The 70,798-nt window shown below is 49.0% G+C and overlaps 2 protein-coding genes across 9 annotated transcripts; one reads left to right on the plus strand and one right to left on the minus strand.

Moving 5' to 3' along the window:
• Positions 1–4,318: 4,318 nt before the first annotated feature.
• Positions 4,319–30,075, plus strand: LOC136631834 (tyrosine-protein kinase STYK1-like). 7 transcript variants are annotated; one of them, XM_066606243.1, is made up of 11 exons: positions 10,444–11,192; positions 13,563–13,607; positions 18,405–18,500; positions 18,764–18,910; positions 19,720–19,938; positions 20,026–20,201; positions 23,535–23,618; positions 24,502–24,719; positions 24,794–24,834; positions 27,795–27,891; positions 29,699–30,075. In XM_066606243.1, exons 3-11 carry the CDS (start codon positions 18,449–18,451, stop codon positions 29,871–29,873), a joined length of 1,209 nt encoding a protein of 402 aa, XP_066462340.1. In that variant the 5' UTR covers positions 10,444–11,192; positions 13,563–13,607; positions 18,405–18,448; the 3' UTR covers positions 29,874–30,075. The 7 variants fall into 7 exon arrangements, with proteins under 7 accessions (XP_066462342.1, XP_066462343.1, XP_066462337.1 ...); XM_066606245.1 differs by lacking the exons at positions 10,444–11,192; positions 13,563–13,607 and adding an exon at positions 4,319–4,387; XM_066606244.1 differs by lacking the exon at positions 13,563–13,607.
• Positions 30,076–30,149: 74 nt separating this feature from the next.
• Positions 30,150–44,018, minus strand: TMEM269 (transmembrane protein 269). 2 transcript variants are annotated; one of them, XM_066606248.1, is made up of 7 exons: positions 42,954–44,018; positions 34,942–35,005; positions 33,838–33,985; positions 33,500–33,597; positions 32,673–32,816; positions 32,220–32,420; positions 30,150–30,641 (listed from the first exon to the last, which is right to left on the minus strand). In XM_066606248.1, exons 2-7 carry the CDS (start codon positions 34,964–34,966, stop codon positions 30,532–30,534), a joined length of 726 nt encoding a protein of 241 aa, XP_066462345.1. In that variant the 5' UTR covers positions 34,967–35,005; positions 42,954–44,018; the 3' UTR covers positions 30,150–30,531. The 2 variants fall into 2 exon arrangements, with proteins under 2 accessions (XP_066462345.1, XP_066462346.1); XM_066606249.1 differs by lacking the exon at positions 42,954–44,018 and having other exon boundaries at positions 34,942–38,218.
• Positions 44,019–70,798: the final 26,780 nt, after the last annotated feature.

Raw genomic sequence — 70,798 nt, forward strand, 5'->3', positions numbered from 1 at the left:
TGAGGAGGTTGAGGAGGAGGGGGAAGAGACAGCTTGGCCCACTGCTGACGGTACCCATGCTGCTTGCCTGTCATCCTTTCAGCGTGTATGGCCTGAGGAGGAGGAAGAGGAGGAGGAGGAGGATCCTGAAAGTGATCTTCCTAGTGAAGACAGCCATGTGTTGCGTACAGGTACCCTGGCACACATGGCTGACTTCATGTTAGGATGCCTTTCTCGTGACCCTCGCGTTACACGCATTCTGGCCACTACGGATTACTGGGTGTACACACTGCTCGACCCACGGTATAAGGAGAGCCTTTGCACTCTCATTCCCGAAGAGGAAAGGGGTTCGAGAATGATGCTATACCACAGGGCGCTGGTGGACAAACTGATGGTAAACTTCCCATCCGACAGCGCTAGTGGCAGAAGGCGCAGTTCCGAGGGCCAGGTAGCAGGGGAGGCGCAGAGATCATGCAGCATGTACAGCACAGGCAGGGGAACACTGTCCAAGGCCTTTGCCAGCTTTATGGCTCCCCAGCAAGACTGTGTCACTGCTCCCCAGTCAAGGCTGAGTCGGCGGGAGCACTGTAAAAGGATGGTGAGGGAGTACGTAGCCGATCGCACAACCGTCCTCCGTGACGCCTCTGCCACCTACAACTACTGGGTGTCGAAGCTGGACACGTGGCCTGAACTCGCGCTGTATGCCCTGGAGGTGCTTGCTTGTCCTGCGGCTAGCGTCTTGTCAGAGAGTGTGTTTAGTGCGGCTGGGGGAATCATCACGGATAAGCGTACCCACCTGTCAACCGACAGTGCCGACAGGCTTACACTCATCAAGATGAACAAAGCCTGGATTTCCCCAGACTTCTCTTCTCCACCAGCGGACAGCAGCGATACCTAAGCAATACGTAGGCTGCACCCGCGGATGGAAGCTACGTTCTCTCTCACCATCCAAAACGGGGACATTTCTGCTTCATCAATCTGTGTATAATATTCCTCCTCCTCCTCCTCCTCCTCCTCCTGAAACCTGACGTAATCACGCCGAACGGGCAATTTTTCTTAGGGCCACAAGGCTCACTCATATAATTTTTCTAAACAATTTTTATACGTTTCAATGCTCTTAAAAGCGTTGAAACTTTAACTTGAACCAATTTTTCGTTAAACTGGGCTGCCTCCAGGCCTAGTTACCACTTAAGCCACATTAACCAAAGCGATTAATAGGTTTCACCTGCCCTCTTGGTTGGCCATGGCCAATTTTTTGGATGTACATTAGTACTGTTGATACAGCAATTTTTGTGGCCCCTCGCCTACAGTGTAATCATAGCAATTTCTATGTTCTTCGCCTGCACTCATGGTACAGAAAGGTGTGTGGGGTTGGCCTACACTTTAGCTACATAAATGTAACTTGTGCCTTGTCTATACTGCAGCTACTGAAATGGAACGAAGACTGCGCTCCCACTATACTGCTGCTTCGGAATTGTTACTGGGGCCTGTCTTGAGTGCTACTATTACTGAAATGGAATGCATACTGTGCTCCCCCTATAATGCTGCTAGTGATATGTTAGTGGGGCCTGTCCTAATGCTACGGCTGAAATGTTACTAATTATGGGCTCTGCCTATACCGCTGCTAATGGTATGACTCTGGGGTGTGGAAACAGAGGCTTCCCAAAGACATGATGGCGGCGAGGCCATTTCCCACCAACGCTGTTACTGTTAAGGTGCATATAACCATGGACACGTGGAGAGGACACGTAGTGCCTCAAAAACATCCCCCGCCACGGCCCGCTTAATCCTGGCCACATTCCGAAAACCAACAAAATAAAACCGCGCTACTAGGTCCGCTGTCACCAACACATTACCACCAACGAGGTTACTGTTAAGGTACATATTACCAGTCTGACTGGGGCATGCAGTGTGGGCCGAAGCCCACCTGCATTAAGCACGACATTACTACCTCAGCTGTGTTGGGCAATGCAATGGGATATTTCTATGTACCGCCGGTGGCTTCCTGGCACCCACCCATGCTGTGGGTCCACAGGGAATTATAAATGCATCTGTTTCCACTTGTAAAGAACCCCAGTCTGACTGGGGCATGCAGTGTGGGCCGAAGCCCACCTGCATTAAGCACGACATTACTACCTCAGCTGTGATGGGCAATGCAATGGGATATTTTTGTGTATCGCCGGTGGGTTCCAGGGAGCCACCCATGCTGTAGGTGCACACGGAGTTTAACCTACATGTGTCCACTTGTAAAGAACCCCAGTCTGACTGGGGAATGCAGTGTTGGCCGAAGCCCACCTGCATTAAGCACGACATTACTACCTCAGCTGTGTTGGGCAATGCAATGGGATATTTCTATGTACCGCCGGTGGCTTCCTGGCACCCACCCATGCTGTGGGTCCACAGGGAATTATAAATGCATCTGTTTCCACTTGTAAAGAACCCCAGTCTGACTGGGGCATGCAGTGTGGGCCGAAACCCACCTGCATTAAGCACAACATTACTACCTCAGCTGTGTTGGGCAATGCAATGGGATATTTTTGTGTATCGCCTCTGCAGTGTGTGCCTGCGGTTCCTCCTCATGGCAGACGCACTTCTAAATAGACATGAGGGTGGTGAGGCATTAGGGCAGCTGAAGGCTGCGCAGGGACACTTTGGTGTGCGCTGTGGGGGGGAGGGGGGCGGTTGGGCAGCATGTAACCCAGGAGAAGTGGCAGTGGAGTGTCATGCAGGCAGTGATTGTGCTTTGTTGAAGGTAGTGTGGTGCTTAGCTAAGGTATGCATTGCTAATGAGGGCTTTTCAGAAGTAAAAGTTGTTGGGAGGGGGGGGGGCCCACTCTTGCCGCTATTGTGGCTTAATAGTGGGACCTGTGAACTTGAGATGCAGCCCAACATGTAGCCCCTCGCCTGCCCTATCCGTTGCTGTGTCGTTCCCATCACTTTCTTGAATTGCCCAGATTTTCACACAAGGAAACCTTAGCGAGCATCGGCGATATACAAAAATGCTCGGGTCGCCCATTGACTTCAATGGGGTTCGTTACTCGAAACGAACCCTCGAGCATCGCGAAAAGTTCGTCCCGAATAACGAGCACCCGAGCATTTTGGTGCTCGCTTATCTCTATTCACCATTCCATAAACATAACATGATAAAAGGTTTATAGAGATTTTTTTATTACCTTTGCCCAATAAAAACATGGTTTTAAAGAAAAGCGATGGACTCTGCATCGCTGCATAAGACCCAGACCATTTTATGTCTCCGGCAGCGCTGGGAGGCTTGTCTTTTGTGGGAAGAGTTGTAGTTTTTGTTAGCATTGTCTTGGATTGCTTTTTATTCTGTTTGTTTGGGAGGCGAACAAAAGAAAAATAGCAATTCTGGCGCAGTTTTTGCACTTATTTGTACGGCGTTTGCCATGCAAGATAAATAAAATATTTTCATCCGGTCGTTGCAAATAGCGGTATTAACTATTATATGTGTTTTTTGTAATTTTGTTGTTGTAATTTAACCTTTTAAACGTGTTTTTATGGGGAAAAATGCGTATATTTATTACATCAGATTTTTTTCTTTCAATTGCACTTTTCTTTACACTATTTTTAGAGGATGTGAAGATGCAATCATTCGATCGCTGGGATAGTACACTGCATTACTTATGTAGTGCATTCTACTAAACCTATAACATCAGACTATTAGACATCGCAGGAGGCGGGGCCTAATGGGTTGAGTTACATGGAGGCCTTTGTCAGGCTGACGGCCGCTATGGGAACCCATTGGTACCATGCGATCACACTGCGGGTTGCCGATGGGTGACAGAAGGAGCCCCCTGTCATCTGATTACATGCTGCAGTTGTTATTGAAGGTGGCATGTAAGGAGTTAAACTGCCAGGATCTGAGGTCATTCCGCTCCTGGCAGTTAGAGCAGGAACCTGGCGGTCAGTGGTCAGTTAAGCCACCGCCTTAAAAAGATGTATGTGCAGGTTTAAAGCCCAATAGTGAGGTCAGTAAAAAAGCGTATTGCGGTCACGAAGAGGATAAAGTGCAGCCGTTACATTATAGGGTATTACAGGTTGCTCTTATGGATGTCATATTGCCGTGTGTCGGTCGCATGTGGTCATTATAGATACGTCAAGGACTAGAGAAGAACTGGGAATGTACAAAACCTCCAACTGTCCTGCCCCGAGGAGCTTACAATCTATAGAAGTTTACTGCTCAGTGTCATAGACTCCTTAGGCACCCACAGAACGATCCAGAGTGGAATGGGTTAATTGCAGCAGCCAGAGAGCTGGCAGCGCTCCACGACACGGTGACGTGCAGCACTGTTTACAGCCGTATAACGTGGGGGCCGCAGGGTGCAGATACCCCAGGACAGGGGCAGAGCCCTCCTGGAACGGACCCCAGGACAGCGGGCCCCGCCAGGTAAGCGCACAGCTGTTAGGAGCAGCAAGCAAGAGACGCAGAGTCGCTAACAGGTGTAATAAGGGGTTCTACCTGACTCCGCCAGCTGGGGGGGAGCTAAACTGCAGAGGCTCCTCAATCTACAGCTGCGCTAACGTCTGCGGGAGAATCAGGAGACGCAGCACGGAGCACAACTCCCATCAGGCTCAGGGACTGATGACGGACGGAGGTGGTGGTCCAGGAAGGTTGGATACAGGTAGCTGTTTGATGGGGTTCTCGTCCTGCAGAGCTTCAGTCGGCAGGGATGTTCGTGAATATTCTTCTTGTGGATGATGGGTGTCGGTGCAACGATGGGGGTGATTGTTAAACTGATCCATGATTGAGGGTCTCTTCTTGCCCCCTCCTCACATTGAGCTGAGTTGGAAAGACATCGTGTTATTTCGTGGCAGTAATGCTATCATGATCGGCCCCCGGGGGCCTTGTTACTCCCTTGATACATTGTAACATATAAGTATCATCTGGAGCTGCAGCTCAGGGACTCCAGGAATCATCCGGCTCCCCCCCCCCCCATATGTCACCGCCTGGAACTGCATGTGACCATGTGGCGGGGGACAAGATACATAGGTGGAACCAGAATAGGTAGCAGTTATATAGACTATACAGTGCAGTGAGGGCCCTCTGGGGGTCCCTAACTTTAGGGGCAGGTCTCTGGTTACAGTGCGATTGGTGAATAATTAAAAAGTAAAAACTTTAGTACGGCGTCGCCAGTAGAGCAAAATGTGATTGTGCTCAGTAAGAGAAACCAAGTAATCTTGTAGATATGAGACCCTTTACTGGCTAACAGAAATACATGATGTTACAGCGAGCTTTCAGACCTACTTAGGGTTCTTCCTCAGGCTTAAATGGAATAGATGCGAACAGGTATATATATATATATATATATATGCAAAAGCACAGACATGGTGTGATTAATTTACACTTAAAACAATACCAGAACAGAATGAGCAGAGAAATAAATACTTAATTAGTCCACAGTTTTGTGGCCTCTAAATTGGTGTTAGGGGGTCACCAGGCCAGAGTGTTATCTCTGCTATAGATTTCCCATATTCTCCAGTGATGCAAGAGGCCCCCTCCAATGTTAATTCTGGTCTTGACGGTGTCAAAGATGGTTATACACTTATACTCCCAAGTGTTTCTATAACGTTGAGATTTGAAGTTACCATTTAATATAGTAATTTTCATGTGTTCTATGTTGTGTCTGCGACTAGAACAATGCTCGGCCGCAGGTAATTCTGTCTTTACCCCTCTGTGTGGCGATGAGATCTTATCCTAGCTCTCAGTTTTTGTCCTGTTTCCCCAATATAAAGCCCCCCCAACAGGACATTTACTGCACAGGATCAGGTACAACATCAGACGTGGAACATGTGAATGTCCCCGGGATCAGGGGCGTAACTATAGAGGATGCAGGGGATGCGGTTGCACCCGGGCCCAGAAGCCTTAGGGGGCCCATAAGGCCTCTCTTCTCCATATAGGGAACCCAGTACTATGAATAAAGCATTATAGTTGGGGGCCCTTTTACAAGTTTTGCATCGGGGCCCGGGAGCTTCAAATTACGCCTCTGCCCGGGATCTTATAGTCCTGCTGTGTGTTGGGGATTTGTATCCTGTCCGCGGTCCGTACATGTCAGCAGGTGTTACAGCTCCTTCCATTACAGGGATGAGTTCCTTTTTGTGATTTGTACTTGTGGCCCCCGTGGAGCCGCACTTGAATTTGGTCCCTTTGAGGCTGTATTCTCAAGTGCGAGAAACTCGGACCGATGTCGCCGTTGCAAACACTGCGATCTTTCCTTTGATTACATTGCATTTTGTAAGAAAACCGCCTCACATCTCTGCACATGGGGTCTTTACACGTGTGAAAACTGCATGTTGTTTCAGTAGGTAAAATTAAAAAAATTGCATCTTCATACGATTGTGAAAGCGCTGCGGGGTTAGTTGCCGCTATACAAATTATTATTATTATTAATGACGACCAACACTCCTTTTTACTGAACTCGCTAAGGCTTGGCTGACTGCTGACAGCTAGGCTCCTGCTCTAACCACTAGGAGAGCAGTAACCTCAGATCCTGGAAGTTTAACTCCAGCATGTAATCAGATGACGGGTAGGGGGCTCCTTCTGTCTCCCATCAGCACCCTGCAATACAATCGCAAGGTACCAATGGGTTAACATTAGAGATGAGCGAGCATACTCGTCCGAGCTTGATGCTCGTTCGAGTATTAGGGTGCTCGAGATGCTCGTTACTCGAGACGAGCACCACGCGGTACTCGTCTCGATTAAACGAGCACTGACCATTGAATTCAATGGAGCCGGCAATACAGCCGACTCCATTGAAAGCAATGGGCTGCCGGCGATCGCGGGATGAATTGTCGGGAAGGGGTTAAATATATAAGCCCTTCCCTGCAATTCATCCAGAAATGTGTAAAAATAAAAAATATATACATACTCACCTGGTCCCGGCAGACGGAGTTCAGCGCGGCCGGCGGCAGTCCTCCTGAACTGCTCTGAACAGCTGTGAGTAGTATTCAGCAGCCGGGGATTTAAAATCCCCGCCTGCTGAATGAGATGCCTCTGATTGGTCACAGCCTGACCAATCAGAGGCAGCCCTCACTCACCCATTCATGAATTCATGAATGGGTGTGAGTGAGGGATGCCTCTGATTGGTCAGGCTGTGACCAATCAGAGGCATCTCATTCAGCAGGCGGGGATTTTAAATCCCCGGCTGCTGAATACTACTCACAGCTGTTCAGAGCAGTTCAGGAGAACTGCAGCCTGCCGGGCTGAACTCCGTCTGCCGGGACCAGGTGAGTATATATATATTTTTTATTTTTACACATTTCTGGATGAATTGCAGGGAAGGGCTTATATATTTAACCCCTTCCCGACAATTCATCCCGCGATCGCTGGCAGCCCATTGCTTTCAATGGAGTCGGCTGTATTGCCGGCTCCATTGAATTCAATGGGCTAACATCGTTCTGCCGGGACCAGGTGAGTATATATATATTTTTTATTTTTACACATTTCTAGATGAATTGCAGGGAAGGGCTTATATATTTAACCCCTTCCCGACAATTCATCCTGCCATCGCCGGCAGCCCATTGCTTTCAATGGAGTCGGCTGTATTGCCGGCTCCATTGAATTCAATGGGCTAACATCGTTCTGCCGGGACCAGGTGAGTATATATATATTTTTTATTTTTACACATTTCTAGATGAATTGCAGGGAAGGGCTTATATATTTAACCCCTTCCCGACAATTCATCCCGCCATCGCCGGCAGCCCATTGCTTTCAATGGAGTCGGCTGTATTGCCGGCTCCATGGAATTCAATGGGCTAACATCGTTCTTCTCTGCCACAGCTGTTACAGCTGTGGCAGAGGAGAACAGTCTTTACGCTGACAGTGGGGGGGGGGGAGGGGGGGGTCTCACTCTTGCCGCTATTGTGGCTTAATAGTGGGACCTGGGAACTTGAGATGCAGCCCAAAATGTAGCTCCTCGCCTGCCCTATTCGTTTCTGTGTCCTTTCCATCACTTTCTTGTGTTTTGCAGATTTTCACAAATGAAAACCTTAGCGGAGCATCGGCGATATACAAAAATGCTCGAGTCACCCATTGACTTCAATGGGGTTCGTTACTCGAAACGAACTCTCGAGCATCACTGAAAGTTCGACTCGAGTAACGAGCACCCGAGCATTTTGGTGCTCGCTCATCTCTAGTTACCATGCAGCCGGAAGCCTGGGCCTCCATGAATACCATGTAACTCAGTCTATTAGATCCCGCCTCCGGCAGAGTCTAATAGGCTGATGGCATAAGCATTGTAGAATGTACTACATAGGTAATGCGGTGTACTATCCTAGTGATCGAACAACTTAGTCCTCGGCCGCCCACAGAAGATTGCGTTATAAATCCCACTCCAGGAAGCAATGGCTGTGATTTGGTTCTTGAAGACTGCTCAGCCAATCAATGCAGCACTCGGTGAACCAATCACAGCCATAGCATTGTGGAGACCTCCCCCCAATAAAAGCTCTACAACACATTATATGGACCCCGGAGTGCAGCCATTGCAATATACAACAAGCCCTCATACGGCTGTCAATGGGTTGTGGCTCTTGGAATGCGGCAATAAAAATTGCTTGGTGTTTAAGGCTCATAATAGTATTGTCACTAAGGGGTTAATAATAATCTTAATGGCATAGATTTTGACACATATTTGATGAAAAATCATTAAAAACTGCCGTGGGAACATGGCCTTATTGTTTGAAAGGCTTAGACCCCCTGTCACATGCACATAGCCTGTTTCTGTGAAAATAAACCTACCCTGAAAATAAGCCCTACTCAGGATTTTTGGGGAGGCCTGAAATAGAACCCCAACCCTGAAAATAAGCCCTGGTTGCATTACATAGAAAAAAAAGCAAAATATTACCTAACAGGCTCGGTCCAGGTCCCTTATGCTGCTTTCTGAAGCTACAGCACACTTGATGCAGTCCTTGGCTGTCCACAGAAGATTGCTTCCTGGTTACGGGATTCATAAATCCCACCTCCAGGAAGTGATGGCTGTGATTGGTTCTTGAGCGCTGCTCAGCCAATTAATTCAGCGATTGATTAACCAATGCAATGGCTGTGATTGGTTCATCGAGCACTGCATTGATTGGCTGAGCAGCATTTGAGAACCAATCACAGCCATCGCATTGTGGAGGCGGGATTTAGGAATTGGCTAATCAATGTCATGACTCAGCCAATTTATAAATCCTTTCTCCACAATTTTATGGCTGTGATTGATTCACTGAGTGCTGCATTGATTGGTTCTCGAATGCTGCTCGGCCAATCACAACCATCGCTTCCTGGAGGCGGGATTTATGAAGCAATCTTCTGTGGGCGGCTGAGGTCTGCAGCCAGCTCGCTGAAGCTCCGGAGAAGAGCAGGAGGGCCTGGACCGAGCCTGCTAGGTAAGTTTAATAAGACGTCCTCTGTAAATAAGACCTAGTACCTCTTTTGGGTAAAAAAATAATATAAGACAGGGTCTTATTTTGGGGGAAAAGTGGTAGTATTAGTTTAGGGTACGTCAGACCCAGCAGATTTTCCACAGTGGAAGATCTGCACCGCAGGTCCATTGATGCTGTAGATAGATAGCAGCAAAGCTTACTGGCGAAGATGCTGAGGACTGGAGGGGAGGGGTCAGGAAGAAAGGAAGTGACCAGGGGTTAGGGGTGGAGTTAGCAGGGTTAGAGGAAGAAGAAGGAAGAGGAAGATCATTCTGGACCGGGAGAAGAAGAGTGAAGACGGACCCAGGACAGCTGAAGAATGGAGGAGCTAATGCGGATGATCAAGGACGTGGTGGCCAGCCAGGGCACAAGCTGGCTCGTGAAGATGGCTGAAGACCTTTCGGGGACGACAGCGGTGGAAGAAGGAGCGAGCACCAGCCAGCCGGTTTTGCCCAGCAGCGAGGAGCCACGTGGAAGACCAACCCGGAGAAGAAACCCGCCAGCGCGACTAAGTCCCAGCCCGGTGGCGAAGAGAGGCGGACGGAACAGCAGCCCAAGACCGGAGCGACTCGGAGGGAACAGCGCCGTGCGGTCTCAGCGCGGTAGGGAGGAGGCGGAACCAGCGGAACGCATGGGAGTCGGTGAGCCAGAGGTAGCGGAGAGGACAACACTTACCCGTGGAGGTACGGTAGCGTCCAGGTCGGGTAAGTCCAGCACGGGAGGAGGTATCCCCGCGGCTGACGGCAGTACAAGGAGCGAGGTCCCAAGGAGCGAGGTCCCGGAGCGATCGCCACGTGCAGCAGCAGGCGCGCGTAGGGTTCCGCGCACAGGATATAGATCCGGCCGCGGAGATGCAGCGACCGTTAGGAGGGAGATGCCAGAGAGTGCATCTCCCTCATCGTGCGCCGCGAGTAGCGGGGGGGAGAGTGGGGGGGGAGGGAGGGGAACCGAAAAGGGCCAGTCAAACAGAGGGCAGAATATTCGCCACCAGCACTTAGGGGGGGACAGGGGGGGGGCAGCGACCAGAATAGGGGAGGCGGACGAATTTCGCGCTACAGCGCGGAAGGGGCGATCATTTCATCGCTCAAAAACAGCGACAGTTCGCACCACAGCGTGGTATGGGGCGGGCGCCGGGAGCGGAAAATCAGCGCATTTTCGCTCACCAGCGCGCAGCAGACCGGCAGACAGCGAAGAAGAGGCGGCGAATTTTCGCGCCATAGCGCGGGGGGGCCGGGGGCCTCCACCTGTGTTTGCAGCCAGGCGCAGGGAGTTCAGGGTTTCTACCAGCAGCAGTGTAGAGAGGGACTCCCCGGAGCATTGCGCAGAGCACAATAGCTTAAGCCGCCCCCATCATAGCAGCGGTAGAATTATAGGGCAGGATAGGTGCAGGCAGGTAGAGGGGGCAAGGAGCAGGCGTACTGCTAGGGCGCACGAGGAGCGCAGCTGCTCATCATCTTCAGCAGAACGAGAGGAGACGAGGAGGAGCAGATTCATACGGGGTGATCAGGCAGAAGCGGTGACTTGGAGGGAAGGGCAGAGCAACCGAGAGGTGGAGATGCAGGTCATGAGGAATTTGTTTTCACGGTCACCGGCTTCTTCTGCAGATATCAGACAAGGAGAGCGGAGCAGACCGGGTAACAGGATGTCAGCCTGCGGGGCTACAATGTCAAGGAGCCCAAGGAGCCGGCGTGTCCCCCAAGAAAGTGGCACGGCACGATACGCACGGGAGTACCAACAAACATCACTGCCCGCCCCTAACGTTCCCTTGGCTATGCCGGAGGTCAACGAGGCGGGTGAGTCGTTTCAGTTAAATAAAGTTTGGGACAAGGTGTCCGGCACGAGCCGGAAGGATGAATTTATGGTGGCTCTCAGAGCCTTGGTGGATAAATATGTTATGGATAAAGGGCTTCTAGTGTAATATGATAAACCGGGGAGGGCGGCCTCGCCCGAGGTTGGTGGTCCAGCACAAGGACAAAGGTGCCTGCCCTCGGTGGCAGGGGTGAGCGAGGGTCTAAAATTAGCAGACTCGCTGTTTTGTGGAGTAGCCCCGTTGGATGCGGGGCTGGAGAACGAAGTGGTATCAAAAATTATAAATGGTAACTATGTGGATATTTGGTCGCTGTTATCAGTCGAACACGTGTCAGTTGACAGGGAACGGTTCACTGAACGTGGGAGCGAGAAAAAACCCAAAGTAGCCAAAACATTTGGGAATTGGCTACAGGCCTTTTTGATTTTGGCACATGTAGTGTGCAAGCAGCAGCCGCAGAAGGGCCCGGAATTGCTCGTGTACATCAACACGATCCACAGTGCATATAAGTTGCACGGGGGATCGGCTTGGTGGCGATATGACGAAGATTTTCGTCGCAGAATTTCGGGTTCACAGCAGATCAGTTGGGCGTCAAAGGCGACAGACGTTTGGATCCAGTTGATCCTGGCGCAGAAACCCGTAAAACATAGCTTTCAAGGATCGGCCGCAGGAGCCAGCGGACAGCAGGCTGCTGCGGCCCCAAAACCGTCCGGTTCTTGCTGGGCCTTCAACGAAGGCCACTGCCGTTTTTACGCATCGTGCAAATTTCGGCACGAATGCTCGGTCTGCGGAGGTTCGCACACGGCGTTGCGTTGTTTCCGACGCCAACGAGCGACGGGAGTTCCCGGCACAGGGGCGAACGCCGGTGAGCGTCCAGTACCTGGAGCCGTGGCTCGACCGGTACCCACGGAGACTGGAAGCAAACCTGCTTAGAGCGGGGTTTGCTGAAGGTTTCTTTATCCCGCATTCCCCAGTTTCGTCGGCGTCTTTTTGCCAGAATTTAAAGTCCGCTCGCGATAATAAGCATTTGGTGATGGAGAAGTTGCTGAAGGAGGTAGAATTGGGTCGAATGGCGGGCCCGTTCCGGGAACCGCCTTTCGTGAACTTGCGGGTTTCCCCTTTGGGACTGGTTCCGAAGAAGGAAGCTGGCAAGTTCAGACTTATCCATCACCTATCCTATCCGTCGGGTGAATCAGTCAACGACGGAATATCAAAAGAGCAAGCGGCGGTGTCTTATGCGTCTTTCGACTGCGCGGTTGCATTAGTTAGACAGGCAGGTAAAGGCGCTTGGTTGGCAAAGGCCGATATTGAATCGGCTTTCCGGCTCCTGCCGGTGCATCCGCAGTGTTTTCATCTGCTGGGATGCAGCATCGAGGACCAGTTTTTTGTTGACATGTGCCTACCGATGGGTTGCTCTATCTCCTGTTATTATTTTGAGGTTTTTAGTTCATTCTTGGAATGGATGTTAAGAGTGGAGACGGGCATCTCATCGGTATCACATTATTTGGATGATTTTCTTTTTGTTGGTCAGGCAAATTCGACGGCCTGCGAGTTTTTACTTTCGTCGTTTCGTAGTTTGATGAAAAAAGCCGGGGTCCCCTTGTCGGACGAGAAGACGGTTGGCCCCGCATCGAGGCTCGGTTTTTTAGGTATAGAAATCGACACGGAGGAAATGACTTTCCACTTGCCGGATGAAAAAGTGGCGCGTTTGCGCCAAGTTGTGGATTTGGTGGGCAGTTCTCGGAAGGTAACACTGCACCAACTTCAAGTATTGTTAGGGTTGTTGAATTTCGCGTGCAAGGTCATTCCGATGGGGCGAGCTTTTTCCCGGCGGTTGTCACTAGCAACGAAAGGGGTAAAGGAACCCCATCATTTTGTCAGGGTGACAAAAGGGATGAGGTCAGACCTGCACATATGGAGAGTTTTTCTGAGTTCATTTAACGGTCAAGTAATATGTCTGGAGGAGGAGAAACAGAATGAGGAGATCGGTTTGGTATCGGATGCAGCTGGTTCATATGGATTCGGAGTAATATTGGGTGATCAATGGTGTTGTGCTGCATGGCCGAAAAAATGGATTGAAAGAAAATGGATAAAAAACACAGCGTTATTGGAGATTTTCCCTTTGGTGGTGGCAATGGAAATATGGGGCCAGAGGTTGGCCAACGGTAATATTTGTTTTTGGTCAGATAATCAATCGGTGGTGCAAATAGTCAACAAGCAATCGTCATCCTCAACGTTGGTGCTGGCAGCATTACGCCATTTGATCTTACGGTGTTTACAGCACAATGTTAAGTTTAAAGCGAGACATGTACCAGGATATTTGAATGCTACTGCTGATGCTCTTTCTCGTTTTCAGATGTCACATTTCAGGGAGCTGCACCCGACGGCGGAGGTCGAGGGGGTATGTTGCCCTGCTTTCTTGTGGGAAGTGATAGAGGAGAGCTGTTAGCTCTCGTTAAAGCGTCAGTAACAAGTACCACATGGAACCGATATAACAAAGTATGGAAAGAATGGTTAGCAGCGGCGGGTGGAATTTTTCCAACAGAAGAAAGAGCAAGGGCGGTAACATTAGATGTCCTGTCCGCGATGCGTAAATGCGGGTCATCAGCGGATGCGGCGAAAAAACGACTATCGGCTATAGCATTTTTGTTGCGCTTACACGGGTCAAGAGACGTGACGAAGGACTTCGTTTTTGGGCAAATAATAAAAGGGTGGAAGAAGGACAGGGTGACCAAGGACGGCAGGCGCCCTATCACGTTCGAGTTATTAAACGCTATACTCAACGTGGTGGAGTCGGTCTGCATGGATGCTTCCGAAGCAGAGCTTTTTCGCGCGGCTTTTTCCATCGCCTTTTTTGCCGCGTTACGCATCGGGGAGTTAGTATCGTCGTGCAAATCAAAGCCCGGGGGGCTGTTTTTCTCAGACGTGGTAATTGACGAAGACTGTATTAAGATAGGTGTCAGAAGATCGAAGACAGACATATACGGGATGGGAGAATGGATTAGAGTGGGAAAATTGGGGACAAAGTGGTGCCCGGTGTTACTGGTAAAGGAGTTCGCCAAGAGACACTGTGGGACTGGTCCGTTTTTGTGCCATGCGTCGGGTTTTCCCCTAACTAAATACCAATTCACGGCGGTCATGCGGAATAGCATTAGAAGGCTAGGCCTTAACCCCTCGGAATTCGGATCACATTCGTTTAGGATCGGAGCGGCAACGTCCGCTTTTGCGTGTGGCATGGGTATCGAGGGGGTTAAGAAGGTGGGTCGTTGGAAATCAGATGCATATCGGTCATATGTTCGGCCAAATCTGAGAGTTCTATAAATATTGTTTATGGTGTTGCGATTTCTGCTTTGGTTTTGTTCTTTTATTTTATTCACAGTGTCGGATTGGACAGTATGGGTGGTGGGCCACTCCTATGTATACTGGGCGGAAAAGAGAGCCAGAAATAGGCCCATTGGAGTGAATTTAGGCCTTAATGTGCAAGTGCGTTGGCGTGGTATTAGAGGATTACAATGGCCCAGGCTGCTCCAGGAGGTTCTAAAAATCAGCAGCTGGAAGAATGACAGAGTGATATTAGTTATTCACGCTGGAGGAAATGATCTTGGGAAGATAAAGGTTGCTGAGTTGATAGCATTGATGAAAGCGGATATTTTTCGTTTCAAGGAATTTTTTAAGAGGGTCATAATCGTTTGGTCAGACATCGTGGCCAGAAGAATTTGGAGAGAGGCAAGAGATAATGAAGCCATCGAGAGAGTGAGGAAGACTGTCAATTTCAGGATATCAAAGCATGTGCGAGCTTTAGGTGGGATAGCAATACGTCATTGGGAGCTGGAGAGAAGAGAGCGCGGGATGATGCGAGGTGACGGAGTGCACCTTAGCGACATAGGGCTAGATACCTTTTTATCTAGGTTGCAGGATGGGGTAGAGTCGGCTCTTTTGCTGGCATGTGGGGGGCGGAGTGCAGCATAGTAATATGCTGCATCCTTCGTGGCGGAATTTGAGGACTTCCATGCCAGCAAGAAATGGAAGGGCTTTTTCAGGCCGAGAGGGGCCTTCTTACGCCTCAGTTTTTTACGACGTTAGAATCGGACATTTTATTTTTGGCATGGAAGGAGAAAAATAGAGGATTCGTTTAAAAGGTTTTATACAGTTAAATAAAGGCTGTGGCCTACCCACAATATGCCAGCATATAGTCGTATGGTGTCTTTGTTTAATGGGGAACGGGGGTTAATGGGTAAGTCCCTCCAGTCTAGATAGCAGCAAAGCTTACTGGCGAAGATGCTGAGGACTGGAGGGGAGGGGTCAGGAAGAAAGGAAGTGACCAGGGGTTAGGGGTGGAGTTAGCAGGGTTAGAGGAAGAAGAAGGAAGAGGAAGATCATTCTGGACCGGGAGAAGAAGAGTGAAGACGCCCGCCCACCCGCCCTCTGAGCTGAGGGGGGGGGATGAAGAGAATTATTAGAGGGATTGGGGGGATGCATGTTACAGGAAGTTGTCACAGCCGGTAGGCGGAATTTGAGGACTTCCATGCCAGCAAGAAATGGAAGGGCTTTTTCAGGCCGAGAGGGGCCTTCTTACGCCTCAGTTTTTTACGACGTTAGAATCGGACATTTTATTTTTGGCATGGAAGGAGAAAAATAGAGGATTCGTTTAAAAGGTTTTATACAGTTAAATAAAGGCTGTGGCCTACCCACAATATGCCAGCATATAGTTGTATGGTGTCTTTGTTTAATGGGGAACGGGGGTTAATGGGTAAGTCCCTCCAGTCTATTTTTTCTGCATCATATATGACATTTCTTGAACCCGCACTCTTCTTAGCTGAAAAGGAAAGCCGCTTCTAAATCTTCAGACTCTGCTCCCGTCCATGTGTATGAATCTTGTGAATGGGCTGCAGTACCAGACACAGCCATGGACAGGAGGGGCGCTATACCTGGGAAAGCAACCCTTTAGTTCCACTGGAAGCTGTGCGGTCGGTTTAGTTCTTAATGATCCCAGTCTGCAGTCCCCAGAGCAATGCATTGTATTCAGAAATCTCCCAGCATTCAGCGGGCCTCATGATGTCACTGCCGCTCTCCCATCCGCCACGTTGCCACCTGCCAAGATTTTGCACTTTGATCTCTTCCATAATAACAGAATATCTCCTGTCGATAACTGCTTGATAAGACATTGTGCAGTCGATGAACGAGGGATACCGCTGCCCTGAAAACACGTGTGGAGGGGCTCATTCACACGGGCGTATATCCACTCCATATCATGCGTGCATTATATACGCACTTAATACGGACTGCTGAATCCCCATTATTTGCATTGATTATAAACATCACCATCAATGTCATCACAAATGTTGTCTTATATTGCATATATAGCGCCTGCAGATTTCATAGCAGGAACCATGGCTGACCTTAGCTACGAGTGACCTTTGTGGTTGTACAGGGATCTGGCCACCAGGTTGTAGGGGGAACATTAGGTGGGTACAGGCTGGGGGCAATACTCCAACTTAGGTCCTCCTAGCCAGATGATCATCCTCCTATGTGCAGCAGCATCTTGTGAAGCTACATGAATCATCCTCCTCCTGGCTCTGTGTCCTCCCCTCTGATGTTCTAAAGTGCCAGCTCATTGGCGCTCCCAGCACAATCACTTTTTCTATGGTGTATTTATGTTATGAGCTAGGTTCTGGTGCTGTATCTATGTACTGAGCTTGGTTCCGGGGCTGTATTTGTGGATTGAGTTTGATTCTGGTGTTGTATTTATGTTATGAGCTTAGTTCTATTGCTGTATTAATCTTATAAGTTTGGTTCTGGTGCTTTACTTGGGTACTGATGTTAGTTTGTGCTGTATTTATGTACTGAGCTTGGTTCTGGTACAGTATTTATTCTTCTAGCAGAATACAGGCAGACTGCCTATCAGTACAATATATATATATAGTTTTTCCTTATGCTTGGGTCGACAAAAGCGATTTTGCACAGGGCATCATCTAACCTAAAGCATTTGCAGGAACCCACAGCGCCCCCTACATGCATCCTCCTGCATCCTCATGATCAGGAAATTCTCCATATCTAATTCTTCTGCTTAGCTTCTCCTGCAGACAGAACCCACCCTGCTTTGCTTAATGTGACATTGAATCTGCTGCCCGTGAATGCAATCTATTGTCCCCTGTTATCAGTCATTCCAGGCTGGAGAAAGGCTGACTGTTGGGGAGGTAAATACAGTCTGTTGTGCCATAAAGCCCTCTGCTGTCCTCAGTGTAGACCTACATGGTCACCCAACTTTCTTAGAGTCGTGGGTAATGATACTTTACTCACTTGCTGTTCAGCAGTCTAGGAAAGCTGGGTACAATGTTTGGGGGTCATAGAACTAAGATCCAGCTGCGTAAATTACCTAAATGCTGAAGAGCAGAGTTGCACCAAGTCTTTATGTCACCTGAAGCGAAGTATGAAATGGGCCTCCTTCCTGGGGAGCCCCCCAACCCCCCCTTCAATTTTACAGGCATTGAAAGCGCCAATATACAAGATACCCAACACATATTTGAACCATTGAGACTTGTGTAAAGTGACAGAGTAATAGTGGCCCTAATAGTAAGTGTCCCCAGTAGTAATGGTGACCCCCATAGTGGCTCCAGTAGTAATGGTGACCCCCATAGTGGCCCCAGTAGTAATGGGTGTCCTCGTAGTGGACTTCCAGGCGGGCAGCAACCCAACAAGCATTTAAGTCTCACGGTCTGCAGCTCTGGTCAGGTGGCGTTGCTGTAGTCAGTCTGTGACCCCTGACCTGTCACCCTGGTGTCTCAGTTGCAGGAATGCAGATGCCAGGGGAAGAGGTCAGGGGTCAAAGACGGACTAGAGCAGTGGCGACTGCTCGACCTGAGCTACCGACCAAGTGAGTGGAATGCCTGCAGCTGACAATCATGTTTTACCGCCCATTAATATGGACGGTAAAAAATACCGTCCGTGTCGAAACCCTAGCACCGCCCCTCTGGGCTCCTGCAGAAGAGGACAGTATTTATGGTGAAAGTAGATTTGCTCCTCAGGGGCGGGTCTTTGCACAGTGATACAAGTCACATGACTACAGACAGTGCTCATGGAGGGTCATGTAACAGTGCTGGAAGGATGAGGGGGGTATTATTATGGGGTACCTACTGTTTTATGACGTTTATAAATCTACAGCATTTCCAGTATTAATCAATGTCCTCCTTTCCTGCAGTGACTGACGAGCGGCCGCGGAGCACAAAGACACAGCGCTGACACATGGCGGAGCCCCAGCAGCTGACGATGAATTCATCCGAGGACTTCCGCCGTAGTGAGTGACCATATTACATGTGTGTGTTGTTGACAGCTGGGTGACCTGCCCCATGTGAGCTGTGCAGGCTGCAACGTGCTGATAACTGCCCATTGGCATGATGCAATGTGACATGACATTTTAATTACATGTGCCGCCATCTTTAATATCACCGTAAGCGTCTCCATATGTGGGGGATCTCGGAGTCACTGTTGGTGAATGAATCCATAACCTATATCTGCTCCTGTGATATCCGGTGACGCATTGTGTGATCTGTTCCCTAGATGAGAACGGCTGGCAGAACTCGGTCATCATCATTCCGGCGCTGCTCTCAGGCTGCACCCTCATCATAGTCGCCATTATCTTATGGAAGTCAATTCGCAGGAAGAGAGACAAAAGAAAAGGATCGAAAGACAAAACAGGAAATCAGTGTAATAATAACATCATATACTCTGTCCTGTGTGCTCTAGAGGGAATATGTACTGCAGAGGGCATAGGTGCCGTCCAGCATGCTCTAGAGCGGAGAGATGCCATCCTGAAGGGAGAAGATCTCTGTCCCCCATGCTTTAGAAGGGAAAGGTACTATCCGGCACGCTCTAGAAGCGAGAGATACTGTCCAACATGCTCTAGTAGGGAGAGGTATTGTCCGTCACGCTCTAGAAGCGAGAGATACTGTCCAGCACGCTCTAGAAGCGAGAAATACTGTCCGGCACGCTCTAGAAGCGAGAAATACTGCCAGTCACGCTCTAGAAGGGAGAGGTACTGTCCGTCGCGCTCTACAAGGAAGAGGTACTGTCCGTCGTGCTCTAGAAGGGAGAGATACTGTCCGGCACGCTCTAGAAGCGAGAGATACTGTCCGGCACGCTCTAGAAGTGAGAGATACTGTCAGTCGCGCTCTAGAAGGGAGAGGTACTGTCTGGCATGCTCTAGAAGGGAGAGGTACTGTCTGGCATGCTCTAGAAGGGAGAGGTACTGTCTGGAATGCTCTAGAAGGCAGAGGTACTGTCCAGCACGCTCTAAAAGGGAGAGGTACTGTCCGGCATGTTCTAGAAAGGAGAGGTACTGTCCTGCACGCTTTAGATGGGAGAGGTACTGTCCGGCACACTCTAGTAAGCATAGGTGGTCTCCAGCATGCTCTAGAACGCAGAGATGCCATCTTTTGTGCTCTAGAGGGCATTGGTGCTGTCTGGTGCACTCTAGAGTGCTGTAAGTAATTTTTCTCTTCTTTCCTCCTTCCTAGATTTGGATGGGGAATGGGCAGTAAATGCTGCTGGGGTTTATGAGAATTCACTAGACACCCCGGATCCCATCCTGGAGAAGAGGCAGCTGCCCGGTGACTGGACGGTGGAGCAGCAGCTGTTTGTGTGTAATGGTCACTTTGGGTCCATTAGTTGGGCAGTCCTGTGCCGCTCGGGGAAGACAGAAGACAGACAACAGGTTGTACTCAAGGAGCTGTCTGGTAAGAGGAGTGCGTCTGCGGAGTGACCCACAATAATGAGGGCAGCCCAGACTGACATGTACCCTCCGCCTTGTGTGTCCTCCGCAGAGCATTGCAGCCCCGGAGAGGTGCAGGATTTCATGGACCTGATGAAGTTTTATGTGGAAGTCTGTAATCACGACAGTCTGGTAAAGATGCTATGGTGTCAGAGGAAACCGCCGAGACTCATCATGAAGGCCATGTCCTACGGAAACCTGCTCACCTTCCTCAGGAATTCGCATGAGGTATTGTAGTCTGGAGATTATATCAGTACTGGAGCGTTATAAGAAAAGCACCTGATAACAGCCACATATATGAACGCATGACAATAAGAGGACATGTCAAAAAATCACTGCCAGCAGCCATACTGATACAAAATACGAGGACGGGTGTAGAACCACAACCCTCAGCATGCAGACAACCAAGGTGCTATATGGAGGAGCGTTGTACAGGTGCAGAATACAGCTGAACAACCACGCATACCCACCAGATATTAATGGAGAGGCTGCTTGGTGTTATACATACTACTCTTATGTTACTTCCTCAAAGATGAGGCATACAAAAGGTGCCAGACCAACTGATACGTGTGGTGCACGATGCCCGCCTTACAACCTATTACTAACGCCAAGTACAATTCAGCCCGGCGGGTTGCCCTGTGCCTCAAAAATGAAGCACACTGGTACTGTTTCTGTGATTTATATATGATAGTAGTGTAGGGACCTGCAAGAGGACGAAGACCCTTGACTGAGTTTGCAGGCGTCCGTATTTTGGCCAAAATGTTGACTTATACCTCATATTTATGAGTATTTTTGCTTTAAGTAGTCTGGCTTTAAATATTGGGTCCGTCAGGGTGGCAGTGCCAGTGTGGTTCACTTTTTAAGTGCAGGGCAGCCAACCGGGCAGAATTATATATGGCGTCATTAATAGGTTGTAAACCACACATATCAGTTGTTCTGGCACCCTTTTCTATGCGCAAGTCAAAGTGCCAATGACCATTTGTCTGTCAGTGTGTGAGTGCTTCTCATGCTCCGCCCCCGATCACATGACTGTGACATCATCACAGGTCCTAAAGCATAAAACATGCAGAGCCTGACAGCAGCCGTGTGCTCACAGGTCCTGTGATGATGTCACCGACATGTGATCAGTCACTTGTGTGGAAGGAGGGCCGGGGTCACATGACAATGACATCATCACAGATCCTAAACCAGTACAGGCCAACAAAGAATGTATGTAGTACAGCTGTGTATGTAGCTGACATGTGCATCTAGCAGAGCTCTGTGTGTCTGTGACATGCACATGTAATATAGCAGAGCTGTGTGTCTGAGACATGTGTATGTAATATAGCAGAGCTGTGTGTGTGATGCACATGTAGCAGAGCTGTGTGTGTGTGAGATGCGTGCATGTAGTAGAACTGTGTGTTTTGTGTGTGACATGCGCATATAGCAGAGCTGTGTGTGTGATGCGTGCATGTAGCAGAGCTGTGTGTTTTGTGTGTGACATGTATGTAGCAAAGCTGTGTGCGTGACTCACGCATGTAGCATAGCTGTGTTTGCCTGTGATATATGCATGTAGCAGAGTTGTGTGTGATGTACATGTAGCAGAGCTGTGTGTGTTTGTGACATGCGCAAGTAGAAGACCTGTGTGTGTGATGTACATGTAGCAGAGCTGTGTGTGTCTGTGACATGTGCATGTAGCAGAGCTGTGTGTTTTGTGTGTCACATGCATATAGCACAGCTGTGTGGCGCATTCACCACCAGAAACGCTGGTGCTATAATTTCTAAATAATTACTAGTTTAATACTAAGCAGCCATTCCCCTAACTATGTGGTGGGTATGGATGGTTGTTCATCAGTATTTTGCACCTGTATAATGCTCCTCCATATTGGAGTTTGGCTGTCTGCTTGCTGAGGGTTGTGGTTCTACACCTGCCCTCGTGTTTTCTATCAGTAAGTATGACTGCTGACAGTCACATATATGATACTCAGGCGATTATATCAGTACTGGAGCGTTATAAGAGGGGCAGCTGATATCAGTCACATATTGTATATGAGGTCGGTGATGATGATAATCCTTTTATAGCATTTTAAGATATTCCGCAGCACGTTGTAAATCAGAGGGAATGAGAGCAGACAGAATAGAGGCATTGGTGCAGCACTGACTGGCACAGGTGGAATAATCAATGCAGTGACTGGCACAGAATAAAGGCATTGGTGCAGCACTGACTGGCACAGGTGGAATAATCAATGCAGTGACTGGCACAGAATAAAGGCATTGGTGCAGCAGTGACTGGCACAGGGTCGGACATCGTGATAGATTGGAGAGGGGAGAGTTTAGTGAAGAGTAGATTGATCAGTGGGGTGTAAAGGTACTTTTACAAGGGCCAAAAGTTGCCCTTTCAGGTGACTGTCCGCCCGTGTACATACGGCCAGGGACAGGCCACAGAAGTCGCTCAGTAGCTGCCTGGTCGTTCTGTTTCAGCTCGCTGAAAAGGAACGACTGCTGAGTGGCTTCTCGCTCCGTGTAACCAGGAGTCGCCGGATCTCTGAGTGATTGCCTGTTAGCAGTGAATAAACGATCCCCGTCACGTTTCGCCTCCATTCACTGCACAGCTATCGCTGGTACGGCTGTCAGACACTTACGTGTATGTACCCAACAGTCGTATCGTGTAAAGGTGCCTTTACGGTTGTCAGAATGGGACGGATCAGGGCAACTATAAGAGTTGTTGCAGTTTCAACAGAAAGAAAAGGGCGGATTCTGGAGACATCTGAGCTGCGGGTGACGGGAGCGAGCAAGAGATTGAAGATAGGGAGCGAGGGATTCTGCATTTTCTGTCATTTCTAAGCCTGAAATGGCTGACAACAGGGAGCAATAGATTGTATTTACCTGTCTACAGTCATCCTCGGTGCAGGCTGGAGATCTCTTCCGCCCGCCTCCATCCACAGTAAACAGGCAGTGGTTCATAGATGAATGACTACCTGTTCACGCAGACCGATCGTCATTTGATTGTTTATGCCTTCCGAACGTCGAACACTAAGAGAACTACCGTATATACTCGAGTATATACGGTAATTATCCTTCGTTATTCTGTCGCTGCCGGTGTTCTCACTATGATTATCGCTCAGTTTTGCACGATCCAGAAAGAATCTGAGCAATAATCATTTCTTGTAAAAGGGGGCTTAGACGGGCCGCCTCTGTCCAGGGGCTGTGGCTGATGTAGCTCTGCTTTATGTAGACTGCAGGTACAGAGCATGGACAGAGGGGGGCGCTGCCTAAATCAATGTAGTAATAAGAGTTGCTCCCTAAGGCCGGCTGCACACGACCGGATTTGAATTGCGGAATCTGCGATCGCCCGTGTGCAGGTGGCATAAGAAGGGGTAATAATCTGCAGAGGGAGGGTTACTGACTCCTGCCTGCCCCCTGCAGGATCGAAGCATTAGCCGCTGTCTGTTATCTGCTGTTGGCTCCGTGTGGGAGCAGTGATCAGGATGATGAGATTTTAAAAATTGCTATGTGTTCCATTGCCTGGTATAACGGGGTCTGCCTGTCTCCCCCAGTAATGTGTGGTTATCCTGTATTTAGGGCATACAGCCTGCTGCAGAAACCGCCTCCAGGATCACTGAGAGGGACGTCTACTCAATGGCTTCACAAGTGGCCGACGGGTTGGTAGGTGACACATTACAGCGGACTACTAATCCCAGGACATCGTGATAGGAGGGTGTAAATGATGGACCCTGGGGCAGACAGAGCCCAAGATTCTGAGATGGACGTCTCAAGAAGGGAACAGTGGGGGTCTGGTGGCGGAGCTGAGGAGGTGGTCTGAAGGACGGGTCAAGAGAGTCTGCATGGGGGGGACATAGAGATCTGGAGGAGAGAACAGAGGGGCGCTTGGGGTCTGGAGGAACAAACAAGGGAGATTTGGAGGAGGGAATGATGGGTTCTGAAAGAGGAGACAGAGATTGCAGGGAATATACAGGTATGGGGGAGGGGACAGAAAGGGGGGATAGGGGGGATCTGGAGGTGCAGATGAGGGAGGTCTGGAAGAGAGTCCAGAGAAGGGGACATAGAGGTCTGTAAAGGGGGCTGGATGAGGGTGGCGCATAGGAGTTTGGAGGAAGGGACAGAGAGGGGGCATAGAGGTCTGGAGGAGGGAGTGGGGGGGGGATCTGGAGGAGGGGCAGAGATATGTAGGGCCTGAATGGTGGGTATAGGGGTCTAGAGAAGAGAATCAGGGGGTCTACTGGAGGGGATGAGGAGGGTCTGGAGAGGAGGATGCATAGGGGTCTGGAGGTGGGGATGAAGGGGGTCTGGAGAAGGAGCCAAGAGAGTCTCAAGGAGGGGAGGGTATAGGGGTCTGCAGGAAGCAACGAGGGTGTCTGCAGGAAGGGGTACATGGAGTTTGAATCTAGTAGGGGTTTATTCCCCTCACCACATTGGACAGGCCACTGGGCTTTCTGTTGCCTCCATATTCGTATAGGGTTGGGGGTCCATGCAGCTTATGTGACACATAGTAGACATCTCTAACACATGGACCCTCTTCGTCCCACAGGAATATCTATCGTTGACTCATGGTCTGATCCACGGCTACGTGGCTGCGTGTAACGTCGTCCTCCACGAGGATCTGAGCGTCCAGCTCTGCGGTCTGGGTCTGGCTGCCATACAGTACAGGACCAGATCCATCCCTGCACAGAGAGCTGCCCAGGTGCCCATGAAGTGGCTGTCACCGGAACGACTGACCAGAGCAGACATCACCGAGAAGAGTGACGTGTAAGTGACCGCTAGTAATGGGCGGAGTCAGCGGCGATGATGTCACCGGCTCACAGTATTGCATTTTCTCATAGGTGGTCATTTGGGATCTTGCTGTACGAGATGATAACACTAGGTAAGTGGCCAGCAGACAAGACACCTGCTCATTTCTTATATAAGTATGTGACCCCTGTGTTATTCTGCACCGACCTGAGCGCTGGACATAGGAACACTCCACCTGCAGGCTGCCTTCCATCTTATGTGCAGTTCAGATTAATGTAACCTATTGATCGCTGTTATCAGCCAGTTCAGGATGGGGGGAGGCAGATTGTAGGGCATGTGAATACAAGCTATTGCTCCCTGCTATCAGCCAGCTAACTGTAGTGTTCTTTTATGGAATTAGTGATAGGAAGGGTAGCCGCTCCTCTTTACAATGCTCCAGCACTGATCTAATCTCCTGTCAGGGTTACTGTCTCTTTAAGATCTGCAGAATCAGCAGGAGAGGCCATAAAACACGGCAGTGACCCCTGATCCTGCCGTGTTGGAGTCAGGGACAAGGTCTGCGCTCCTCGTAGTATTGGTTCACACTAGTGTTTCATTTCCATTTTGCTTTTCTGTTCGGGTTACAACAAAACTGAAAGAAAGTGTTACTATATCTAAGCCAATAGGAATGGATTGTAGCAGGAGGGTTCCGTTTCGATGCATTTCTGTATTTTGTGTCTCCATTCCATGGATCCAATGTGCGGCCTGCGGAAACGGAATGCAGAGAGATCTTACTGCATCGTGTCAATGGGAGGCGGATGGAACTGGAGAGCAATCTGGTTTTCGATTCCAGTTCTGTTTGTTTTCTGTGTGGCGGTGGCTCAGTGGTTAGCTCTGTTGTCTTGCAGTGCCGGGCCCCTGGTTCAAATCTCATCAAGGGCAACATCCACTTTGAAAAACTCCATACAGCCATCACGCTTGGTCAGGTTTGAACATACGGCAGCAGTGCTAACAACCGAGCCACCATGTTTGGTCTTTCATCTCTAAAGGAGGAGAAGAGCAAGAGGAATAAACATGAAGAGAACATAAAACCTCAATTCAGCCATCACCCTTAGGCCTCCTCCACACGGTGCTTTCCTATGGGTTCCTTCACATTTGTGATGTGACATTGCTGGTCCAAAACCTCATTGGTTGTGCGGTATGCCCGCAACTCGTGAGGTTTTGTAGCTCATTTTTCCCTATGGAGCCTTCCTCTCCGATGATTTTCGTGCGGTGCGATGCAACTTTGACAGTAGGAAATCCTACTATCAAAGCCCTAAACTAAGCCTTAGCTGCAGCTTCCTCCCGGTCCCCGACACTGGTCTTCTTCTTTTTTTCTGTCCGGGAATTGAAAAATCCCCGCCTCCTGGAAGCACAGTCTCTGTTTGGCTGACGCTTAGCCAAACAGAGCCAGCACTCGATAAATGGCTGTGATTGGTTCATCGAGTGCTGGCTCTGATTGGCTTTGCGTCAGCCAATCAGAGGCAGCGCTTCCAGCAGGCAAGGATTTTTCAATCCCCGGCCAGAAGAGATGAAGAAGAACTGTGCCGGACACCAGGAAGAAGCTACAATAGAGTCGGACAGCGCTTCTAGGTGATGTATACTTAAAAAAAAAAATTCCCTGCGGCTAGGGCTTATTTTGGGGTAGGGCTTGTATTTCAAGTCCCCCCTTGAAAATCCTTGCAAGTGGTGCTACTTTGTAGCGCTACAAAATCGCGGTATTGCCCCGAGAAAAAGAAGCGATAATGCACGAACCAGCAATACGATGTTGCTGCGATTTTTCTCAAAGCTCTGCCGTGTCGCCCGTGTGAAGGAGGCCTTAGTCAGCTTGGAACCTGCAGCTCCCGCATGGCAAGGCAACAATGCTAATAAGTGGGCCACTACATTCTGGATGTCCTTGATTGTCCCATTGAAACAATGGGTGATGCATTCTAAGGAACGCGGAAAGATAGGACATGCGATGCAGTGCGGAAAAACATCGCTCATTTATATGACTCGATTCAAAAGAAAGGGGTTCATGCTCGTGCGAGGTTAGTATGTCTCGTAACGCACAACACGCACGCGTTTCTTGCCCATGTGAAACCAGACTTATTTCTTCTCTTTGTGTTTCCTGTTCTCCTCATCCTCATGAGAACATACAAAGCCCATGCAGATGTGTAAGACACTGTGCTTTTTCTTTCTCTTCCTTCTCCCACTTTCTCCTCCTTCGTCCTCCTCAAAAGAAGAAGGAGGTTAATTGGGAGGCGGAGAAGAACGAGAAGAAGATGATCTTCTTGTTTTGCTCCTCTGCAAGAGAAAAGAAGCAAGAACAAGCGCGGAGGCTTAGTCTTTAGCGCTGTTTTAATTCTGCCCAAGGGTCATGTCTGTGGGGAGGTTGATGTTATCCTTGATGAGGTTTGAAGGCAGGACCCCAACACTGCAAGGCAACAGCGCTAACCACTGAGCCACCACCATGCAGAAATACCTTCTCATGTCTAGCAGAGACAAGAAAACAGATTGGTTTTAACCCTTTCCTATCCACTGTCTGACGTCTAAAGACATTCTGATTGAAGGCTGTACAGCTCCGATGTCGGAAGACGTCCGGCAGGGTATTCTTACTGTATATTACTGGCCGCTCTGTTTTTGGGGGCCTCTCCAGCATGTCCCATACTACAGTACTGGCTCTAGCCAGCAGATGGCGCCATTGTATAATGGCAGAAAGAGAAAACCCCTAAGGAAACCCTGAATCCAAAATTGGATCGCAAAGGGTTAAATGCTAAAACCAGATGTAAGCGGACAGCTTAAGGATGCTTTCCATTTCTCTTTCTGATTGCCATATTTAGCAAAATTACAGTAGATCCTTCAAAAAACACTAGTGTGAGCGAGCCCTAAGCGATGCCCGATCCCGAGCCGTGGAGTCAAATATGACTGCCCAACTACTCCAACGCCACCCAGTGATCTCCTTGCCTCTGTACAGTCCTGTGTACCCCAACATTGCTATCCTCTAGCAGCCGGTAACCTCTGACACCCTCCCTGGACCTGCAGAACACACCTAATCTGTAAGGTGAGATTTACCTTCATTTGTCATCCCGGCAGGTTCTCCCCCATACCCAGATCTGGAACCATCTCAGATGCCTTCAAAACGGCAGAAGAATTACAGAATGGAGCGGCCGGCGCTGTGCGGACCCCTGCTGTAAGTGCTGTAGAGTGGTAGGTGGGGTGGACCCCCGGGCAGTAAATCGTGGGGCCCTCACCTCCCACTGTAATCAGAACTCCAGGTCTGAGGGAGCCGCTGGAAGTGATTGTCAGCTCTGTGGTCTCCAGGTGACAGTTTCATAAATTCAGGGTTGGTTGCATTTAGTATGGGGTCTCTTGTGAGTGACCTCTTCTCTGGAGGTGCTGTTCAGTAGTGAATAGAGATGAGCGAACGTGCTCGGCCACGCCCCTTTTTCGCCCGAATACCACGATTTCCGAGTACTTCCGTACTTGGGCGAAAAAATTCGGGGGGCGCCGTGGCGGCACGGGGGGTAGCAGTGGGGAGTGGGGGGGGGAGAGGGAGAGAGAGAGGGCTCCCCCCTGTTCCCCGCTGCTACCCCCGCACCGCCACGCCTCTCCCCGCCCCCCGGCGCCCGCCGAATCTTTTCACCCGAGTACTGAAGTACTCGAAAATGGCGGTACTCGGGTGCGTAAGTACTCGAAACGAGTACGTTCGCTCATCTCTAGTAGTGAACTATAACCCTCATTGTACCACTCAGATGATCCATAGGTTGTAGTTCTGAGTCCCCACTAGGTGGCAGCAGAGTACTGTGGAAATGATATAGAATGAGATGATGGTGGTTGTGGTAGAAGCTAAGACGTCTCCACTATCCTCAACCTTTTTACACCAGGCTGGACATCAATAGGACCCATAACCTACGGGGCCATTATCCTATCGGTCTACAGAGGAAACTGGAGAACAGGGAAAACCTCCAGACTCCAGCAGATGTGGCCCCTGCTTGAGGGGCCCCAGAGTACTTTTCCAAGCTGCACCATGACGTTCTTACATCTGCCACCGTTCTGAACTGAAGGTGTTAAAGGGGTTTTCTGGGACTTCTATCCTCAGGATTGGTCATCAATAGTTAATCAGCAGGGGGGTGCGCCACTCATGGTTCCCAAGAATCAGCTGATTGTAGGACCGCCATTAGTGCAGACAGCACTGGAAGCAGATAGCACTGTCAGCTTTGCAGTGGCCTAGGCTGGTGCTGCAGGCGGAGCTCCCATTGAAATGAATGCAATACCAACCTGGGCTACTGCAATATGGACAGCGCTATCTGCCTCCAGCACTGTCAGAAGTGACAGTTAGCCCGAGAAACAGCTGATTGGAGGGGATCCCGAGCGCTGGACCCCGCCAGTCAGCTACTGATGACCTATCCACAGAAAAAAAAGCAAAACAGGTGTACTGCGCAGAACCGCGCGTGCGAGTACACGGTCATGCCAAGTACATATGTGGCAGTACGCAGCATCACGGCCGGCTCCACAGCTGTAAAAGCACAGTGGGACCCCCGCAGCGTGTTACGCTTACAGCCGTGTGAGCCCAGCCTAAATGTGAACCTTCATTCTTCACTTGCAGAGGATGTAGGGCTCGCGGCATTGGGGGGGTTTGTCACTGTTAGCAGAGCGGTCTTGCATCTGTGTGGGCATCTTACTTTTTCTTAAGAAGTCCTGAGACCCCCCCAGGCTCCAGGACCCCAAGATAAAGGGCATTCGTATAGTATGTATGAGACGTGAGCAGCAGGCGCAGGCCGCACTCATGGGGGTCACCTGCAGGAGATTCCCCACCCATTATACTGGAGGAGGTTTTGAGATGCAGGTGTGTAGGGGAGCACAGGCCTGTACATTATGGGGTAACTCGCAGGTGGGTTTCATGGATTTGTATGTTATGGGGGGTGTATGAGATGTGTATTGCAGTGTTTTCATTGCCCTTTATGTTTCACTACTGACCACATCTTACGATCTTGCAGGTTCGAGATAATGACCAACTGCTGGCAGTGGGAGGCGCCGCTGAGACCTTGTTTTACAGATGTGATGAAGCAGCTGCAGAAGGCCAGTGCCCAGGCCGATGGGCAAACCCCTCTGACAGCCGCGGACACTCTCAGCTGGAAGGAGTACCTGCATGTGGCCGGGATTGCTTCATGACGTCTTCAGCAAAGTGACGGTCTGAGAAGAAGACCCGGAGCCTTACTGCTGCGCATCCTAAGCGCTAAGGACACGGGCGCCATTTATCTGTGCCCACTGCCGGCACTCTCCTATGTAGAATGTATATACTGGATGTACAGGATTAACCCTCTGCTTGTAAGAAGTCTATTTATGATGTCAAATAAAGACGCTGATAATTGCAGAGGGTTCCGGAATGTGTTGTGGAGTCGAAAGAGGCGGAGATACAAAAACGGCGAGACAATCGGCGCCATGTGATCCAGATCAGACGGTATTTATTGTCTCAATAACCCGGAATTTATCAGATCTGTACAGTTTATATACAGCAAAGAGTCGCCCACTAACTGCACGGCCGAGCATTGCTGGCGCCAGGCGCACGGGTTCACCGGATACGCGATGTGCTCAGGGATGGTGAGGGCTGAGACGACTGGAGAGATGGCGGCCACGCTACAGACCGCTGTTATTCTGAGATGATCTGACCCCCAGACGTCGGCAATGACCTGGAATCGCACACCCCGTGTCCATGATGGCATCGCCATGCCAGCGTCCTCCATTATATAAATGCTCGTCACACCACAATGCTGCCCTTCCTCCAACACACGTCCTCAGCGGAGAGTACGAGACTGCCGCCACCGGGAGGTCACACCTTGAAGCTCCACAACACGTCCGGGAAGAGAATGTACGACATGGACCATACCAAGTGGTATAAACATGCCAGTGGGTAGAAAGAGCAGACAATCATGGCGACACCTGCAATGGAGATCAACGGTCAGATACTTACAATCTAAACGTGCACATAAAAACACCCCCTGTACCGTGCCAACTCCAAGTTGTAGGTCTGAGGGATAATGTTTTTCCTTGTGGAGACCACAAAGTTGGCATAGGGAGTCTTATAGGACAGGCAATGCTCCTTGGGAAAAAAAGTATGCAAATAGGTCTCCTGCAGGAAGAAGTAAAATGGATTCTAGTGCCACCTAGTGGGGTTAGTATAAAATGAGTACCTAATTCATTAACAAGCCTTACAACAGGACTAATGATGCCTGTACACACTGCATGTGAATTACCACTAATTGCTGGGCGGCACCTAGACTTGCCGCTTGAAACAATAGCAAGCCTGGACCCGACCCTGCAATTGGCGGCACTCTGCATTTGGTTACCCAAGCTGGCCAGGGTATGTATGGGCACCCTTAGGGCTTAAGCTACCATGACATGGGGCACCTATAGCCCGAATTCTCACTGGAAACAGTGGATTTGGGCGATAATCGTCCCATGTGCAAGCAGCGGCCGACAGGGCACGGGGCGAGAAAGCGCTCACTTATCAAAATCGCTTGGTTTTATTAGCAAAATTAACACCCACGAGACATTCGGCTCATGTTAACAGGAGCCGCTCAATCTATGAACGACTGTGAATGGAGGCGGGTGGCCGGAACGATCCCTGACCAATCCCATTGACGTGAACGACTATCGCTCCTGTGTAAAGCACAGTAGCAATAATGGGGGTGGTTGTCCGTGGGACGGTTATCAGGCGCCCAACAGTCATCTATGTAAAGTACACTTCTTCACACAGGCGATGGAGGCTCAAGCCCCCCACAACAGTCAACTTGGTGCTTGGGTAATCACAGGATGCCCAGAGCCTCAGGAGCCCGAGACGACGCATGATGGGCACTAATGGCGGACTATCTACGGGCTGACCCTGGCGTACCGCTGTGTGTATAAGCGCTCGTTCACATCTGCATTACGGGTTTCCATTTGAATTCCGTCTGTCTGTTCTGTTTTTGGAGCAGGAGAACAGAATTAAGGGCTTCTTTCCCCTCAGATTTCAATGCGTTGAGATTGATTCCATTACGGTTGTTAACAGAACAAATAGTGAAGTCTGCAGCTCCATTAAAAAACAGAACAGAATTAACCCTTTCCACTCCACTGACATCTTAAGACATTATAATTTAAGGCTGTACAGCTCCGATCTTGGAAGACGTCCGTCGGGGTTCTCTTACTGTATATTGCCAGCCTCTCTGCTTTTGGAGCCTATCCAACGTGTCACCTCATGCAGTACTGGCTGTAGCCAGCAGAAAGCGCCATTGTGTAACGGCAGAAAAAGAGTAAGCCCCCTAGGAAAACCAGGATACAAATTGAATTGGAAAGGGTTAAACTGACAGCATTCCGTTCCATTGAAATCAATGGGTTAAAAAAAAGGAAACGCTTAATTCCAATTTTCTGCTCCAAAAAGGGAACAGATAGACAGAAATCCCTAATGCAGACGTGAATGGGCCCTAATACCTGCAGGTTCAGCGCCGGGTGGGCATCCCGGACCCTCATCCTTGAACTCACCCCCTGCAAAGACCATCTTCTTCCACAGCTGGGACTCCAGGATCTTGTCGTGCGGGTAGACTCCTTGGTCGATCATGAAGAGGATCATTATAATGAAAATCGCTCGCAGGACGACTGTGTGGCTTCCTGTCAGTAATGAGGCGCAGGCCAAGATGGCGGATGCGTAAGGACAGGGGAGGCCTCTGTACATGAAGGGGATCCCTATATGGGGCAAAAAATTAATATTACTGCAGTTATGTCATCCCATGAAGGTGTAATATGCAGAACGCTAGTTTTAAGAACAGATGGGATATTGTGGAGAACATGGGGGCAGGTGCAACATTGTAGGGGCGGATGAGAAACCATGGAGGACACGGCCAAATGGGGAATTGTGGGGGATACAGGGGACAGGTGGGAGACGTGGGGCATTGTTGAGGATATGAAGGCAAGTGGGACCTTGTGGAAGATTCTTACCACTGGAGTAGAAACAAAGGCGAGTAAGGACCGCCAGGACGTAAACGACGACCAGCAGAGCGTCCAGCAGGCTGTTGGTGTGGAGCAGTAAAGCCGTGGCCAGACCAAAGGAGGTGAAGTCAGCAAAGTCATCCAGTTTGGCCCCTAGAGAGCACAAAAACGTAAATGATAAACGGAGAAGAACCCAAAATGTGGAGATTTACAGGGGATGGCGGTACGAGTAATCAGACCTGCACCCTAATAACATCACAGCCCCCCCAAGAAAGAATCATCTCCCTATCTCATCCCTTACCTTTCTGCTTTGCTGCCCTTCACGTGTGTCAGTTTTCACTATTAGAATTATATTCCTAAACTAGTCCTGTCTAAAAATGAGACTGATATTAGTGGGGGTAAGACCCTGGGTGGTCGCTGTGACCTAGAGGGGGTCCCTGGACCGTAGACCGGTAGTGGTGGGCATCACACTCGTACCAGTGTCTACATCCTCCGCTGTATGTGGCACATGGTGAATAGGTTACCCCAGACCAGCAATCTCTATGGGCATCCACACGTCACTCAGCATGCCCTGGCTTCACACCAGTTGGAGACCGCTGTCCTAGGGGACCTACAACCCATTATGCAGATGGCCGGTCGGACCCCCAGTCCCCAGGGATGGCGGTGACCTGAGCGCCGCGTCTTTGGAGTCAGGTGACGGCTATTTCCACGGACTCTGAGCGGATATTTTGCCCATGATCACGTAAACGTGGAAAGTTCCTCTGGCGCCCTGTTAATGTTTCTCCAACCGCCCCGGGTCACAGACTCATAAATATGGAGATGGCGGCGGCACTTACCCAGAGCTGAGCACGTGTTGAGCTGTCGGGCCACGGCGCCATCAGCCAGATCCAGCATGAAGCCAATCAGGAGCAGCCAGGCGGCGCACTGCCATGACCTGCGGAGACAGAGCGCATGAAGACGTGACGACCGGAGTGCGGTACCGTGAGACCCGACGCCACAAGCCGATCGGAGGAGGGTCACGTGACTGTCACACACTCTAGATCTGCTGTTGTCACTGCCGCCATCCATGAACACTCTCACGCAGCCTGTTGCGCCAAAATATACAAATCGCAGTCAGTTGAACGTAAGGTCCTGCACAATGCACATTCACATCACGATCACCCTCCGCACTTACCCATTCAGAGTGCAGAGTATGGACGACAGACCCATGAGGAGGTTCGCCATCGACAGGAAATTAGCCGCGTTCTTGCGAGCAAACTCAATTGTTTCATAGTGGGAGGAAAACTCACGATGAAAAACCTTCCTGGCGAAATCCCCAAATCCTAAAGTCACCGAGAGGAGCGGTCAGCCTTGTCATAAGAGAACACAAAACCCCAAATATCTCCACCAAAGACCTTACATTGGGTCATGCGTTATCTGTGGTGTTACATAGGACTGCAGGTCACATCTACTACATTATCTGTCCTCAGATATCCCTGCATTATCAGTGGTGTTACAAAGGGCTGCAGGTCACATCTACTACAGTATCTGTCCTCGGAGACTGATCACTGTGTTATCTGTGGTGTTACATAGGACTGCAGGTCACATCTACTACATTATCTGTCCTCAGATATCACTGTGTTATCTGTGGTGTTACATAGGACTGTAGGTCACATCTACTACAGTATCTGTCCTCGGAGACTGATCACTGTGTTATCTGTGGCTTTACATAGGACTGCAGGTCACATCTACTACAGTATCTGTCCTCGGAGACTGATCACTGTGTTATCTGTGGTGTTACATAGGACTGCAGTTGACATCTTCTACATTATCTGTCGTCAGATATTCCTGTGTTATCTGTGGTGTTACATAGGACTGCAGTTGACATCTTCTACATTATCTGTCCTCAGATATTCCTGTGTTATCTGTAGTGTTACATAGGACTGCAGGCCACATCTACTACATTATCTGTCCTCAGATATCACTGTGTTATCTCTGGTGTTACATAGGACTGCAGTTGACATCTTCTACATTATCTGTCCTCAGATATCACTGTGTTATCTCTGGTGTTACATAGGACTGCAGTTGACATCCTCTACATTATCTGTCCTTAGATATCACTTTTATCTTTAGTGTTACATAGGACTGCAGGTCACATCCACTACATTATCTCTACCAAAGGAACAATTAACTAACACGTTTAGCTCTGCTACATCTGTTTGCCGGTTTGGTGTGCAGCAGGTAAGACGCAGTGTCGTTATCATACGTTATAGAAACAGAACAACCGGCGGCCACTTACCGGATGGGGATAAGTCCATCAACATACTGCGGTCATACAAAACGCCTCCCTGCTTCTTGTATACCTGGAAGCACAAGTGGAAATTGAGCCGTCTTGTTGAAACAGCTGATAACAGCGAGCAATATATCCTATTGCGTGTCCTACAGTCAATCTCTCCCTGGCCTGCAATGGCTGACAACAGGGAGCAATAGATATCCACCTGCACAGCACATGGAGAGGAGACAGGCAGCTCTGCAGTGTCGACAGATTACATTTCACACATTTTTCTTGCCCCCCGATCGCCCCCACCGTTGTGTTTGTTGGTCCCAGAACACGTATGACGTCACGTCCTCCGCAGGACAAGATCTCTATAATTGAGCTTTATTGTGATCACGGAGACATCGCCGGGTCGCACGTTCCCGCAGTGCCACTCGCCACAACACAAACAGCTAGAAGGGACGGGGTGACACGGACACTGCTCTGCCCTGTGCAGTATAGAAGTGTACCGTCCCTTTAAATGACGCAGACAGCTCACTGATGATCAATAATCTCCTACGTCCCTCCGGATCCTGAGCGACCCGCCATAATGTTACCCCTCCGGGGCTTGAATTCCGTACTTGTTAAAATCCGAACGTCTTCGAAACTGCAAGATTAAATTATGTAACGGAAACGGTTTCTGCTGCGGAATTAAAGACGTCTTGCGGAACGGTTGTAAATTTCCAACACAAAGGAGACGGAATTCCACAATTAAAGTCTGCAGAACAAAATGCAAGAAATTCAGGAAGACGTTCCGCAGAGCTCATTACTCAGTTTAAAACGCGTCACAATCCGCACTGATTGACAAAATTCGTATGAGCGCCGCGCCCTGTGGACGATTCCGTCCAGTGTGAAAGGTCCCTAAATGTCCTGGGAAACGGAAGCCCTCGAGGGGTTAACATTTGATCACTTTTCCGCTATATCTGGGAGTCTATATAGTTGTCACTCAGCTTTCCCGAGCCTTTGTGATTGGATATAGCGGCAGGGGGTGATTGCTACCATATTCTGTGCAGTCAAGCCTGCGGATGCTGGGGGTAGTTGTCTTGTAGTCGCAGCCATATTGGTTGTGACTCCGTTTTCGCAGAAACAGATATAACTTATAATAGAACACTTACGGCGACAACTTTCAGATCTGAAGGTCATTGATTGTTTTGGGAATTAGCTCCGCCCCCATCACGCCTCCCCTCATTGCAAATAGTGCAGAGGGGCGGAGAGGGGGTGCAGAGTTGGCGGAGAGGGGGTGGGAGCTCGGAGCAATGCTCCTGGCTCTTCCAGCCTCCTCCCCCTGCAGAGAGGGACGCCGTATATCGGCCGGGCGTGGATACGTGGACGATATATGGTCGTCTGAATAAGCCCTCAGACTGTAAAAAATGGCAGAATTTGTGTTTTTTCTTCCTGACCTCCCCCAAAAATGAATAAAAGTTCTACATCCAAAATGGTACCAATAAAAACTACAGTTCGCACACAAAAAAGAGCCGTCATACGAGGACGGAAAAATACAAGAGTTATGGCTTTTGTAAAGTGGTGATGAAGGCTTCTGCTGCAGAATTTAATCTTGAGGTTTTAAAGTAAAGATGTGCAGATTCTAATGCGGAATTCGAGCCCCATCGGGATAACATGTCCGTGCGGACTGACTGCGTCCCACGTGAAAGGTCCCTAACATAAGCGCTAACAGCTGCCGGTAGCACTTGCATTTTTGCTGATAATTGCCGGCTGAACCTGTAAGTTCAGATGTAGACTGGCAATTATCTGTAAATCATGAGCATTAGCGCCGTTCATGTACTGGCGCCCTTAGGCTGCTATTACACGAGTTCTATCGGCACCCACTAGCGCTCATATTTTCCTAACGATTGCCAAGGTGAAACTTCAAGTGCAGGTGGAGCCCGGCGATTAGTGCTATTACAGGAGCATTAATGGCACTTGCGTAGCAGCAGCCGTAGGGTATTCTTCCACGCAGCACCGCATTGCTGGGCAGTGATGAACTAGCTGTTCATTGTTAATGGCCGCAGCAAACACACATGCATTAACAACCTACAGCTAGTATACACTACAGCCCAGAGCTGGTACTTACTCTCCCCCATGCTGCAGGAGTATACACTAAAAGTCTAGAGAGGGTAGTTAACCCTCTTCTCCCTGCAGATATAGTTAATGTTTTCTTGATTACGAGGTGGTCAAAAATGCGCAATTCTGTGATTGTGAATATATATATTTTAAAAATTTTTTTTTTTTTTAAATGCTGTTCGCCATGTGAGATTGATAATGTGATGCTTTAATCTAATTTTAATAATCCAGACTTTTGTGGTCATATCAAATTTTTATCTTTTCTTATTTTTTGATGAAACGACTGGGAAAGGGTTTTTGAAAAAACTTTTACGACCTTTTATTTTTACTAATATTTAGTGAAACATTTTTTACTCATTTTCCATTAGTCCTCATACGGGACTTGTACTTGTGATCGTTTGATTGCTCATAGTGTATAATGCAATACTAGTGTATTGCATTATACTGCATTCTGAGCACGGTGGGAATTGGCTAAAGTTATCCCGTATCCCCAGGTTAGGGGATAACTTTATGATAGGGGGGGTCCGACTGCTGGGACATCTACCAATCCAGAGAATAGGGGTCCCAAAGGTCCCCACATGAATAGAGAGAAGGTCTCGCATGCACGACACTGATCTATTCATTTCAATGGATGCATTGGAAATTGCTGAGTACAAGCGTTCACTAACTTTATACTTTGGCACAACCTTTTTAACTTCCACCCCATCCTGCAGGAATATATACCAGACCCTAGAAAGAGTACTTACCCCCTACCAATCCTGCAGGTGTGTACACCAGACCCTAGAGATGGTACAGTAGAACCTCAACTAACGTCATTAATCCATCCGGAAGCAATGGACTTTAGTAGAGATCAATGTTAGTTGAGGACATTATTTCCATAGGAATTAATGTAAATCCAATTAATTGGTTCTAATACTGAATGAATATAAAACACAACTTTATAATTACACAACAGGGTATCATTATAGCAGTACGCATCACTGTGTTATCTGTGGTTTACATAGGACTGCAGGGACATCTTTAGCAGTATGTATCACTGTGTTATCTGTGCTTTGACATAGGACTGCAGTATTTATTTGCAAACGTTTCTTTACTGTACTGTACTCATCTGTACAGTACTTACATTTTGCAGTACAGTGGGGATTCAGGAGGCAGGCAGCGTTCAGCCGACACTTTGGGGATTCAGCTGCTGTACTGTGGCGGCAGGCAGACACAGCAACGTTCAGCCGGCACTGTGCACTGTGGAGAGGGGAGGGGGAGGAGTAGGCGCGCGCCGATGCAGGAGAAGCAGGAAGTGACCGGCATCAGCTGCATGCCGGCTCACTGAGCGGCGCCCGGGGTCATGGAGCAGTCGGCGCCCTTATCTGAGGAATGCAACTTTATTTGCGGGATCACTGCTGCCCTGCCACATCAACTTAAGTTGAAAACAGCTTTACTTAAAGGGGTTCTGACACGAATAAGGTTTTTATGCTTTAACAGCCATTGTTCCCTGGTCTGCCTAATGGACACAAGGAACCAACGATTTTTGGCGTGCTAAAGCATAAAAACCTAATGCTTACCTTTTTGTTCTTCTGTTGTGCAGCGGGGGTCATCTCCCAGCAGGCTTTCAGATTCCTCCGAGAAGCCAGAATGCCCCCCCCCACCTCCGGGATGGCGCGCAGGTGCAGAAAACAGGTGCCCTCTGACAGCAGTCAGGACAGGCCGCCTCTCCACTGCGCACACCAGGACGGACGGCCCGCCCACAGCAAGCACTGCTTGTGACGTGGCGCCCGTCCGTTCACCCCGGAAGTGGCTCACGGACGGAGCAGAGCAGGAAACGGTCATTTTGACCGCTCCAGCTCTGCTTCAAGAAGCTACAGAAGAAGATGCCGGATGGAGGGGACATACCTGATGATTGGTCCTGGCCAGGCAAGGTAAGTAAATTTTTTTTTTTTTCATGTCAGAACCCCTTTAAGAGCAATGCTACTCAAGGGTTTACTGTACTTCTTCCCCATTCTGCAGGAGTCATCCCTGCACGGTAGAGACAATACAGTTGTTTCTATTCTCTGTTGCTGTCTGGACTTCAGACTGATACATTATAACTAGCAGAGAGCTCACAGAGCATTGTCTACACGGATACAATTGTATCCACTTCTCCGCTGAGAGCAGGACAGGCTATGTACAGGGTTTCCTGTCTCTGAATTTAGAGAAGACACTCACAGCAAGCAGAGTTCTTGAAATAGGTGAGAAAGTGAAACATAAAGTCTAAAAGAAAGTTGTAGAACTTTCATTTACAGACTAATGAATCTTTCTACAAAACCAGAATCACTCTGGGAAGATGTCTGGAGGCCAGGTCTGTACTGCGGTTTGGAGAATGTTTTATCCCTGCTGCAGAACATCTCACCCTTCTTGTTTTTGTCTTTAGGCTTCAATTTATACAGAATGGATAAGAAGGTCTAAAATTCTTTTACAGTAACTTTGCGGCTCCAGGAGACGTCTGATCCGCTTTTGGACAGGAGATTTTTATAAGGCTGTAATAGAATCTTAAAGTGGGGATAAAATAGCCGAACAGCAATTTCTTCCAACTTTTCCATACACTGTATACAAACACACTAGTTCTGCTTCTGACTCCTGTCTCCTCCAGACTCCTCTGTCCTCCACCAGAATCCTCTGACCCCTCCTCCAGATCTCTGCATGTCCTCCAGACTAATCCTAAACATAACTCCTCGTCCACTCCAAACACCTCTGACCTCTTATCTGGACCTCTCTATCTCCTCCAGAATCTTGCATCTACTCCAGGCTCTTCCTTATATTCCAGACTCCTCTGACCCCTCCTCCAGATCTCTGCATGTCCTCCAGACTAATCCTAAACATAACTCCTCGTCCACTCCAAACACCTCTGACCTCTTCTCTGGACCCCTCTGTCTCCTTCAGAATCCTGCATCTACTCCAGGCTCTTCCTTACATTCCAGACTCCTCTGACCCCTCCTCCAGAACCCTCAGTCCTCCCCCAGACCCCTCTGCCTTCTTGAGACCTCTGCATCTCCTCAAGACTCCTCCATCCACTCAGATTCCCCTGGCAGATCCTCCAGATCCCTCATTCTTGCACCAGACCCCACTTCTTCCGCCAGACCCCTGCATCTCCTCCAGATTCCCATGTCCACTCCAGAGTCCTTTGACCCCCTCCTCCAGACCCCTTAGTCCTCCACTATACCCCTCTGCCTCCTCCAAACTCCTGCATCTCTTCCAGACTCCTTCCTCTACTTCAGACTCTTCCAGACCCCTCAGTCCTCCACTAGACCCCTCTTCCTCATGCAGACCCCTACATCTCCTCCTGGCTCTTCCTTAAAATGCAGGCTCCTCTGACCCCTCTTCCAGACCTCTCAGTCCTCCACCAGACCCCTCTGCTTCCTTGAGACCTCTGCAACTCCCCTGTCCACTCCAGATTCCCCTGACCCATCCTCCAGACCCCTCTTTCTTCCACCAGACCCTTCTGCCTTCTCCCGACCCCTGCATCTCCTCCAGAGTCCTCTGTCCACTCCAGAGTTCTCTGACCCCTCCTCCAGACCCCTCAGTCCTCCACTAGACCCCACTGCCTCCCCCAGACTCCTGCATCTCTTCCAGACTCCTCCCTCTACTCCAGACTCTTCTGACCCTTCCTCCAGACCCCACAGTCTTCCACTAGACCCCTCTGCCTCCTTTAGACCTCTGCATCTCCTCCATCCACTCCACATTTCTCTGGCCCATCCTCCTGACCCCTCATTCTTCCACCAGACCCCTCCCCCTCCTTGAGACTCCTGCATCTCCTCCAGACTCCCCCCCCCTTTAGATTCCTCTGTCCCCTCTCCATATTCCTCTGTGCTTCCCTGCAGAGCCTTTTGTCATCCCATCCAGACCTCTCTGTCTCCTCCAGACCCCTCAATGTCCTCTACAATTGTCTCAGCACTCATCATATTCCTCTGCCCCCTCCATCTCCTCCAGGCTCATGCATCTGTTTAAGACCCCTCGATCCTCCACCAGACTCTATCTCCTCTAGATTCCTATGACTCCTCTCTCAACTCATCCAGGGCTCTCTGACTCCTTTAGACTCCTCTTTCCTTTTCAGATCCCTGTATGTTCTCTGTGGACCCATCAGTCTTTCACCATACTCATCCGTCCACTGCAGACTCCCCCCTTCAGACTCCTCCATCCACTCCAGATCCCATCTGTCCACCCCAGACTCCTCCGTCTCCCATTCTTCAGACCTCCCTGTCCACTCCAGACTCCTATGTTTCCCCCAGACACATTTTGCCCCCTCCCATTCCCCTCTTTTTCCTCTAGACTCCTTTGTTCTCTCTAGACTACTCTGGCAGTGGCCTATCTTCCATAGTCACAAAGGACAAGGTTTGGCGAAAAGCAGTATGTCCAATCCCTCCTACCCTGACATCTCCCATGGGGTGGTAATTGGGAGACCCCCATAGTCATTAGACCTCAGATGAGTTTTGTCTAATGTGTGTGCACAGCTTTAGAATCACTGCCAGACTCCAGCCCCTTCTATCAACAGTTGGGTCCCACAATTACTAGGAATGAAGAGCTAGAAAATGGGGTAAGGAAGGAAGGGGGGTGCTAGTTGGGAAAGTAATTGTCTTCATGGGCATCAATCTATATGGCGGTAGAAAGCTACGTCGCCATTATATCTGTTGGTGCAGCGATATCTCGCAGTTGTGTGTGGTACTAGAGTCAAAACTTGACAGTCATGTATGGAGGTGGAGGGATACACTATGGAATGTGAATACCTAAAGGTGGAGGCCCTTTTACATGGCTTGACATATGGTTCAGACTCCTGCAATCAGTGAGAATCTGCATGATTGTTGTTCAGTGTAAATGTATACACCGACTGAACGACGAACGTTAATTTGCTTCATCGTACAGTTTCTGCATGCGCAACAACCAAACAACATATTGGCCCATACAGGGAGGCAGTCGTTTATCTATGAACCACGGCCAGTTTACTGTGATCATTCAAAAAGCACCGAAACGAGCCAACAGTTCGTCCCGTGTGAAAAGGCCCTTATGTGCAGCAGCGAAGGAATCTCACAGTTATGTTCAGTGGTGGAGGAGGGATTTTTCATGATTATGTGCAGCAGTGGAGGGATATGGATCTTCCTAGTAGACTATATATTTCAATTCCTCATCAAGATCTGTTGTTACTGTAAGCATACAGGGAAGAAACTCGGCTGTAGACTGTATCAGTACCTCCAGCTAACAGGTAGGGGGCAGCATTGAAACATCAATATTTATTACACTCATTTACTCCTCAGGTGACCGATTCTGCTAAGGTGGGGTTAAAAGACATAGATTTACATTCATCTATTATCCCATATATACTGTAATAGATTTAATAACCCCCATATACAGAATAGAGACATCCTCAATAGCCGACCAGGAAAAAAAATTCAAAAGTCAACCATCAGCTGGAAAATTGATGCTTACAGTGTTTTGGGATTCTCAAGGGCCAGTATTGGAACATTATCAGGACAGACTTTGTTTCGAGGTGTTAAAGCATTCTCCTTATAGTGCTGATCTCACCCCATCAGACTATCACCTGTTTGGCCTCCTAAAAGAAGCCCTAAGAGGATAAAGATTCTTGTCAGATGAAGACCGCGTGTATTTGTGTCTCAGCCTAAAACATTTTTTAGTGAGGGAATACAGAGCTTGTTGACAGATGGACAAAGTGTGTTTAACATCAGGCGGATTATGTAGAAAAATAATGTATTTGTCTTTTCTGAAACTTCATTAAAATAAATTCTACAGCCAGAGTGCGGATAATTTTTGTCTCACCCTTGTAGAATCACATATATAACCCCACATAAACTGTTATATATAATCACATATCAACTATTTTATATACACTGTCATTTATATAATCTCCTATACTGCATATACAGTCTCACATATGGCAGTGTAGAGATATTTACCTGTGTTCGGAGGTCTCAGCTTCTTGGTGGATTTCTCTTCAGACTTGTTGCATCGACCTGAGCTCCAGATCCCGCGCTGTGCTGTCCCGCTGCCCCTACAGATCCCACACTATGCTGTCCCGCTGCTCCTATAGATCCCACGCTGTGCTGTCCCGCTGCTCCTATAGATCCAGCGTGGTGCTGTCCCGCTGCCCCTACAGATCCCACACTGTGCTGTCCCGTTGCCCCTACAGATCCAGCGCTGTGCTTTCCCACTGCCCCTACAAATCCCACGCTGTGTTGTCACACTCCTTCCTGTACCGCTTCTAATGTTGTGGCTACTCCTCTGCTGTGTATTGCTTCTCAGCTCTTCTGTTATTAGATGTCGCCTGTTATGCCTCCTCTGTTATGTGTCTTCCACTCCTCCTCTGGCTTGTGTCGCAGCTCATGTAAAGCTCTCCTCCTCCTCTGCTCTGTGTGCTGCTCCTGTGTCTCTCTTCTCTGCTGCTTGTTGCTCCTCCGCTCTTCTGTTATGATCTGTGCAGCACCCTCCTCCTCTGTTTTGTCCTGCTCAGCTCCTCTCTTCTGTAATTTGTCTTCCACTCCTCCGGCTTGTATTGCAGTTCATGTAAAGCTCTCCTCCTCCTCTGCTCTGTGTGCTGCTCCTGTGTCTCTCTTCTCTGCTGTGTATTGCTTCTCAGCTCTTTTGTTATTAGATGTTGCCCGTTATACCTCCTCTGTTATGTGTCTTCCACTCCTCCTCTGGCTTGTGTCGCAGCTCATGTAAAGCTCTCCTCCTCCTCTGCTCCGTGTGCTGCTCCTGTGTCTCTCTTCTCTGCTGTGTATTGCTTCTCAGCTCTTTTGTTATTAGATGTTGCCCGTTATACCTCCTCTGTTATGTGTCTTCCACTCCTCCTCTGGCTTGTGTCGCAGCTCATGTAAAGCTCTCCTCCTCCTCTGCTCTGTGTGCTGCTCCTGTGTCTCTCTTCTCTGCTGCTTGTTGCTCCTCTGCTCTTCTGTTATTATCTGTGCAGCATCCTCCTCCTCCTCTGTTCTGTCCTGCTCAGCTCCTCTCCTCCTCTGTTTTGTGTCTTGCACTCCTCCTCCGGCTTGTGTCGCAGCTCATGTAAAGCTCTCCTCCTCCTCTGCTGTGTGTGCTGCTCTGTTTCTCTTTAGCTGTGTCTAGAGCTCTGCTGCTTGTCAATTATGTGGCTTTGTTTCTCTGTTGCTTATGCTGCTCCTCTCTCTTAGACCGGCGGAAATGTCAGCTGCTACTTGTTTTTAATTATGTTTTAATTGTCTTTGGTATAAAAGGAAGTGATGTATCCTGTGTGGATTAGGTGACCAAGGTTCACTGCGAACCGAAACGCGTCTCATTCTGACATGTATGTATAGACACTGAACAATGAAGGCTGAAGATTGTCACATACAAGCAGCCCTTTTTCTGAAAGTACCTGTCATGGATCGCTGTGTTGGACTGTGCGGTAGAGCTGCCGCTGAACGTGAGGATCTAGCCTGAATTGGAAGCGGGTACCTGCCGGAGTGCAGTGGTGAGCATATATCCCCTTTTTCATGATTTCATTCACGGGACGGAAGCATAGTCAATGGAAGTCAAAGGTCAGCAGCAGGTATCAGTATGCAGTACAAATGGAATGAGACGGAAGCGTAGTCAATGGAAGCCAAAGGTCAGCAGCAGGTATCAGTATGCAGTACAAATGGAATGAGACGGAAGCGTAGTCAATGGAAGCCAAAGGTCAGCAGCAGGTATCAGTATGCAGTACAAATGGAATGAGACGAAAGCGTAGTCAATGGAAGCCAAAGGTAAGCAGCAGGTATCAGTATGCAGTAGAGAAGCTGGAGGAACAGGAGCTTGATCAAAGTGGTGGAACACAATAATTACGCATTGAGGAAGTGATAAAGCTAGGCTTCTATAGGAGATGCAATCAAGGCAAGAGGTGGGGTCAGGAACAGGAGGCAGGGGCTAGATAACTGGGATCGGAGAACATGGCTGAGACATATGCAGAGAAAGAGTTCCCAAGAACAAGGCCCATCGTGCTTGTCTCGCCGATAACCTCTTGGCAGTGCGGAGGAACTCTAAATTTTTATGGTCAGTAAGAACCTTCACTGGATGATGGGCTCCTCCCAAGAGGTGTCTCTACTCAGTGAAAGCTACTTTGATGGCCAGAGGTTCCTTGTTCCCAACATCGTAGTTTTTCTCTGCGAGTGATAACATGTAGGATAGTAATGCGCAAGGGTCTAGTTGCATCTTATCTCCCATTCACTGTGACAGAATGGCTCCCACCACCTCAACCTCCACGACAAAAGGCAACTCTGGGTTTTGGTGGATCAGTATTGGTGCTGAAGTAAATAGGGTCTTTAATTCCTCAAATGCGGTTTGTGCCTCTGGGGACCAGGAAAACATGGGTGCTTTCTTTGTGAGAGGTGATGGGAGAGAGAACTTTTGAGGAGTCCTTGATAAATTTTCTGTAGAAATTCCTGAAACCAATCAGGCGCTGTACTTCCTTCAAAGTTTTTGGAATGGGTCAATCCAGGACGGCTTTAATCTTGCTGGGATCCATACTTAAGCTCTCTGGAGAGATAATGTATCCCAGGAAATGTATTTGGATCTGTTCGAACTCCCATTTCTCTAACTTGATGTAGAGGTTATTCCTTTAAAGTCATTCCAAGACCACCCGAATGTGTCCGCAATGTTCCTCCAAATTGTCAGAGAATATGAGGATGTCGTTGAGATATACCAGTACGAATTGATCAAATAGGTCCAGGAACAGGATCCGGGGTGATGGATAATGGTGAGGGTGATGAATGGTGGTCTATAGCTGGGACTAGGGTGATGGATGATGATGAGGGTCTATAGCGAGGACCAGGGTGATGAATACTGAAGGTCTATAGCTGCAATCAGAGTAACAGATGATAAGGATTTATATCTGGAATTGGAATGATAGGTATGGTCTATAGCTATGGTCTGAGGTGTTGGAGGATGATGATGGTCTATAGCTGTGATTGAGGTGATGGCTAATGATGAAGGTGATGGATAATAATAGTCTATAGCTGGAATTAGGAGGATGATGTTCAGGGTCTATAACTCAGAACATGGTGATGAATGATGATCGTCTATGGCTAGGAACAGGGTTATGGATAATGAACGTCTATGGCTAGGAACAAGGTGATGGATGATGATTGTCTATGGCTAGGAACAGGGTGATGGATGATGATCGTCTATGGCTAGGAACAAGGTGATGGATGATGATCGTCTATAGCTAGGTACAGGGTGATGGATGATGACCATCTATAGCTAGGAACAGGGTGATGGATGATGACTGTCTATAGCTAGGAACAGGGTGATGGATGATGACCGTCTATGGCTAGGAACAAGGTGATGGATGATGATCATCTATAGCTAGGACCAGGGTGATGGATGATGACCGTCTATAGCTAGGAACAGGGTGATGGATTATGATTGTCTATAGCAAGGAACAGGGTAATGGATGATGATCGCTGGCATCACGAGTGACAAGTTGGACTACCGATAGGCCGCCTGCAGACGAGCGGGTCGGATCCAGCAGCGAGAATTCTCACCGCGCGATCCGACCCGAGCACCTGCAGGGACGAGCGCGTACTCACCCGCGCCTGGCGGCCCCGGCTCTTTCATGTGCCGGCTGCCGCGCAGCCGGCGCATGCGCAGACCAGAGCCGGTGGTCCGGGTGAGTGCGTGCTCCACAGAAAATTAGGACATGCCGCGGTTTGTTTGCCGCGCGAGATTTCGCGCGGCCAAACCGCGGCCGTCTGCATAGGAGTGCGTATTTTAATGCACTCCTATGCAGACTTTCAGCGGCGGAAATCCCGCAGGAAATCCCGCGGCGGGATTTCCGCTCGTGTGCAGGCGGCCATAATCGTGGTTACTGTTCCCATGATCTCCCCCAGCAGTAACAAGGTCGGTCCCGAGCTACCCTCAGGAAGGAGACAGTAGAGCCCTGTGACAAAGTTATCTCTCTACCCCGCTGTCTCCTCGGCTGAGGGCCTGCTCCTTGGACGCTGCAGGGCCATAAAGTGTGGCTGCATGTGATGTCCACTGAGATGGCAGTAAGGGGCTCAGGAATGGCAGTAGATGGTGTAGGGATGGGAGTGAGGGAAGGAGGCTCGCAGTACAGGGTACAGGGATGGCAGTAGAGGGTGTGGGGATGGCAGTGCGGGCTGCAGGGTAGCAGTAGAGGGTGCAAGGATTTCAGTAAGGGAAGAAAGCTGGTAGTAGAGGATGCAGAATAGCAGTGGGGATGGTAGGGATATCAGAAAAGGATAAAGACTGGCAGTAGAGGGTAGAGGGTTGGCAGTGGGGGTTGCAGGATAGCAGTAGAGGGTGAAGGGTTGGCAGTGGGGGCTGCAGGATAGCAGTAGAGGGTGGAGGCAGGGGCGTAGCTAAAGGCTCATGGGCCCGGGTGAAAAAGTTTATCTTGGAGCCCCCCAAGTTCTCTTAACCCCTAATGAAGAGGTGTACCTTGAAGCACCAGGGCCCCAATGCAAAACCTGTAACAGGGCCCCCAACTATAACGCTTTATTCCTGGTACTGGGCTCCCTATATGGAGAAGAGAGGCCTTACGGGCCCCCTAAGGCTCCTGGGCCCGGGTGCAACCGCATCCCCTATAGTTACGCCAGTGGCGTAGAGGTATGTCAGTGAGGGATGGAGGCTGGCAGTAGAGGGTGGAGGTTTGGCAGTTTGGGGATTGGCAGTAAAGGGTGGAAGGTTGGCAGTGGGGGCTGCAGGAGGGCAGTAGAGGGTGAAGGGATGTCAGTGAGAAATGGAGGCTGACAGTGAAGGGTTAGCAGTGGGGGCTGCAGGATGGCAATAGAGGGTGGAGGGTTGGTAGTAGAGAGCAGAGAGTTGTCAGTGGAGGGTTGTCAGTGGGGGCTGCAGGATGGCAGTAGAGGTTGGAGGCTTGGCAGGGGGCTGCAGGATGACAGTAGAGGGTTGGCAGTGGGAGCTGCAGGATGGCAGTAGAGGATGGTGGAGGGCCTGCAGTGGGGGGCTGTAGGATGGCAATAGAGGGTGCAGGGTTGGCAGTGGGGGCCGCAGGATGGTAGTAGAAGGTTGGCAGTGGGGGCTGCAGGATGGCAGTAGAGGGTGGTGGAGGGCCTGCAGCAGGGGGCTCTAGTATGGCAATAGAGGGTGCAGAGTTGGCAGTGGGGGACGCAGGATGGCAGTAGAGGGTTGGCAGTAAAGGGTGGAAGGTTGGCAGTGGGGGCTGCAGGAGGGCAGTAGAGGGTGAAGGGAAGTCAGTGAGAAATGGAGGCTGACAGTGAAGGGTTAGCAGTGGGGGCTGCAGGATGGCAATAGAGGGTGGAGGGTTGGTAGTAGAGAGCAGAGAGTTGTCAGTGGAGGGTTGTCAGTGGGGGCTGCAGGATGGCAGTAGAGGTTGGAGGGTTGGCAGGGGGCTGCAGGATGACAGTAGAGGGTTGGCAGTGGGGGCTGCAGGATGGCAGTAGAGGATGGTGGAGGGCCTGCAGTGGGGGGCTGTAGGATGGCAGTAGAGGGTGCAGGGTTGGCTGTGGGGGCCGCAGGATGGTAGTAGAAGGTTGGCAGTGGGGGCTGCAGGATGGCAGTAGAGGGTGGTGGAGGGCCTGCAGCAGGGGGCTCTAGTATGGCAATAGAGGGTGCAGAGTTGGCAGTGGGGGACGCAGGATGGCAGTAGAGGGTTGGCAGTAAAGGGTGGAAGGTTGGCAGTGGGGGCTGCAGGAGGGCAGTAGAGGGTGAAGGGATGTCAGTGAGAAATGGAGGCTGACAGTGAAGGGTTAGCAGTGGGGGCTGCAGGATGGCAATAGAGGGTGGAGGGTTGGTAGTAGAGAGCAGAGAATTGTCAGTGGGGGCTGCAGGATGGCAGTAGAGGTTGGAGGGTTGGCTGGGGTGTGAGGGTATATGTATATATTGCCAAATGTTTTTTATGCTTTTATACCTGTATGCAAGTTCTATTCAAAGTTAAAATGAGAAAAACTTATATGTCGCCTTACATCAGATATTCCAAAAGTTTGCAAGGCTGAGAGAGATGTGTCCAGAAATTCAGAGATGATACAGAACCGAACACGAAGGCCGTGTGCTTGGCTGTTTTCCCAGAGGCGCCGTATCAAGATAACGACTGTTTAACTACGTATATGACTATCAGTGCCTCAGCCGGAAATCCGGACTTTACATATATGGTTATGTGGTGAAGTTGAGCCAATGAGACCATTACCCATTCCTAGTGATGAGACCAAAGGGTATAAGATCCCATGTAATCTGTAATAAAGTGCGCAGTCATGTCCCCGTGTGAGGAACTATACCAGACCTCCGTGTGTGGAGTCTCTTCTTTACCGCCGGCAGCAGGGCATTGGGGTGGGCCTGATTGGTGCTGTACGCAGAATTTCCCTGACAAATGGCGCCCAACAAAGTTGGGCGGTAATCCCGGAGCCGTGCAGCGCAGTCCACCCGGATCCACGCCACAGGGAAGCCGTCCTGCTGCAAACCGAGCCTGATCAACTCACAGAACTCCAGGTAAGACCGGCATATATTTATGTTGTGTTTTACACTGAGAGTCTTGCAGCAGGAGGGACTATCTGTGTTTTGTGACCGGACGGGTTGGGTTAACAGTTCTTCACGGTAACTCGTGGGCTTCGGGTTTGCGGTCACGGACCACTGACCGTGATAAGCGCACCAATCAACTCACCCAGGAACTAGTCTGTAGTCTATTTGTACTTTGAAGTCCGTAGCGTTTTAGCAATAGTGGAGGTTGTTTGCTGTATCTGCAGAATTTTTTTTCTCTCTCTTTTCATTTCGTCTCACAGAAGAAGGGACCCTTGGTTTTAGTTTAGTTAGTTGTTGATGGTTTAGCAGAGAGGGATGCACTCTGTGAGATAGGTCCCATAGAAGAAGGGACCCCTCGGTTTTAGTTTAGTTAGTTGTTGATGGTTTAGCTGAGGAGGAGATGCACTCTATGGGACTGGTTCCATAGAAGGAGATGTCTTCGGTTGTTTTGCCAGTATATAAGGGGCTAACAATTCGGGTCAGAAGGATGCACTCTATGGAGCGTGTTATTATTATTATTGTTGTTGTTGTTCTAATATGCGTAAGACCTTATTAAAGAAGACGGAGCCCCTCAAGGGCCGCCGCCGTGCGGATGAATTGATGGCGGAGAGACAAGGGTCCCAATCTGTAAAATGTAAGAAAACTCTTATGAAAATGTGTAACAAGGACCCGCATGGTAGATTACAGTATGGTGACTGGGAGGAGGTCCTTAGGACCAAGAAGGGCGCCTTAAAAGACAAAGGTTTACTAGAAGGTGCTGAAGTGAAAAGCAGAAAGACAGTCAGAGAAAGTTAAGTATGTACATATTATTTGTTTAAGATAGATAAAGATGTATGTGTGTGTGTATATATGTATATATGTACAAATGGTTAACTGAGCTTGCTTTTAGTGAGAGAAGGATTGTTTACTTGAAGCTGCAGCTTGTGTCTAGCTTCCAAGGCCAAGCGATAACAGAGCGACAGAGAAGGAAAGGAAGGGGGGCTGAAAGATACCCACGCATTCTAAAATATATCAGCATTTAATATAGCATATAATAGTTTCAGTAGATAAGAAAGATAGAATATCTCAGTCACTCAGCAAATTTTTTCACATAATTTGTTAAAAATAGCGCTCATTCACAATCTCATCTCAATAGAATAATGTACTTTATCACATTACAACACTCACCTCAATGTTTTTCAACTGATGTATGTATGTTTGTCACTCTTTTTTTCTGTGTATCTGTGTGTGCTGGTACACCTTCAATGGGGGGGTGACGGGACAGACTTGAGCGCATGGATGGATGAGAGTTAATGCCCAGTGTTCAGGCTGTGATGAATGTAAAATGTGTGATGCGGATATTGACTGGGGATACAAGTGTTCCCCACCCCATGCATAAGACTTTACTTGTTTGAGATGTGGATGCTTAGACTGTGGAGTTTGAATGAAGGTGTGAAAATAGACGCAAGCGGCCGGTATCAAGGGGGTGGAGCTAGATGATGTAAAAAGTGCGTAATGGATCATCCTTCTTTTGTCCACAAAGGAGGGGTGAGAATCTTGAGCAGCTAGTAAAAGTTTTTTGTTTTTTTTTCTCAAATTTGATAAGACATTGCAGGCAGGATCAGATTAATAATGAATTTGCTTAAAGGATATCACATTTCAAATATGGATAGGTGTTTGTGCCCCGATGTAACTCATGTCTCTGTTATTAGTGCTGACATCTTACAGGCCTTATCTGCATCCATCAAATCTTTTTCCAATGTTGTACTACCTGGAACCCGGTTACTCTTCTTCCAATTGAGTACCCTGGTTCAAAGGGGGGGGAGGAGAAGGCATAGGTGATCTAGGTATTGCAAATCAGCCATTTTAAAATTTTTTGCAACAAGATTCTGATCTTTTTTAAATAGAATATCAGCATGATTGTCAAGCAGTGATGCAACAAGAAAATTTAAGTTTTAAAAAGTTACAGAAAGCCCCTGTTAACAATGTATATTTTGAGTTGTTTTTTTATAGATGGTACCAGGGTGATTGATGACTCCACACTGGATATGCAGAGGTCACACAACAAGATGTCCTAAAAGCAGAATGCCTCCGCATGTCTCAGTACAAGAAGCGGAACTAAAGGCACTCACTGAGGCGAGTAGAGTGGCAGAAGGTAAGACGGCAAACATTTACACTGACTCCCGGTATGCATTTGGCATAGCTCATGATTACGGCCCAACATGGAAGGCCAGACAGTTTTTTACCTCAGCAGGACAGCCAATTAAGAATGATGCAGCGGTGCAGAGTCTCATGGAGGCCCTACTTCTACCTGACAAAGTGGAGAGCTCACACCAATTCCTACACCAGAGAAGCAAGAGGCAACGCCATCACAGACCACACAGCAAAGGTAGCGGCCCTCAAGCCGTGGAAGAAAAGAAGAATTTAACAATAACTTTGGACTTTGACTAAAAACTTTGGACTTTGATAAAAACCTTGGACTTTGATAAAAAATTTGGACTTTGATATGCTAAAGACTTAACAATTACAAGCCAGCAAGGAAGAAAAAGACAAATGGACTAAATATGGGAACAGCAGAAACAGAACGGCGTATGGCGAACAGTCAACAGAACTTGCCTACCACGGTCCCTGTGCCCCATGATGGCCCAGCTGATGCACGGAAAGACGCACCTCTCAAAGCAGCAATTATGTCAACGCTTGAACAAGGACGGGTGGCTCCTGGGTTTTCTGTAGCTGCTGCATCATTTGTCCAATCTTGCATGATCTTTGCCGTAAGCAACAGGGCAGAAGTAAAATTTGCCACATAACACTTGCCGGGGCCACTCTACCCATTTCAGGGATTGCAAATTGGCTACACTCAGCTCCCACTTGTTGGGAAGCATGAATATGTGCTTGTTGTTGTTGATGTTTTTCAGGTTGGAGACCTACCCTGTTACCAAAGTAAATAAGCAGGTAATCGCACAGGAGCTCATGAATGAGGTAATCTGCAGATACAAGGTACCGGGCGTGATTGAGTCAAACAAAGGTACACACTTCACAGGTGAAATAATGCAACACATCATGTCTGCTTTGGGTATATCCCAGGCTTTTCACACACCCTACCATCCGCGGAGTAGTGGGAAAGTAGATACAAAAGGCAATGGAGGAAACAGGCAAATCTTGAATTGAGTGTCTTCCATTAGTTCTTTCCCAGGAGGGTACATGCCACAGTAGCTGAGTTTGGGAATGATTTTCTTGTTAATTTTGTCATAGGTCTCTCCAAGGAATTGTCAGTAACGCATTCTGCAGTCTCTGCTTTTCTCCCAGGTCCTACAGATGAGTGTCACAATCTGAAACCAGGTGACAGGGTCTATGTGAAAAAGTTTGAGAGAGAAACACGGTTTGAAGGTCCCTACCAGATATTGCTCACCACCCCAACTGCAGTCAAGCTTGAAGGAAAGCCCACTTGGACCCACACTTCGCACTGCAAAAACTAATGATCCTGCATATCCTTTACATGCTATAATGTGGTACAATTCCTCTAACACACACCTTTGACTACTGTACACTAGCCCCCTGTTTCAGGGATCAGAACAAATTAATACAATGAAATGTGCAATATGAAGACTACACTGAGGGTGAGAATCCAACACCGCATCGTGCTAAGAGATAAGTTGACGCTCCAGATGGTAACTTTGATCCACATGTATACATAGATGCAATAGGAGTGCCAAGGGGGGTGCCAGATGAATTGAATTCTAGAGATCAGGTTAAAGCAGGTTTTGAGTCCTTATTTGCTATTGTCACTGTTAATAATAATGTAGATTGGATGAATTATATCTATTGCAATCAGCAGAGGTTTGTAAACTACATCAGAGATGCTTTACAAGGGTTAGCTGACCAGTTAGGGCCCACTGCATCCATGGCGTTCCAAAATAGAGTGGCCCTGGATATGATTTCAGCAGAAAGAGGTGGGGTATGTAACTTCCTGTACGTGTATTATCCCTTTGATCAAAAAGTGTATGAGTAAGGGACTGGACAATGTGACACCAACATTTCCCTTGTTTGCAAAAGATGAAGAGCCAGTTCCGATAATGCCAACCATGTACGTTACCAGAAGAATGGAGAAATGTACTAGTACTGCGCCTGCCCCGATCTCCGAAGATGGATTGTCAGTGGAATTCCCATTTGCCTAGGGATAGTGCAGAACACCTTAGGTTCCGGCGAGGGCGCACCCTGTGGGGTGTGTTAACTTGTACAGATAGAGGGTATGGATGCCCTTAAATGAGCCCAGGGAATCCATGGCCTCCTTCTGAGGTGAGGTAGGGATCCCCCCTCCTAGAAGTAGGGTGTTACGGGCAGTGGGGAAACCCTGACGCAAGGGAGAGGCGACCGAGGAAGAGTGCAAGGTCTGGTGCTTGATCTCCATATAAGTTTTTAGGGGGGTTTGTGAGGGTATATGTATATATTGCCAAATGTTTTTTATGCTTTTATACCTGTATGCAAGTTCTATTCAAAGTTAAAATGAGAAAAACGTATATGTCGCCTTACATCAGATATTCCAAAAGTTTGCAAGGCTGAGAGAGATGTGTCCAGAAATTCAGAGATGATACAGAATCGAACACGAAGGCCGCGTGCTTGGCTGTTTTCCCAGAGGTGCCGTATCAAGATAACGACTGTTTAACTACATATATGACTATCAGTGCCTCAGCCGGAAATCCGGACTTCCCATATATGGTTATGCGGTGAATTTGAGCCAATGAGACCATTACCCATTCCTAGTGATGAGACCAAAGGGTATAAGATCCCATGTAATCTGTAATAAAGTGCGCAGTCATGTCCCCGTGTGAGGAACTATACCAGACCTCCGTGTGTGGTGTCTCTTCTTTACCGCTGGCAGCGGGGCATTGGGGTGGGCCTGATTGGTGCTGTACGCAGAAATTTGTTCAGGATAACAGTAGAGGGTTGGCAGTGGGGGCTGCAGGATGGCAGTAGAGGGTGGTGGAGGGCCTGCAGCGGGGGGCTGTAGGATGGCAGTAGAGGGTGAAGGGTTGGCAGTGGGGGCCGCAGGATGGTAGTAGAAGGTTGGCAGTGGGGGCTGCAGGATGGCAGTAGAGGGTGGTGGAGGGCCTGCAGCGGGGGGCTCTAGTATGGCAATAGAGGGTGCAGAGTTGGCAGTGGGGGCCGCAGGATGGCAGTAGAGGGTTGGCAGTGGGGGCTGCAGGATGGCAATATAGGGTGCAGGGTTGGCAGTAAGGGGTGCAGGATGGTAGTAGAGGGTGGACGGTTGGCAGGGGGGCTGTAGGATGGCAGTAGAGGGTGAAGGGTTGGCAGTGAGGGCTGTAGGATGGCAGTAGAGGGTGAAGGGTTGGCAGTGAGGGCTGCAGGATGGCAGTAGAGGGTGAAGGGTTGGCAGTGGGTGCTGCAGGCTGGAGTTCTCTTACTTTGGGATGTTGTCAGATGTTGCTAGTAATTTTCCACTCTAGGCTCTGTGTGACACTTCAGTAATACCAGGCGTCCCGCTGATTGGGGACAAAATCATAAATAATTCCTTTTGTGTGAAGGAAGAGACAAGAAGTTAGTGAGTGATGGAATGTTCTAGGCTAATGTGCTCACCGCCGCTCTACACCGACACCATCAGCACGACAAAATACACAATATCTACATGAGACGTCACAATCCAGACCGAATGTAACCGAACCTGCAGAGAAGCAACAATGCGGCAAACAAGAAACACCACACAAAGTAACAATATAACAGCCAACACATCAGGACTAGGGATGAGCGAGTATACTCGCTAAGGCACTACTCGCTCGAGTAATGTGCCTTAGCCGAGTATCTCCCGGCTCGTCCCTAAAGATTCGGGGGCCGGCGCGGGGCGGGGAGCTGCGGGGGAGAGCAGGCAGGAACGGAGGGGAGATCTCTCTCTCCCTCTCTCCCCTGCTCACCGCCGCAACTCACCTGTCAGCTGCGGCGGCCCCCGAATCTTTAGGGACGAGCTGGGAGATACTCGGCTAAGGCACATTACTCGAGCGAGTAGTGCCTTAGCGAGTATACTCGCTCATCCCTAATCAGGACCCTGCAAACAAGGGAACACCACCTATATACACTGAATGGCCACTTTATTGGACCCCCATCTAGTGGCGCGTTGAACCTCTTTTTTTGTCTTCAGAACCGCAGCAGCTCGTCGTGGTGTAGACTCCACTCGGTGATGAAACTGTTTTGGAGGAATATCGGCCCCTGCGGACAGGAAGCTTCTTGTAGTTGCTGCAGATTAGATGGAGGTGCTGACAGGTTCTGATCAGCTGACAGGAAGGGGTCATCGTTTCATGCTGCTTGCGCCAAATTCTGACCTCTCATCAGCAACAGACATCTGGATCCATCTGACCAGGAGATGTTTACTGCTGCTCAGTGATAAAAGTTTTGCGCTCTTTTGCACCCTGGAGTTTTTGTGCTCTTTTGCCCGCTGGAGTCTTTCTGTTTCTCTTAGACACAATGGCGCAGGAATTGGTTGTCTGTTGTTATAGCCTTCCGTGCTAAGGAACAGCGAGTTGTGCGTTCGGACACGTTAGTTGGAGCTCCAGCGTTGTATTCAGTTGACTGCGCAGCCTGTTGGTCAGAACGATTCCTGACATCCTCCTCCGACCCCTTTCAGTGATGAGTTGTTTCCATCCACAGGATCCCCTTTTGCTGGATATTTTTCCTTGACACGCCATTTTCTGTATACTCTCCATACTGTGACACGGGAAAACCCCACAGGCTAACAATGAAATTCTAGCCCCGGCTAGTCCAGAACCGATAACCGGCCTTGTTGGAAGTTGCTCAAAACACTTGACTTTCCCATCCAAAATGGATTCACACTGAAACTGATCCACGGAAAACTTGTCACGTGACTTTATGCCGCACTCCGGGGTCCCGGGGAGAATCTCCATACTGGGAAGTGCCAATCGTGAGAGGGCCGGGGCTCTGATAAAGTGGTCATTCAGTGTAGTCACTGGCCTGACACCCCTTTTACTACTCTGCAGGGGTCCAGCTTAACGGCAATCAGGAGGCTTCAGCTTTCCGAGAACTCTGATGGACAAATGTGCTGAGCTGTGAACATTCTCTTGGGCCTATTACAGGACATGATCAGTCATCTAGAAAAGGGGGTGACTGCATAGAATTGGGGGGCTCCTCAGGCGAGCGCAGTGATGACACATGATGAGCATCTCCTTTAAGCTCAGATCATTATCCGGCTAATCTCCAGAACACTGTAGGGACATGTGATGTGATCGCCATTCCGGACATTGCAGGGTCTCAGCCACGGGGCCCCCCGAAATATTGACAATGAGCATGAATTCTCCCAGGCTGTGGAGCCTGGCCCCGGGCCCCGCACTCATCTCCCTTTTCTCTGACTAATCCTGCTTGTACAGTGGCTGCATTTTGCTGGGATCACATCATGAATCGTCCTCTGAGCCCCGCACTTCCATCCTCGTGACTGCGATCTGCTGATGCCTGCGCCATTCCCTCACACAAACAATCTCTGCAGTAAACAAGCAGCGTCTCTCATGCCGGAGTTGGCATTTAAGAGGAACTGCCCACTAGTGCGGCACCGCCGGCTACAACGACCCGCTCCCAAATAATGTCTAATTTCTTGGCTATAGCCGAGTCTGGGTGACAATCAGTATTGCCGCCATTATAGTGCCCATAAGATCCTGGGCATATTCATCATTGCACTCTGAGCATGCTCAGAGTGTGGCAAACAGACTCCTGGACTGCAGTACTGGGCAGTGACTGCCGCCAGCTCTATCCCCACCAGTCCTGGCTGTCTGTACTCCACCAGTCCTGGTTTCTAGGATGTGCGCCTTGTCATGCAAGAACTTACCTGGACACAATTCCAGAGCGCTGCTGATCTCTGGGAAAGTTTATGGAAAGTTGGTGAACATTCCCAGAAACAGATGCCTCTGTGGGACATTATTGGGGAGGGGAAGGGGGGTTAGTCTTGGAGAATGTTCTTCAGACACTCTTACTTGAAAGCACCTGCAGCATCCGGTGGGGTTGTCACCTCCCTTCCTCTACACAGCAGTGAATGAGGAGTGCGCCCCCCAGCCACATAGAAGGTCGGTGGACACATGAGGGTGACACGACGGGGTGAGGTGCAGAACACAGTCATGGTTCTTAAATGGGATCTAGTTCGGGTCTCATCACATGTGGTGATGAGGCAGCTATAGAGGAGTTTAAGAAGGGGGTCAACGAATTACAAGTTGAGTTAGGGGAACTTCAGAGCACATTAACCCCTTAAGGGTGATTTCACACCAGCGAGAAAATCATACGATTTTAGCGTGATATTCGCCTTCTGCATTAGGGCTCAGTCAGATGAGCAGTTGTTTTTTTTTGCGCACCTAGCAAAATGCATGTGACCATGGCTCCGTGCCCATTGTTTTCAATGGGGCCAGCGATGCAGCTGGCCCCATTGAAAGCAATGGGATGCAGGCAACCCCCACAGTGATTTTCAGGGAAGGGCTTGAAATATAAGCCCTTCCCTGAAAATAACCCCTAGCTGCTGTAAAAAATAAAAAAAATGTATACTCATCTCTCCGCTGCTGTCGGGGCTCCGGCACGTGTTCAGTCTGCCATGCCAGCACTGGACTGAAGCACTTTCAGCAGGCGGGGATTTAAAAATCCCTGCCTCCTGAAATGGCCGTGTCTGATGGTCTGAGCGCTCACGCGTGTTATGCGAATGCACGTGAACACTTTTTTTCTCTCCAAAAAAGCATTGTTGATGCTTTAAAATTGCGGGAACAAAGATGCGTGATTGCCCGTGTGGAATTAACCCAAGGATGCGCCCCCCCCCCCTTTTTTCCCCACTTTTTTTATTTTTCACTCGATGGAGCTGTCTGAGGCAAATCCCACACGGGCAATCGTGAGAAAATCGCAGCAAAATTGTATCTTTTTTCAGTGTTATTTGTGAGCATCAGGGCTATTTTTTGGGAGAATAATCTTGCATCCCATCGCTGCCGCCTGCGATAAAATCACGCGATTTTTTTAATCGCAAAAGTCAAGGGGACTTTGTAACGTTAAAATCACATTGCAGCGCAACGCGCGTTTGTAGCGTTGAGATACGATAAAAAGAAGCCTCCATAGGAATACATGGGAGATAAAAAAAAATCACAGAATGGGCTCATGCACACTTGCTTTTTTTTAACGCTGCGATATCGCTGCATTTTTTCCACGCAATTGTCAATGGGACTTTCTAATGTTCAAAACGCATCGCCGGTTTGTGCTTTGCGATTTTTGTGCGATGCGTTTTTACCATTAGAAAGACCCATTGACAATCGTGTGAAAAAAATGCGCAAGACATCCCGCTGCAGATCAGCCCCGGAGTGACTGCCTCCAAATCCACACCATTTGGGGCGGGTTTTGAATTGGTTTTCACCTCGAATTCCACATCGGAGATGGCTACATAATTGTCGCGGATTTGAATTCTGCGCCGCAAGTCACTCTGCGCACGGGTTTTGCGCAGGTTATTTCTGCAGCTTGTGGATGAGATTTTCACTGTGCGGATTAAATAATGCGTCATTTTGATAGATCAGACTTTTACCGATGCGGCGGTACCAAATATGTTTTTGTTTTTATTTTTTTATTTTATATATGTGGAAAGGAAGCGGGTCCGAACTTTTAATATCCTTCATTTTTTACAGTTAATAAACTTTTATCTCCACTTTTTACTTTTTTTCAGTCCCCATAGGGAACTTCCTGTCTTCCTGATCCTTCCCATTTTCTTCACACCATTCAAGTTGCTGATTTTTTTGCTCCAGTTGTTTGCTGACACCTAGTGTTCATATGTCAAAATGCAGCTTCCTGAAGGGAAGTAACCCTGCTTTTTACTATCTGCTGAGTATAGTTTATTACTCTATGTTATCAGCCCGATGAGAAACTGACTGTAGAACAGATGATTACAATCTAACGCTTCCTGTCACCATGCATTTCACGGTGGAGAGAGGCTGAACACAGGGCAGTTGAATGCTGTCCTTTGCTTCCTGTTATCAGGCATTTCAGAGTTGTGAGAGGCTGGCTGTTATGTTCTTCAATGATATCAATGTCAGGAAGTACAGAAACCATCATAATCACTACCTTATGCAACATATTCTAGTGCTGAGAACCTCCAGGGACATTTAGAACCATATGCACTGATATCAGATCCTCCTCCGGGGTACCGGCCCTTTAATACTCAGAATTACTTACAATAATAATGAATCGCAATAACAACCAGATCGTTCCCTGAAAGTGCAATATATAGCGCTGTAATGGCCTTTATAGTGGTCACATAGTGGCCCACAGAGTGCCTTACTTTATCAGAAAACTATGCTTTGCCCACAGAGTGTAGAGCAGAGAGAGAAAAGAGAGAGTGTAAGGGTTGTGCTGGCTGGGATCTGTTGCACCACATAGGTTTCTAGCAGCACAGCCCCACAGGTGTGGAATGATTGAGCTGACTGGGTGTGGTGTTCTCCTGCTAGCCAATCACCACCGGTCTGGATGCATATAAATATCCTCCTTCTGCAAGAGGAAGCTGGTTTCCCTTAACTCTAGGGTTTATTGGTCTTGCCTGCCTGTACATGTGTTTGAACAGGGGCTAGTCCACTGTTTGTGCAGGTGGCCCTGATATGGTGTCAACAGTGTCCTGTTCTGTATGTCTGTGCTGGTGGCTAGACATGAGGAGTGAACAGTCCTGTTCTATGTGGTTGTGTGTCTGGCATGCTAACCCTAGTGTGTTGCTCTGTGATTTGTGTTCTGTGTGCCGGTGAGGTCAGTTGTCTTGCTAGTGTAGGGACCCACAAGACAACGAGGAGCCTTGATCGCGGCTTGTGGGTTTAAGTTTTTTGACCATTATATAAACCAATACCTTGTATTTATTACAGCAATTCCATCTGTTTTGTGCGCTGGTATGCAAGGTGAGTGTTGGTTTCCTGTTGGCGTCCTTATCTTGAGTAACATTGGTGTGGGCCTGGTGTTTGTTTACCCACACGAACATAACAGAGAGCACAAACTGTGGAGCAGAGAGAGAGAAGAGAAATCACAGAGTGTGCAGCAGAGAGAGACAAGAAAAGAGAGAGCACAGAGTGTGGAGCAGAGAGAGAAGAGAATGCACAGAGTGTGGGGCAGAGAGAGACAAGACAATAGAGAGCACAGAGTGTGAAACAGAAAGAGCTGAGAAGAGACAGCACAGTCTGGAACAGAGAGAGGAGAAGACAGCACACAGAGTGTGGAGCAGAGAGAGAAGAGAGAGCACAGAGTGTGGAGCAGTGAGAGAGAAGAGAGAGCACAGAGTGTAGAGCAAAGAAAAAAGAAGAAGAGAGAGCACAGAGTTTGGAGCAGAGAGAGAGAGGACAAGAGAGCACAGTGCGGAGCAGAGAAAGAGTGAGAGAGAAGAGAGAATACAGTGTAGAGCAGAGGGAGAGAGAGAAAGAGAGAGCACAGAGAGTGGAGCAGAGAGAGAAAGAGAGAGCACAGAGTGTGGAGCAGAGAGAGAAAGAGAGAGCACAGAGTGTGGAGCAGAGAGAGAAGAGAGAGCACAGAGTGTGGAGCAGAGATAGAGAGAAGACAGAGTACAGAAAGAAAGAGAGGAGAGAGCACAGAGTGTGGAGCAGAGAGAACAAAGTCTGAAGCACAGAGAGCCGAGAAGAGAGAGCACAGTCTGGAGCAGAGAGAGAGGAGAAGAGAGCACACAGAGTGTGGAGCAGAGAGAGCACAGAGGGTGGAGCAGAGAGAAGAGAGATCACAGAGTGTGGAGCAGAGAGAGAAGAGATCACAAAGTATGAAGCAGAGAGAGTGGAGGGGAGAGAGCACAGTCTGGAGCAGAAAGAGAAAGGAGAAGAGAGCACACAGAGTGTGGAGCAGAGAGAAAGAGAAGAGAGAGCACAGAGTGTGGAGCAGAGAGAGAAGAGAGCACAAAGTTTGAAGCAGAGAGAGAGCTGAGAAAAGACAGCACAATCTGGAGCAGAGAGAGGAGAAGAGAGAACACAGAGTGTAGAGCAGTGAGAGAAGAGAGAGCACAGAGTGTGGAGCAGAGAATGAACAGAGAGCACAGAGTATGGATCAGAGAGAAAAGAGAGGGCACAGAGTGTGGATCAGAGAGAGGAGAAGAGAGCACAGAGTGTGGAGCAGAGAGGGAGAGAAGAGAGAGCACAGAGTGTGGAGCAGAGAGAAAGAAGAGATGAAAAAGCACCGAGTGTGAAGCAGAAAGAGGGAGAAGAGAGAGCACAGAGTGTGGAGCAGAGTGACAGAGAGAAAAGAGAGCACAGAGTGTGGAGCAGAGACAGAGAGAAGACGGCACAGAAAGAAAGACAGTAGAGAGCACAGTCTGAAGCAGAGAGAGAGAGCGGAGAAGAGAGAGCACAGTCTGAAGCAGAGAGAGAGAGGAGAAGTGAGCACATAGAGTGTGGAGCAGAGAGAGAGAGAAGAGAGAACATAGAGTGTGTAGCAGAGAGAGAGAGAAGAGAGAGCACAGATGGTGGAGCAGAGAGAGAGAAGAGAGAGAGCACAGAGTGTGGAGGAGAGACAGAGAGAAGACAGAGCACAGAAAGAAAGAGAGGAAAGAACACAGAGTGGGGAGCAGAGAGCACAAAGTCTGAAGCAGAGAGAATAAATAAGTGAGAGCACAGTCCGGAGCAGAGAGAGAGAGGAGAAGAGAGCACACAGAGTGTGGAGCAGAGAGAAAGAGAAAAGAGAGCACAGAGGGTGGAGCAGAGAGAGAAGAGAAGAGAGAGCACAGAGAGTGGAGCAGAGACAGAAAGAAGCAGAGCACAGAAAGCAAGAGAGGAGAGAGAACAGAGTGTGGAGCAGAGAGCACAAAGTCTGAAGCAGAGAGAATAGAGAACAGAGAGCACAGTCTGGAGCAGAGAGAGAGGAGAAGAGAGCACAGAGAGTGTGGAGCAGAGAGAGAAGAGAGCACACAGTGTTGGTAGCAGAGAGAGAGGAGAGAGCACAGAGTGTGGAGCAGAGAGAGAAGAGAGCACAAAGTTTGAAGCAGAGATAGAGCTGAGAAGAGACAGCACAGTCTGGAGCAGAGAGAGGAGAAGAGAGAACACAGAGTGTAGAGCAGAGAGAGAAAAGAGAAAACACAGACTATGGAGCAGAGAGAAAAGAGAGGGCTCAGAGTGTGGATCAGAGAGAGGAGAAGAGAGAGCACATTGTGGAGCACAGAGTGTGGAGCAGAGAGGGAGAGAAGAGAGAGCACAGGGTGTGGAGCAGAGAGAAAGAAGAGATGAGGGAGCACAGAGTGTGGAGAAGAGAGAGAGGAGAAGAGAGAGCACAAAGTGTTAAGCAGAAAGAGGGAGAAGAGAGAGCACAGAGTGTGGAGCAGAGTGACAGAGAGAAAAGAGAGCATAGAGTGTGGAGCAGAGACGGAGAGAAGACGGCACAGAAAGAAAGACAGGCGAAAGCACAGAGTGTGGAGCAGAGAACACAAAGTCTGAAGCAGAGAAACAGAGAAAAGAGAGCACAGTCTGGAGCAGAGAGAGTAGAAGAGAGCACACAGAGTGTGGAGCAGAGAGAGCACAGAGGGTGGAGCAGAGAGAGAAGAGAAGAGAGAGCACAGAGTGTGGGGAAGAGACAGAGAGAAGACAGAGCATAGAAAGAAAGAGAGGAGAGAGCACAAAGTGTGTAGCAGAGAGAGAGAGAAAGGAGAAGAGAGCACACAGAGTGTGGAGCAAAGAGAGAGAAGAGAGAGCACAGAGTGTGGAGCAGAGACAGAAGAGAGAGCATAGAGTGTGGAGCAGAGAGAGAAGAGAGCATAAAGTTTGAAGCAGAGAGGGAGCTAAGAAGAGACAGCACTGTCTGTAGCAGAGAGAGGAGAAGAGAGAACACAGAGTGTGGAGCAGAGAGAAAAGAGAGAGCACAGAGTGTGTATCAGAGAGAGAAGAGAGAGCACGGTGTGGAGCACAGAGAGCACAGAAAGTGGAGCAGAGGGAGAGAAGAGAGAGCACAGAGTGTGGAGAAGAGAAAGAGGAGAAGAGAGAACACAGTATGGAGCAGAAGGAGGAAAAGAGAGAACACAGTCTGGAGCAGAGAGAGGGGAGAAGAGAGCACACAGAGTGTGGAGCAGAGAGAGAGGAGATAAGAGAGAGCACAGAGTGTGGAGCAGAGAGAGGGAGAAGAGAAAGCACAGAATGTAGAGCAGAGAGAGGAGAAGAGAGAGCAGAGAATAGAGAGTATGGAGTGTAGAGCTGAGAAAGAAAGAAGAAGAGAGCACAGAGTGTGGAGCAGAGAAAGAGAGAGAGAGGGGACAAGAGAGAGCAGAAAGTGTGGAGCAGAGAAAGAGAGAGAAGAGAGAGCATAGTGAGGAGCAGAGTGAGTGAGAGAGAAGTGAGAGCACAGAATGTAAAGCAGAGAGAGAAGAGAATAGAAACAGAGTGTGGAGTAGAGAGAAGAGAGAGCACAGAAAGAAAGAGAGAAGAGAGAGCACAGAGTACAGAGCAGAGAAAGAGAGAGAGAAGAGAGCACAGAGTGTGCAGCAGACAGAGAGAGAGAGGAGAAGAGGGCACATAGAGTGTGGAGCAGAGATAAAAAGAGAAGAGAATAGAGAGCACAGAGTGTGGGGCAGAGATAGAGAATAGAGAGCACAGAGTGTGGAGCAAAGAAAAAGAAGAAGTGAGAGCACAGAGTGTGGAGCAAAGAAAAAGAAGAAGAGAGATCACAGAGTGTGGAGCAGAGAGAGGAGACAAGAGAGAGCACAGAGTGTAGAGCAGAGAAAGAGAGAAAGAAGAGAGAGTACAGTGTGGAGCACAGTGAGAGAGAGAGAAACAAGAGAGAGCACAGAGTGTAGAGCAGAGAGAGAGAAGAGAGCACACAGAGTGTGGAGCAGAGAGAGAGAAAAGATAGCATAGAAAGAAAGAGAGGAGAGAGCACAGAATGCGGAGCAGAGAGAACAAAGTCTGAAGCAGAGATTGAGAGAGCGGAGAAGAGAGAGCACAGTCTGGAGCAGAGAGAGAGAGAGTAGAGAGAGCACAGAGTGTGGAGCAGAGACAGAGAAAAGACAGAGCACAGAAAGAAAGAGAGGAGAGAGCACAGAGTGTGAAGCAGAGAGCACAAAGTCTGAAACAACGAGAGCAGAGAAGAGAGAGTACAGTCTGGAGCAGAGAGAGAGGAGAGCACACAGAGTGTGCAGCAGAGAGAGTAAGAAGAGAGAGCACAGAGGGTGGAGCAGAGAGAGAAGAGAACACAAAGTCTGAAGCAGAGAGAAAAAGAGAGCAGAAGAGAGAGCACAGAGTGTGGAGCACAGAGAGAAATGAGAGAGAGCACAGAGTGTGGAGCAGAGAGAGAAAGGAGAGAGAGCACAGAGTGTGGAGCACAGAGAGAAAGGGGAAGAGAGAGCACAGAGTGCGGTGCAGAAAGCAAAATGAACAGAGTGTGGGCCAGAGTGAGGTGCATAGAGCACTGAGCAGACAGCATGCAACACAAGTGTGGAGCAAAGAGGGAAGCAAAGAGCACAGAGAATAGAGCAGAGAATATGCAGAGTGAAATGGTAATATTGTATCTTGACGCCAACAGGAACAACTGGTAGAGTGAAGATTGACAGGGGGGTGACGCCCCCTGTACCTGATTGGCTTGACATCTAGCTTGGCTGCAGGTCCTGGCAGCCCAGTAAGGTCATGCTGCAGCTGCAATCCAGGGCCGCCTGCTCTTCCCTTGTCTCCTGGCCCCCACTCCAAGCGCGCATTGGGCCAGCTGAAACCCCTTCCCCGCCGGCCTGCATCTCCGTTGCTTCCCGGCCCCAGCTTCAGGCGCGCATTGGGCCAGCTAAAACTCCTTCCCCGCCAACCTGCACCTTCATGCAGAAGCCCTACACTTTCTGACATTAGGAGAGCAGGAAGACTACAGCGGAGAGGGAATCACAGTTATAGGCACCGAGGCACAGACAGCAGAAGGAGGAGGACAGCTGGGAGGCCAGGGGACAAGCAGTTAGCTGCTGTAACAGCGCTGCAGCAGAGCGCCGGCTAACACACACGGAGGCAGTTTACCTCCTTCCAGGACCTTCACCTCTTGAGCCAATCGGGAGCTAGGGGTCTGACAGAGGCGTTCCTCCTGTCAAACCGCTAGCTTCCGGTGACGTCAAGAGTGGAACAAGGTGCACTGAGCATGGAGCAGAAAACAGGCTGAGAGCAAGGTGCATGGAGCAAAGAGAGACCACAGATGGCAGAGAGCACAGAGAGTGGGGCGGAGAGAAAGAGGGTTGCAACTTGTAGCTGTTGAGCCTCAATGCAAAATCTGTAAAAAGTCCCTCAAACTGTAACTCTTCATTTATACTACTGATCTTCTCATATGGGAAAGCGAGACCTTATGGGTCTCCTAATGCTCCAGGGCCTAAGTATGATTGCACCCTCTTCTGCCCCTATAGTTACACCCCTGAAGAGAGGGGGCAGAGAGCATGGAGCATGGTGAACAGTGGGTGGAGCAGGAAGCTAAGTACAAAAATCCCTCCAGCTGTGTATCCAACAGAATATCCACCAGGAGGCAGTACTGCTCCACTACTAGTCCTGCAGTAGGACCAGTCCTGTAGAGCACACACAGCACGTCCCCCATGCTGCAAGCTTCTGTCAGCTTATTACATCACTCCGCCTGTTCCCAGAAGAGCCCCAACCCCAAGAGTCAGATAGATCACACGGCGCTCTCATCAGAGTCATTTACTTATCTGCTGCTTATTATATCTTCAGTCTCCTGATACTCGTTATCCCCAAAGCCATCATGTGACGAATTACATAAAGATTACACTGGGGAACATAAAAACATCTTTTTCATGATGCCTGGAATTTTGGACCTTATTCTGGGTATTTTTGTGCTGCTGATTCCAAACATACCGCCCATTTCATTCTAGGAGCTCTCGTTTTTGAGCTTTTTATATCTATTTTTGTTACATTTCCTTTATTTTCCTGCCAGTATTTGCGTACTATTAGTACATATGATGCATATCGCCACCGCTGCACATCAAACTTGGTTTAATGAAACAATGTGTAAAGACACTGAAGAGAAATGGATCGAGTTTCGACTACAGATGTAGAACATTTCCTGCGATGATCATGGAGAAGCTAAAAGCAGGTAAATTCGATGAACCACAAATGCGGGAACTCATGAAAGACCAGCGTTTCCAGGATTCAACGGATAACTTTGAGGCGCGTGCGCGGTCGTCGCTCTGTATGGTTGTAAAGCATTTCCTTGGGAACTATAAGGCCGTAAACTCCGGTGAACTTTGGGTGCAACATGAGCATCAGATCGCAGGACCAGCAGTCACCGTGGATGGATTTCCAGATTGTGTTGGTGATGTAAGTCATGAACGGGGTTAATGATTACACCAGGAAATAAGGACCGTGGAAGAACAGGACTGCGGATACAATATGATGGTGAACTACTGGTGAAACGTCCAGTGCGAATACCCAGGAACATCTCATCGACAGGTCTCAATGAACAAAGTTTTTTGGTTTGTTCGTGTTCTAGGCTTCTTGGGATTTATTTTACCTTCAGCTTTTGATTGTCAGTCTTTACATATACAATATGTATATATTTATATGGACATATCTCATACATGTCAGCTGCACCTCAAGAACATCGCAAGAATCCACCCTTTCCTCACCGCTACAAACGCTCGCTGTTGCCCTCATCCACTCTCGGCTTGATTATTGCAACTCGTTGCTGATCGCCCTCCCCTGCATCAGACTCTAACCCCTCCAATCCACCCTGGATGTGGCAGCCAGGCTCATCTTCCTGTCCAGCCGCTACTCGGACGCCTCTGCCCTGTGCCGGTCACTGCACTGGCTGCCCGTCAGATACAGAATACAATTTAAACTCACTCTCTTCATCCATAAAGCCCTCCACAGTGCAGCGCCCCCCTATATCGCCTCCCTCATCTCAATTCATCACCCAGCCTGGGCTCTCTGCTCTGTTAACGAAATCAGACTTAGCGCCTCTTTAATTCGAACTTCTCATTCCCGCATTCAAGACTTCTCCAGAGCAGCACTATTCCTCTGGAACGCGCTACCAAAGGCTACCTGAGCAATCCAGGACTCGCAGAACTTCAGGCGTTCACTAAAAACATACCTCTTCAGAGAGGCATATCACATACCCTAAACCGAACCCCTCAGTACTCTGCCTGATGACATGCTCCCTGACCTACTGACTGCAATCCCTGCTAGCCATCATAAACCGCTCCTGCAGTCATACCGATTCTGCCGTCACACGGCTAAATGTCTGACCATTGTCTATGTGTATAACATCCCTCACTCTCCACCCGCCATACCGCGCACATCTCCAGCCCCTTTACCTTCTGTATCCCCCCACTATTCGTAGTATGTAAGCTCGTTGGAGCAGGACCCTCACCCCTATTGTCTCCATCAACTGATTACTATGTAACCGTGGTTCTGTAATTTTTGTACTTTGTCTTTCTGTATCCCCCTGTCTTTGTAAGCGCTGCGGAATATGTTGGCTCTATACAAATAAAGATTATTATCTTGATAAGCAGACCTGATGGAGAAAAACTAGGGCCATTTTCAGAATCTATGATCCCAAAATGCCCCCCAAAAGTTCTAACATTTCATTTACCAAAAATTGTGTTCCCCAGTGTAATCAGAGCAGAGCATGGTATACAGGAGGATATATACTTTGAGGTTAGTTCCAGCACATGTAGACCTTAGAGGGAGGACATGATGTCACAATAGTGGCAGGAATGGTACAGCCCCTCTCCCCGATTTATTATAGGAAGCTGCTTCCTCCAGACAGGAAGATCCTTATTGCTATTAATGTTAGGTTTGGATGGAATGAGAAATTCCAGAGGAAAGATACGAGTCAGGACAATAGTGAGAGGCGGCCAAAGATACAGTACAGAGCCAAACACCTCTAGGACTGGTCACAATGGGACATGATGTCATCGCTATCACTAACTGGTCGCAACTGACCAAGATATCACCACTAGAATGGGTAACAACTAAATATGATGTCATGATAAGGACTGGTAATCACTGAATGTGATGTCACAGCAATTACTAGTCACCATTGGACATGACATTCCTGCTAGGACTGGTAACAACTGAACATGTCACCACTAAGATTGGTCACACCTGCATATGATGTCACAGCCAGGAATGGTAATAACTGGACTTACTGTCACAGCTATTACTGGTCACCACTGGCGTACCGCTAGGGGTCACGATTGTGACCCAGCCGCAAAGCAAATGTGGGCCCACAGGCCCCCTGCCAGATGCAGAGGTACCCCAGCGGTCTGCAGGACGACTGTGGATGATGCTGGGGTAAGGCTGTTACCTGGGAAGTCAGCAGCCAATTACCGGCTGCAGACTTTCCCGGCGTGCTCCTCCCTTCCCCTAAGAGACTGCAGTTCTGATTGGTCACAACTGCAGTCTATCAGAGGACTGCCGGCCGCGTGATTGATCCGTCCTGCGGTGCATTGACCAATCACATGGCCGGCAGTGTCGAGGAGCAGAGGAAACTGTAGGAGATGTTAAGTACTGTAATCTATCATCTATCTATCTATTTCATATCTAGCTATAAGGGTGGCGCTATAGTCCTCATGAATATATCAGACTACACAAAAGAAGCAGACAGACAGCTGAAGGACACCAGATACTACACGAAAATGGATCAAGACCCGACTCAAAAATATGTGAGGGAATTGAGAAGGGTCATCAGAAGCCTGTCTGTGGGCTCCACAAAACTTCTGGACTTGATACCGGAGAACCCTGAGGTTGGAACATTCCACATGCTTCCCAAACTACACAAAGCTGGCAACCCAGGGAGGCCAATTATCTCAGGTGTGGGAATCCTGACTGAAGGGATCTCGGGATGGGTGGAAGGTGTCCTCAAACCACTGGTGAGAAACACAACCAGCTACTTGCAAGACACCATGAACATACTGAACAAACTATCAACCGTAGGTACCCTGCCCCATGGTGCCATCCTGGCCACCATAGATATTCCAACATCTCAAACGAAGATGGACTGACCGCCTGCCAGGAGCACCTTGAGGCCAATGGGGTCGCCTCTCACGCAGTGCTACAACTCACAAGATTCATCCTCAAACACAATTATTTCTACTTTGGCAAAGAGATATTCCTGCAACACACCAGAACCACCATGGGCAGTAAAGTGGCACTGCAATATGCCAACCTTTTCATGGCAAAACTGGAGAGTGACTTTCTGGCCTCCTGCCCCAACAAAACATTGGCCTACTTCTGCTACATTGATGATATCATAATCATCTGGACCAACTCTGTACGTGAACTGGTGAAATTCCATGAGGGATTCGATGGACTCCACCCCACCATAAACCTGACATTGAGCTACTCGTGTGCTGGAATCGGCTTTTTGGACACCACCATAAAGATTTCAGGCAACTCAATGCAGACATCCGTGTGCCGAGGGACGATTGATAGGACAGTTACCATCCTGGACACATCGGATGGTCAGTTGGATTGGGGCTGCTATCCCACCTCAACTGATGACTAGGTCACCGGGGCCACCAGGATGCCCATAGATCAACTGCTATGGTGCACAGAGAGAGAGGCGGTCGTGTGCCTCTGGTGGTACCTGCGAGGAGGCTGGAGGTGCTGGGAGGGGCTGCGGGGAGGCTCCATCACACCCTACACAGGGATATCCGTCTGAAAGCCATATTCACTGACCCTCCCCTTCTGTGTTGCAGGCAACCTCCAAATTTGAGGAACGGGGGAGTGATGTAATGGGGAGTGCATTGTCCTTGAACACACAGAGGGGAACTTGTCCCTTTCGGGTGGGGAGTTTCGGGACCTGCTCACATGTGCTGACTGCAGACGGGATGTGGGTCCCCAACACACAACAAGACTGTGAGATCCCTGGGACATTCACATGTTCCATGTCTAATGCTGTGTACCTGATCTGCTGCAGTGGATGTTCTATTGGGGGCAGAGGCGTAACTTGAAGCTTCTGGGCCCTGATGCAAAACCTGTAACAGGGCCCCCAACTATAATGCTTTCTTCATAGTACTGGGCTCCCAATATGGAGAAAAGAGGCCTTATGGGCCCCCTAAGGCTCCTGGGCCCGGGTGCAACCGCATCCCCTGCACCCCCTACAGTTACGCCCTTGGTTGGGGGGCTTTGTGTTGTAAAAGCGGGACGGAAACTGGGAGCGGAGATGAGATCTCGCCCCTTTAAGTTTCAGACGGAGGAGAGTTCATGCTGGAGAGCAGGGACCCATTCAAAAGACAGCAATGGGGCTCCGTCTCTTCTAGTTATGCCCATGAACTGAACATGATGTCACCATTAGGAATGGTCATAACTGGACATGATGTCACAACTAGCACAGGAAGTGATGTCACCTCTAT

The sequence above is a fragment of the Eleutherodactylus coqui genome, chromosome 6, assembly GCF_035609145.1.
Source record: "Eleutherodactylus coqui strain aEleCoq1 chromosome 6, aEleCoq1.hap1, whole genome shotgun sequence".
Lineage (NCBI taxonomy): Eukaryota > Metazoa > Chordata > Amphibia > Anura > Eleutherodactylidae > Eleutherodactylus > Eleutherodactylus coqui.

Coding starts and splice junctions, on each gene's coding strand:
- LOC136631834 (XM_066606240.1), top strand. CDS start 9,719: ATGGAGGAGCTAATGCGGATGATCAAGGACGTGGTGGCCAGCCAGGGC. Junction 10,083..11,003: donor GACAACACTTACCCGTGGAG/GTACGGTAGCGT, acceptor CTTCTTCTGCAG/ATATCAGACAAGGAGAGCGG. Junction 11,193..13,562: donor GCCGGAGGTCAACGAGGCGG/GTGAGTCGTTTC, acceptor TCTCGTTTTCAG/ATGTCACATTTCAGGGAGCT.
- TMEM269 (XM_066606248.1), bottom strand. CDS start 34,966: ATGTTGATGGACTTATCCCCATCCG. Junction 33,986..34,941: donor GATGGACTTATCCCCATCCG/GTAAGTGGCCGC, acceptor CGGTGACTTTAG/GATTTGGGGATTTCGCCAGG. Junction 32,817..33,499: donor CAACACGTGCTCAGCTCTGG/GTAAGTGCCGCC, acceptor TGTGCTCTCTAG/GGGCCAAACTGGATGACTTT.